This window comes from Lithobates pipiens, unplaced genomic scaffold, assembly GCF_037356315.1.
Source record: "Lithobates pipiens isolate NorthernLeopardFrog02 unplaced genomic scaffold, aLitPip1_a1.2 Scaffold_18, whole genome shotgun sequence".
In the NCBI taxonomy this organism is placed as follows: Eukaryota; Metazoa; Chordata; class Amphibia; order Anura; family Ranidae; genus Lithobates; species Lithobates pipiens.
Genome location: NW_027507758.1, coordinates 470,357,610 through 470,429,698, shown reverse-complemented (window position 1 = coordinate 470,429,698; position 72,089 = coordinate 470,357,610). Strand labels below are relative to the sequence as shown.

The following is a 72,089-nucleotide window of genomic DNA, read 5'->3' as shown; positions in this document are numbered from 1 at the left end:
GAACTCCGTCGAAAGTCTGTCGGACCTAGTCCCTCGAAAAGTCCGGTCGTGTGTACGCGGCATAATTCTCTTTACGAAGGTTCCGGTTCTCTTATTTAACTACAAGTTTAGCGCAATTTCCTGGTTGAAGAGGGCCATTTCTCATAACCCCCCCAAAAATGACAGAAAGCTGAGTAATGGGGTTTTCTTGTGATGAGAACAACTCTGTTCCTTTCCGCTGCAGTCGTAAAGAACGGGGTGTTCCTACACCTTACACATAAATGCCTCCACATCCAGCATAGCAAGGCGTTGCTCCTCCATGTTTTTCTCTAAAGCCGCGTACACACGGGCGGATTGTATGGCCTACTTAGTCCGTCATACAATCCGACGGACAGTCCGTCATACTTTCGAATGAACGGACTTGACCACACATGGATGCACAAACAGTCCGTCGAAAGCTTGCGCGATGACGTGTACAGCACGTACGACGGGACTAGAAATAGGAAGTCCAATACACAGCAATGCAACCTTCCGCCGTGTAAATCCTTTCTGAGCATGCGCCATTCTTAGTCAGTCGAACTAGCCTACTGACAAGCGGATTGTCCGCTGAAACCAAAGTATGACGGACAGTATTTCGGAAATTCCGAAATACTTAGTACGCCAGACTGCACGCTGAAAAAGTCAGCTGAAGCCCACACACGAGCGGACTGTCCGCTGAAATGTGTTTCGACGGACTAAGTAGGCCATACAGTCCGCCCGTGTGTACGCGGCTTCAGCCAGGCTTCCTGGGTGGAATGAGAGGAGGATGAGAGGAGAACAATTGTTCAGTTACAAAACCAAATGTATTGCATGTTTACAGATTAGTATTTCGAAGTCTATGGGTCCAAAAATGTGCAACAAAGCTTCAAAAAAAGTTCATGCATCTTTCCAAACTTCAAGGGACTGAGCAAACTGATATGAAAAGCCACAATACAAAAGACTGGGCGTTTTGATGATGAGCATTGCCATATTTAGGGAAATGCATAAAAGCATTCAGGTGTGAATGAGTTGAACTCCTGCCCAAAGATAGATAGATGTTTGAGTTTTGAATGTACAGTATTAAGCAAGGTCTGATCTCCTCATGGGACTTTGCTGCTGTCTGTACCCTGGGGACGTTTTTACAACCTCTCTTGAACGATTTAACTTGACAGATAGTAATAGGGTTGCCACCTCATCCCTTTAAACCCGAACACCTATAAATTATACAGGTTCTGAGGCTAATTTAATGCACGTAAGGCACCAAGTGAGATTAATTACCACCTTAATCACCCACAGAACCTGTGTAATTAATATGTGTTCGGGTTTAAAGGGATGAGGTGGCAACTCTAGATAGTAACCCACGTTTAAAACGTCCGTTTTGTTGCGTTTACATGCCTCATTTAGCGTTGTTCTGCCACGTTTGCATTTAGAAGCGTTTGAAAAAAAAATTTTTTTTTTCAAAATAGCCAAAAATGTAAAACGCCTGTAAACTAGATGCGTCTAAACACGTTTAGAAGCGTTTAGTGCTTAAAATGCCTCTAAACTCAGCATCTTAATTCATTTTTTTGCTTTCCAAAAAAGGCCTCTAAACTCAACTGCCTAGAAACCACTACAAATGACCCTGTGTACATGTACTGATAAGATAGCATAGAGAAGAGTTCAGGCTATAAGGCCTCATTTACACTGCTGCTGCTAAATGGACGTTTAGGAGCAGTTGGGCATTTGTTTTCAACTGCTCCTGAACGCTCCTCTATGTTATCTTATCAGTACATGTACACAGGGTCGTTTATAGTCATTTCTAGGCAGTTGAGTTTAGAGGCATTTCAAACGCTTTTAAACGCAGTAACTTGCGTTTAGCTATGTTTTGTTTACAGGCCTTTTTTCATTTTTGGCTATTTTGAAAAAATATATATATATATTTTAAAAACAATTCTAAACGCAAACGCGGCAAAACGCTGCTAAATGCAGCATGTAAACACGGATGTTTTAAATGTGGGTTACTATCTGTCAAGTTAGATCGTTCAGGAGAGGTTGTAAAAACATCCCATGTACATGAAGCCTAAGTAAGGCTATCCTCACTCACTCCTCCATGGCTCAGTTGATTAAATTGTTTTTCGTCGAGTTGGGTGGTGCTAGTAGGGCACTCTATGGCCATCTTTAGAAGAACAACTAATTTTGTCTTGATTCCATTTGTAGGCAGGTAAAGTTTAGTGCTACCCCAGTTGGGAAGGTTAGGGTTAAATGTGTTTCCTAGTACTTCTCTTGGTGGGCTTTCCTGGGCTTGATCCACTGGTTTTGTAAAAAGGCAGTGGTCTATACCCAGAGAGCCGACGGGGCTGGGAGCTAAGAAACTGTTGGTACCACTGCCGAACTCTGTCCTGTTGGCCTGCTGAACATTCTGACTTTGGGATGACAAGTAAGGCACTTCTGCCCTCAAGACCCTGCTACAGTGTGAAAGGGCTGTTGTGACTTATAGTCCACTCTAAAGATGCCTATCCTGGACACTACCACTATAGACTTTTGAATAAGGATTGAGTGACTTTGACAAGGGCCAAATTGTACTAGCTGCTTCAGCCCCGGAAGATTTTACCTGACCCGAGTACTTTTTGCGATTCGGCACTGCAACGCTTTAACTGACGTTGCACCCAAACAAAATTGATGTTCTTTTTTTCCCCACAAATAGAGCTTTCTTTTAGGGGTATTTGATCACGTCAGCGGTTTTTATTTTTTGCGCTATAAACAGAAAAGGAACGGTAATTTTGAAAGAAAAAGCAATTTTTTGCTATAATAAATATCCCCCAAAAAAAAATATATATAAAAAAAATATATTTTCCTCAGTTTAGGCCGATATGTATTCTTCTACATATTTTTGGTAAAATCGCAATAAGCATATATTGATTGGTTTGCTAAAAGTTATAGAGTCTACAAAAAAGGGGATAGTTTTATGGCATTATTACTATTATTATTATTTTTTTTATTAGTAATGGCGGCGATCTACGATTTTTATCATGACTGTGACATTATGGTTTGACACTATTTTGTGACCATTGTCACTTATACAGCGATCAGTGCTATAAATATGCATTGATTACTGTGTAAATGACACTGGCAGGGAAGAAGTTTAACACTAGAGGGTGATGAAGGGGGTTAAATGTATCCTAGAGAGTGATTCTAACCGTGGGGGGGATGGGTTTCCACTCACATGTCAGCGGGAGCAGTGATCTCTGTCATGTCACTAGGCAGAATGGGGAAATGCCTTGTTTACATAGGCACTTCCCCCATTGTGTGGTTCCGTGACACGATCGCCAGGACACCGGTGGACATTGAGCCTGCGGGTCCTGCAGGCATGGTCACGCTGTACACCGCACGCCCGCTAGCCCCGTCAATTAAAGGGGACGTACAGGTACGCCCATTTGCCCACCGCTGCCATTGTGCCAACGTATATCGGCGTGCAGCAGTCAGCAAGTGGCTAGATGAGACGTCTAGGCCAGAGAATCTCCAAAACTGCTACTCTTGTGGAATGTTCACGTTCTGCAGTTGTCAAAAAAATTGTATATATATATATATGTATGTATGTATATCAAATAGGTGAACTGAACCTTCTACATATCCAATGCTGGAAACAGGCAGGCTCCAATCAGCCACCACTATAGCATTCCAGTGAGTCACTGCACTCCAAAAAGTTTCTTGCTCGATAGTTACTTAATTTGTAGCAAACATCTTCTAATCTACATCTCAGAAGATGTTTGCTACAAATAAAGAAAGTAACTATTGAGCAAGAAACTTTTGAGAATGCAGTGACTCATTGGATTGGTATACTGTATTTATACTTATTTCTCAATAACCACAAAGGATATAAATCCACTTAGTGCCCATGTAATGCCTTTGCAAACCCAGTTATTACCATATAAAAATAGTAGTGATATCATCGCTGTGCTTCACATAGCCAGGCAGAGAGCAGAGTTGTGGGAGGGGCCCAACAGGCTCCACCCAGTAGAAGCTGTCTGCAGAAAACTAGGAGGGGGCAGAGACAAGACCAGTCACTCTGCACAAAGAGAGGGAGAAGCAGTGACTGGTCTTTATTACAGGAAGCTCATGCACAGATGGAAAGTTTCACAGTTCTGAAATAAATACACAGAACACATCAGGATTTAAGTAAGAATACACACAACTCTTGTATTTAGACAATATTCACTTATTCTGGAGTTCAGCTTTATTAACTGTTTTAGAAAATGTGCACATATATTTTAAGAAATAAGTGAATCCATGTTGGAGATAGGGTTGCCACCTTTTCTTCAAGCCAAACCCAAGCACTTTAGTGGTACATTTTTTTTTCTATGCATTATAAGATTGTAAAAGATCTAGGACACCTTTTGAGTGCCTCAAAGAGTAGTAATGCAGGATGCTAAGTGCACCACGGAGTCCTGATGAAGCCGAAGCCGGTTGCTAGGGGTGACTGCTGCAAGGACAAGGCCTTAGCCCCACATTGGGTGCCAAATGTGGCAAGGTCCCAAGCCTCCTTTGGTCTAATGAGAACCTCTAGGGCCAGGGATAGCTGACATCCTTCTGTATGTGATAGGTTGTCAGGCATAGTGGGTGTAAGATGGTTAATGTTATTGGGCGCCAGACACTTCTTGGATGCAAAAGTGGTTTTATTTCTCTTAACAGTCCTTTTTGTATTTTTAGGGGGAGAAAGGGTTTAAGGCCAGGACACCCTTAGGTAGTTGCAATATCAATTGGCAGACTCCGAGACTTCAATAAGAGGACAGCCATGCAGGGAAATGCATCCAGCAAGACGCCACATATGCATGTACAGAAATGCTGTTTACTATGGCAACAGTCTTTAACAGTTCCTAATACAAAGCGTAACAGTTCTTTCACCTTCACTAAATTTTCTCCTTGTAGTTCTTCAATACACTCAGGGCCGTCTTTAAGGCAGCGCAAAAGGGGCAGCTGCCCTGGGCCCTGTCATTGTTGTGGGGCCCAAAGCAGCTGCCTCATACTTGCCAACTATTCCAGTTTATATTCACTTGTCTATTGAAGTTTTAGTCCTGTGCTGCTACTAATGCTGCCCAGCTCTGCCCTATTGTTGTGTACAGATGACTCACCTGCAGACCCTGTGTTTACATGTAAATACTGGCATTCATATGTAAATAGCAGTGACATGCTTATGTAAATAGCTGAGGCCAACTGCATTGATATGTAAATAAAGGCAGCCTTCATAGGTATATCATGCCCCTCTGCAGTGAGGAGAAGATGTGCTGTAACCTATAGCAACCAGTGAGCAGTATTACTGTACAGCAATCTCTAGCAGCCAATCAACAAGCAGAAATGTGCTGTAACCTCTAGCAACTAATCAGTGAGCCTTATGGAGTGCTGTAACCTCTAGCAACCAGTCAGTAAGCAGTAATGATATGCTGTAACCTCTGGCAACCAATCGCAATCACTGCCTGATCTGATACAGTAAACTGATTTTAAGTCTAGCTGCTATTTATTGTATGTCTCAGAGAAGGTGGAGAGCGAAATTGCATGGGGGGAGGGGGGCCCTAAGAAAATTTTTGCCCAGGGTCCAATCAATATTAAAAACGGCCCTGAATACACTGAGTTCCCGGTCTCTCACTAAACCCTCTGATTCACTGCCACTGAATCCCTTGAGCTCCTCAAATCTTCACGGTGGTATCTTCTTCAAGCGTCACCCCCGCTTTGCTGGGTCCCTAGCTTGACACTCTAGATACCTCTCAAGCTTCACCCATGCTGGCCTGCTCGGTCCCTAGCTTGACACATAAGGCTGCTTTGCAAGCGTCACCTCCGCTGGCGGGGTCCTTGGCTTGATTCCCACTGAAGTTTCCCAATTCTTCACTGTCCCTGGTTGGTCGGTACTTGCTTCAGTTACTCACTGTGGACCCTGGTAATAAGGTGGATAGTCCCTTACTGGCAACAGCTTCCCCTCTACCTCCAACCACGACCGTCACTTCTTGTTGGATTGCCAGCCACAATCCCAACCCTGCGTTGCTCTCTTGCTTCTGGATAGGCCCTCAGACAGCCTAGCAGCCTGGGTACACAACACATGTCCACCGAGACAGCCTCCCAGGTGGCACAGAACATAGATCACCTGACCTCACCCAAATATATAGGCATAATATAAATATAAATATATAAATATAATAGCAGGTCAAGGGATTCAAGAAAACCCCTGCCCATTGGCTGAGATACCCCACGTATCCATACCCTGACCTTGGTTTGCCCCTCTCGTATCTGTTAGCACCAAGTACCCGGTCACCTAGTGGTAGAAGAGAAAAGTGGAACAAGGCCAAACTTATGGAGAAATCAATGCATCTCTAACAATCAACCAGGATAACTACTCCTGGCAAGTAAATTTGTGAGGAGCATCCCTGCCTAAACTCCAGGGTGCACACACACACACACACACACACACACACACACACACACACACACACACACACACACACACACACGTAGATGAACAGCTGGAGTCTCTATTCCACATCCGATATCCAGGAATATAGGTGTCATTTGGAGAGTAATTTACGTTCACAGCAGCAACAGTAAACCGGGCCTATGGCATGTTCAATCGCCTGCTATTGGGGTAGAATATATGAACTAAGACTAGGGATGAGCCGAACACCTCCCTGTTCGGTTCGCACCAGAACCTGCGAACAGACCTAAACTTCGTGTGAACTTTAGAACCCTATTAAAGTCTATGGGACTCGAACGTTCACAATCTAAAGTGCTATAGTCCTATACAAGTCTATGGGAGAAATCTAAAGTGCTAATTTTAAAGGGTAATATGCAGGTTACTGTCCTAAAAAGTGTTTGGGGACCTGGGTCCTGCCCCAGGGGACATGGATCAATGCAAAAAAAAAAGTTTTAAAAACTGACGTTTTTTCAGGAGCAGTGATTTTAATAATGATTAAAGTGAAACAATAAAAGTGTAATATTCCTTTAAATTTCGTAGCTGGGGGGTATCTATAGTATGCCTGTGAAGGGGCGCATGTTTCTGGTGCTTAGAACTGTCCCTGCACAAAGTGTCATTTGTGCAGGAAAAAAAGTCTTTTAAAATCACTTGCGGCTAAATTGTCGGGGTCTCCGTAATACAGAGAACACTCAATGAGTGTTCTCTGTATTAGCCGACAATTCATTCATTCATTGATTAAAAAAAAAAAAAAAAAAAAGCGTGGGGGTTCCCCTAAATTCAATTACCAGGCCCTTCAGGTCTGACATGGATATTAAGGGGAACCCCGTGTCAAATTTAAAAAAAAAATTGACGTGGGGGTCCCCCCAAATATCCATACCAGACCCTTCAGGTCTGATATGGATATTAAGGGGAACCCCGCATCAAATAAAAAAAAAAAATTGACGTGGGGGTCCCCCTAAAAATCCATATCAGACCCTTTATCCGAGCACGCAACCTGTCAGGCCGCAGGAAAAGAGGGGGGGGACGAGAGAGCGCCCCCCCTCCCTCCTGAACCGTACCAGGCCACATACCCTCAACATTGGGAGGATGCTTTGGGGGTCTGTGACCCCTCAAATCACCTTGTCCCCATGTTGATAAGGACAAGGGCCTCATCCTCACAACCCTGGCCGTTGGTTGTGAGGGTCTGCGGGCGGGGGGCTTATCAGAATCTGGAAGCCCCCTTTAACAAGGGGACCCCCAGATCCCGCCCCCCCCTGTTTGAAATGGTAAGGGGGTACAAAAGTACCCCTACCATTTCACAAAGAAAGTGTCAAAATGGTTAAATAAGACAAACACACTTTTGAAAAAAAAGTTTCCGTTACATCAGAGGGGGCGGGGTCACCCACACGTCACTGGGGAACCCCTGGCTCCCTTCACCAGCGTCAGAGGGGGCGGGGTCAGGTGACGGGTGGCCCCGCCCTCCTAATATAAGAAACATCAGCGCTGGGCTCTCTGCAGTGTCTCCGGAGTGGAGACAGAAGAAGGATGTATGGACAGCGCTGGACTGAGAGATCCCCGTCGCTGGATATGATCATCCATCGCTGGACCCCGGAGATCCGTCGCTGGATAGCAAGAGTGGATTAGCACCGCTGGAATCTTTTTTTTATTTTTTTCATTTTTAATAAAGGAATTTTTCAAAAGTGTGTTTGTCTTATTTAACCATTTTGACACTTTCTTTGTGAAATGGTAAGGGTACTTTTGTGCCCCCTTACCATTTCAAACAGGGGGGGGCCGGGATCTGGGGGTCCCCTTGTTAAAGGAGGCTTCCAGATTCTGATAAGCCCCCCACCCGCAGACCCTCACAACCAACGGCCAGGGTTGTGAGGATGAGGCCCTTGTCCTTATCAACATGGGGACAAGGTGCTTTGAGGGGTCACAGACCCCCAAAGCATCCTCCCAATGTTGAGGGTATGTGGCCTGGTACGGTTCAGGAGGGAGGGGGGGCCGCTCTCTCGTCCCCCCCCTCTTTTCCTGCGGCCTGCCAGGTTGCGTGCTCGGATAAAGGGTCTGATATGGATTTTCTTCTTCACGTCAATTTTCTTTTTAAATTTGATGCGGGTTCCCCTTAATATCCATATCAGACCTGAAGGGTCTGGTATGGATATTTGGGGGGACCCCCACGTCAATTTTTTTTTTTTTTTTTTGACACGGGGTTCCCCTTAATATCCATGTCAGACCTGAAGGGCCTGGTAATTGAATTTAGGGGAACCCCCAGGCTTTTTTTTTTTTAATCAATGAATGAATGAATTGTCGGCTAATACAGAGAACACTCATTGAGTGTTCTCTGTATTACGGAGACCCGACAATTTAGCCGCAAGTGATTTTAAAAGACTTTTTTTCCTGCACAAATGACACTTTGTGCAGGGACAGTTCTAAGCACCAGAAACATGCGCCCCTTCACAGGCATACTATAGATACCCCCCAGCTACGAAATTTAAAGGAATATTACACTTTTATTGTTTCACTTTAATCATTATTAACCACTTAAGGACCAGGCCTCTTTTTCGGACTTGGTGTTTCCATGTTTAAAACAGTTTTTTTTGCTAGAAAATTACTTAGAACCCCCAAACATTTTATATTGTTTTTTTTCTAACACCCTAGAGAATAAAATGGCGGTCATTGAAATCCTTTTTTTCACACCGTATTTGCGCAGCGGTCTTAGAAGCGCACTTTTTTTGGAAAAAATTCACTTTTTTGAATAAAAAAATAAGACAACAGTAAAATTAGCCCAATTTTTTTTTATACTGTGAAAGATAATAGTATGCCGAGTAAATTGATACCCAACATGTCACGCTTCAAAATTGCACCCGCTCGTGGAATGGCGTCAAACTTTTAGCCTCAAAAATCTCCATAAGCGACATTTAAAAAATTCTACAGGTTGCATTTTTTGCGTTACAGAGGAGGTCTAGGGCTAGAATTATTGCTCTCGCTCTACCGATCGCGGCAATACCTCACATATGTGGTTTGACCACCGTTTTCATATGCGGGCGCTACTCACGTATGCGCTCGCTTCTGTGCGCAAGCTCGTCGTAACGGGGTGTTTTTAAAAATTATTATTTTTTTTTTCTTATTTATTTTAATTTATTTTATTTATTTTTACACTTTTTTTAAAAAAAATAATAAAATGGATCACTTTTATTCCTATTACAAGGAATGTAAACATCCCTTGTAATAGAAAAAAGCATGACAGGTCCTCTTAAATATGAGATCTGGGGTCAAAAGGTCCTCAGATCTCATATTTGGGCTAAAATGCAAAAAAAAAAAAGAAAATCTGACATTTAAAAAAATATATATACCTTTAAGAGGTATGGGCGGAAGTGACGTTTTGATGTCGCTTCCGCCCTCCTATGGTATAGAGACGAGTGGGGCCCATCTTAGCCTCACTCGTCTCCATACCCAGCAGACTGAAGGACCCGATCGCCTCCGCCGCTACCGACGGCTCCGGTAAGCGGCGGAAGGTGCGGGAGGGCGGCGGGAGGGGGGGTGGCACCTCTCCCGCAGCCGACCGCCGCCTGAAGAGATGGATATCTCGGTTGTGGCAGCAGCTGCTGCCGTTACCGAGATATCCCTCTTCAAAAAATGGACGTACATCGTCGTGCGGCGGTCGGCAAGTGGTTAAAATCACTGCTCCTGAAAAAACGTCCGTTTTTAAAACTTTTTTTTGCATTGATCCATGTCCCCTGGGGCAGGACCCAGGTCCCCAAACACTTTTTAGGACAGTAACTTGCATATTACCCTTTAAAATTAGCACTTTAGATTTCTCCCATAGACTTGTATAGGGTGTTCCGGCTTTTCGAATTTGCTGCGAACAGCCCAAATTGTTCACTGTTCGCTGAACAGGCGAACAGGCAATGTTCGAGTAGAACATGAGTTCGACTCGAACTCGAAGCTCATCCCTAACTAAGACATAAACTGCCAATAATGGGCTCGTATAGGGATAACATTACCCTGTCTCCTCTGCATTCTCTCACATATCTGATTGAAAATTTGGCCTGAATATGACAGCACCTGCACAAAAGGTAATAGCACAGCTATTGCTATTATAACAGCAGCAATGAAGATTCAGATCTTATAGAGTGAGCCATGAAGGTATATGGCCAGGCTGCCAGTATCCAAGCATTAGCTTATCTTGTATGATTTTATAGTGTATCGTGACCTTTAAAGTTATCAACTCTATCAGATCATGGTCCTTGATAAGGACATCTACTGTACAGTAGATAGTTCCTCAATGCAGGTAGGAGGATCTCTTTAGTGATGCCCTACCTTCTCCTGTGTGTTCTCGTCTACTCTGTGTAAATACGCACTTTGTCCTATTGTCAGTGATGATACCGCCTGGTGCTTTACAGATAACGTGCTTATTTCTGTCAGGATGGTTTTTGTACTGAGTTATCCATTATCCTCAATTTTTTGTTTTTGGGTATTGAAGGCTCCGTCCTGGAATCAGTTTTTTTTTTTTTAAACAGTATCCCTATTTCTGACTTTTCTTTGTAACCAGCAGTTCTGTTTCTTGTCAGCAAGTCACAGTTCACCATATCCATTATAACCCTGCACCATTTGTGTTAAAACATTAAAATAAACTTTTCTATATTGAATATTATATAAAGCTACAACATTTAAAAGTAAGTAAAAGAAACTAAGGGTGTTTTTTAAACAATTTTAGGCAGCAAAGCTGATGGCTGGCTCATTGCATCCTGTGCCTCCCATTCTGCCAATAAAACAACCTGCCACCACAGACCAATATTTAATTGTGGGAAGGGGCATGGCAGACCTTGAGTTTGATTCCCAATATCAGTATCTACATATCCGAAGGGGTCTTAGAACACAGGAAAAAATTGAGAAGTCCATGGAGGGCAGCAATTATAGTACACTGTTGTTGCATAGTTACATTGTATTTTAGGGTTTAGACCCCTTTCACACTGGGTCGTTTTGCAGGCGCTACAGCGCTAAAAATAGCGCCTGCAAACCAACCTGAAAGAGCCGCTGCTGTCTCTCCAATATGAAAGCCCCGAGGGCTTTCACACTGGAGAAATGTGCTAGCGGGACGGTAAAAAAAGTCCTGCTAGCAGCATCTTTGGAGTGGTTGAAATCAATGGGGCAGCGCGGCTATACCCCGCTAGCGGCCTAATAGTGCCGCTAAAAATAGCGGCGCTTTACCACCGACGCTCCTCCCGCCCCAGTGTGAAAGGGGGTTTAGAGCCAGTTCACACCACATGCAGTCCAGTGTGTTTTTTTTCTGCATAAAAAAACGCATAGAAAGCAGGTTATATGGTTTTCAATGGCATAGTTCACACCAGTGCTTGTAGTTCCAATGCGTTCTAGTTCCAGAAAAAAAGTAAAACATGCTGCATTTTTTCCTGCACTGGACTGTACTGGAACGCTGTAAAACACATCGAAAATGCACCTAAACGCACTGGAACATGCACATGTCCTTATTGAGGCTCTGTTCACATCTAGGCATCCCAGAACACAGGTAGAATCATTGCGATTCTGCCTGTGACCCTTAATCACCCAGAAATTCAATTGAGGCGACAGGCATACCGCGATTCGTCAGGCAAAATTTTTTCCTGCGATCGGGGTGCCATTGGAAGTGATGGGGATCGCAAGGGCGTCCTGCGATTTGCTGAGATTCCGGCCATGATCCGGGATGCTTAGATGTGAACGGAGCCTTAAGGTTATGAAAAAAGAGGGGGAAAAATGCACTGAACTGCGTCAAAAACGCACCCAAAATGCATCACACACGCACTGGAATGCATCAAAAATGTGTCGAAAACACGCATACAGAAAAGCATCTTGAACACATCCAGACTGTGTTTCTATTGTGTGAACTGGCCCTTACATAAGTAATGTAAGGAATGAGTTGTTTGCAGTCAATTGTTCTGAAAACAAAAATTTTTATAATGGAACTTCAACGGAACAAAGGATGGCCTAACTCCAACTGCTGGAAATATAAAGGCATACTATTCATATGGAATATTTCATATATACAGTAAATGTTTAACATTTTGCTTTGTTGCTAACCACTTCAAGAACAGGCCTATTTCTGACACTTGTGGTTTACAAGTTAAAATCAGTATTTTTTACTAGAAAAGTACTGATTTCAGAGAATAAAATGGTGATGGCTGCAATATTTTACACAACAATTGTCCGATGGAGCGTTCAAACGGTTGGATTTTCCACCAACAGCCTGTCATCACACATTTCCCATCGGAAAATCTGATCGTGTGTACGAGGCTTAAGTCTAAGTAAAGCAGGGATGAGAAACACAGGGATCATTCCTTGTGTACAAAGCTCTATGTTGAATGTCAACTTTGGAGACCCCTGCTCCAACTGATTATAAAGTGTGAGCTGGAGTTTGGCTTCATTCGGTTACTATAACTAAATCTGCTAATACATTTAACACTCCCCTTTCCCAAGCTTAACAATGCTGCTCTCCAAAGGTGCCCCTGTGTTCCTTCATCCAGGGTGTAGGAACTCTAAGCCCTTGTACACACGGTCGGAGAATCCGTCGGAATGTGTCTTATCGGACCGTGTCGTCGGATAATCCGACTGTGTGTGGTATGCATCGGATTGATTCCCTCCGAATATCCGTCGGACCCAATTTTCCAACATGTTGGAAATATTTCCCGACCAACTGGGTTGATCGGACATACTCCGATCATGTGTAGAGAATTTTGATCGGACCAAGTGCCACGCATTCTAAGATCAAATTCCTACATCAAAGCTATTGGCTACTAGCCTGAATGTAGTCCCATCGTAACAAAATTACGTCATCACGTTCTGAAAGATCAGATTTTTCGACAACTTAGTCCGACCGTGTGTATGCAACAGTTTCGGACACAATCCATCGGACTAAATCCGACGGACAAAATCCGACGGATTTGGTTGGCAGAATCTCCGACCGTGTGTACAGGGGCTAATACAGGAGGTGTGTTACTGGCCAGATCACCAGGTGAAAACAGAGGGGAGAAAAGCCTAAAAAAGAAAACGAAAGCAATTTAGGCAAACCTGTACTTAGAGAAATACAAAAGTTGCCATGCCAAACCTTCTGGAAATGCATTGCCATGCTGAAAATCTACCTGAACACCTTACCTTAGATCAACATGAAACCCTAGCAAGTGGCATTTTTAATAAGAAATCAGAAATGGTAGCTACATACGTCTGTCAGAACAGGATTGCTATAAGACTCTGTTCACACCTATGCATTTTTTAATGTTTTTTTTGCTAGTTGCAGAAACGCACTAAAGTCCATTTAACATTGTTTCCTATGGGACACATTCACATCTATGCTTTTTTAAGCTGCTGCAATTTTGGAAAGGGTCAGAGACTTTTTTAAAGCAAAACAATGGATTTTTGGTTGAATAGACCTCAATGGAGAATCTGCAGAAAAGCATGTAATGCTTTTGGAGCGATTTTGCCACAATTTAAGTTTTTTAATCCACTCAACAACAAATTTGTCAAAAAAAGCATAAAGAAGGCAAAACACATCCAAAAATTTTGCAAAAAAAGTGTCAAAAGTGCATGTGTAAAAACACAAAATGCAACGCAAAAAGCACCGCAGAAACGGATCTAGACCAAACTGCATAGGTGTGAACAGGGCCTAAGCTTTATTGCAGTTAAGGATCTGCTCCTTTCATATCAATAAGAGTGTCTTGCAATAAGAAGGTATGAAAATAAGAAGGTATGAAAAGAAACAGTCAACATGGGGAGGTCTGAATATACAACGATGGAACTACCCATAGAGATAGTGAAAACTATTACAAATGTTGGCAAATACAAAGCTCTACAACATAAAAATCCCCACGCACACAAGCACTCTCCTGATGAGGCTGAAAAAGAGAAATGATACGCTGTCCATAAGGCTCCTTACTGTGACCTTCAAACTATCTCCATGACTCCCTCATAGTTTTCCTATACAGGGTTCATACTTTTGGACAACCCTCAAACTTCCTTGCAGCCCTTGTACATGAAGGCTACAGGGAAGAAGGACAGTATGAACCAGGCCTCTGGATGTACAGATCTGGACCCTACATCTACTGCAACAATCATATTTAGGGCGTCGTAAAAAATCCTTTACTCCTTACCTGCCCTATAAATGAGCCAGGTCAACCTGATGATGGAAGAAGGTCCTTGCACCACATGTAGTATAAACAAGTCCCCTGAGTTATAAGGCGCCTTGTGCTGCTCTATAGTCTACACAAATGGTTTGTCTGCCCATCCGTGAAAGTCATTTACATCTATTCAATACAAACTTATTGTGTGTCAAAACAACATATATTACTTTAGTGTTGTCACACTTTTGCTATCCTCAAATGATCAATCTTCCATCATCAATTTAACCCCTTCTTCTGAAAATGCTAATTGTCCAGCTGTCATGGTGATCCAATGGCCAGAATATGGAAGCTTCTCTGGATTGATCTTCTAGCTCTAGATTGATCCAGAGCCTCTCCCTTCTGCCAGAACTGCCTATTCCAATCCATTTGGCTAGCAAGCGATCCCTGTGAATGGACCTATTTAGAGAAGCCTAAAGCCCCGTACACACAACCGGATTTTCCGACGGGAAATGTTGGATTTCAGGCTGTTGGCGGAAAATCCGACCATGTGTATGCTCCATCGGGAAATTGTTGTCGGACTTTCCTCCAACAAATTTTGGCTAGCAGGTCTTCAAATTATCCGCCAACAAATGTGTGATGTCGGATTTTCCAATCGTATATACACAAGTCCGTCAGACACAAGTCCAAAGTACAAGCACGCATGCTCGGAAGCAGAAGCGGTCGGTCTTGTAAACTAGCGTTCGTAATGGATAATTAACATTCATGGCGTGGCAAATTATGGAATCTCCAATGCCAATTCTCTTCTTCTTTAATGGGATAATAATGAAGCTGCGTTGCTGGTGATACTGATGGAGTTATTGCAAACAAATTTTCGAAGAAAGCCTTTTTTTTATGTGATATCAAAATTATTATTATTATTATTATTTATTTATTTTTAAAGCCTTTTTTTTATGTGATATCAAAAATAATAATATTATTATTATTATTATTTTTTTTATTTGTGCAAGTTACCACAACACCATTATCCTGTAGTTTTTAAGAACAAACACATAACTATGTTGGTGTCCCTTGTCAATTTTACATTGTATTTTTTTTAAATGTAACTACCTACTCCCAAACTGTCATTTGAAGTAAAACACATAGCCAAGTATTAGTCTCCACAATTTTTTTTATTGTGCATTAAAAAAAAATAATTTGGCATGCTATCTGCCAATAGAACAAAAAAAAGTGCATTCAGAAACGAACTGAAAAGCACAAACTGAAAAGCGCTAAATGAAAAATGCAAAAAGAAAAGCGCGAATCAACACTCACCAAACTTCTACTAACACGAAATTAGCAGAAGGAGCCCAAAGGGTGGCGCTAGAGAGCTGGAAAACCACATAGTATGTCTAGTGTGACACTACGTTCGTAATGGTGTATGCAAGACAAATTTGAGCCAACACCCTTCGGTTAAAATTCCACGGTTTTGTTGTCGGAAAGTCCGATCATGTGTACAAGGCATAACACAATTATTACCTTCTGTATCAGTTGCCTCTCCAGTTAGATAGTAAGCTCTTCTACCCCTCTTGTATGAATTGTATTTTATCGATACTTTCCCTTTCCTTTGTAAAGTACTGCACAAACTGTTGGTGCTATAATAAATCCTGAATAATAATAATAAGTTGAACACTATTTACAAATAATTGACAAAAAGTAATGCAGTTCTGTAATCATTATTACATCATTAAATGTATTTTTAAATGTATGTAAACAGTGTATATAATGGCTATAGAATGGAAGTGTAGAAGCAGTATCTGGAGCCAATCAGTTAGTGTGCTGATAAGAAGCTTGCTGATAAAAGGAGAAAGCAGAGTACCAAAGAAATGAGCTCATCACTGAGCTGCTAGGCAGGCCCAAGATTACAGGAAGTAGGCTGAATAATGACGTACATTGGACTAAGGACATCTAGTGGGGAGAATGAAGTTCTGTTGGAGACAGCTCTGGATTGAAGGTGAATATGGCAACAAAACCTGCTTTTTAAAATGTCAGGCCTAAATACATTAGAATTTGATCCACAGCATGAGCACATCTCCCAGATGTGAAGAAACTCCACCATCATCCTATAAGTCAACGATAGGCACTCAAGAACCTAACATGGTTCCACTAGGCTACATGAACACTTTGGGGGGGGGGGGGTACAGTAAAAAAAAAGCAGGTGATTGAGACATGTTAACACCATTTTCATTACATTGAATGATGAATTAAACTCAATACTATGAATGCAGTATGAATATTTAGCTCTCAGTTAGGATTTCCTTCTGGGTCTTCACCACTGTCCCCCCACCCCAAAAGAAGCCCTCTTAACTTTAGCTAGAATAAATAGTATTTGTAAACTCAAAACATTTAGCCTTTACATATCCAATTGGGTAGATTTCCTTTCTAAAGTAAGGAAAATACACATCAACCAGCACAGGCAATTTTTACTCTTGTTCCGCTGACAATTCAGAATTTTGTTTTTATCCTCACTTTCATTGTAAATGGCCACAAGGACACACACACAAAAAGATGAGGAGGAAATTAAAGGGTTCAGTGAGCTCACAACACCCTCCACTCCCTGTTGTATGTACAACTATAATACTAAAAGTGTTGGGACGCCTGCCTTTACACACACATGAACTTTAATGGCATCCCAGTCTTAGTCCGTAGGGTTCAGTATTGGCCCACCCTTTGCAGCTATATTAGCTTAAACTCTTCTGGGAAGGCTGTCCACAAGGTTTAGGAGTGTGTCTATGGGAATGTTTGACCATTCTTCCAGAAGTGAATTTGTAAGGTCAGGCACTGATGTGGACAAAAAGGCCTGGTTCACAGTCTCTGCTTTAATACACCCCAAAGGTCTTCTATCGGGTTGAGGTCAGGACTCTGTGCAGGCCAGTCAAGTTCCTCCACCCCAAACTCACTCATTCATGTCTTTATGGACCTTACTTTGTGCACTGGTGCTCAGTCATGTTGGAACAGGAAGGGACCATCCCCAAACTGTTCCCCCAAACTTGGGAGCATGAAATTGTCGAAAAAGTTCTTGTTATTCTGACGCCTTAAGAGTTCCTTTCGCTGGAACTAAGGGGTCGGGGCCAAGCCCAACCTCACACCAAAATCCCCCTCCACCAAATGATTTGAACCAGTGCACAAAGCAGGGGGTACAGAGCATGAATGCGCATTGGTCAAAGTGCGACAACAATGAAAGCTGAAAATTGTCCTGGGCAGGAAGGGGGTATAAGTGCCCAGTAAGCAAGTGTTTAAAAACAATATGTGAATGGGCTATTCATTTTTATTTTCTGTTTTGCTGCTTTATAAAATAAAAAGACCACAAATGGTTCTCTAGATCTTAAGAGGATCCTAACTGGATTATTTTATTACTATTTTTATTTTCTTTAACTTTAGTCTCCTCTTTGCTCTCTTGAAGCACTGTCCAAGCCCTCATACATCCATGAAATGATTGTAAATGATCACCTTGTAAGTCAATCCATTCAGTTTAAAATGAAAGGCAAAACATTTGTGTATATATATATATATATATATATATATAAAAAAAACATAAATACCTTTTTCCCTTTTTTATAAGTGATCACATTCCCTATGTTCTCAGCTGAATAGGAGCTGGAGGGGAGAAGCAGCAGCACACTGAGCTTGCCAGTGAATGGCTGTGCAGTGGAGGCATGTCAGGAACTGTCTCATCATTGGAGGAGAGCACACTGAGTTCCCAGCATAGCTAGAGAACTGATCACGGTACGTTCTCCTGCTTTGTGTGGTCAGTTTTTTAATGGGAAAGCAGAGAGACTGGCAGGAACATCATGGATTTCACACAAAGAAAGCAATACAAAGAGAACATGACACTTTTTCATACACGGTACAGCAGTCACATATCAAGAATATGAAGGGTTTGGGGCAACAAACTCTTTAATATACACTCGTTAGTTACTACTTGTTCCTCCGTTGTCTGACAAGGCTCATACTATTACCTTATATATCAGTTTTACTCCTTCTCCCCAGTTTTTCTACAGTAGATAGTAAGTTCTTTTGGTCTGTCACAACCTTTGTATCATGTTGCACAGAGGCAGCTCTCTAAATAGGAAAATTATGTGGCCGCCTAAGGCCTCGCACTCACAGGGGCCTCGCGGCTGCCTAATTTGCTTGTGCAAAATCACTGATGCTGATGCTGGCGGCTCCGCCTCCCCCTGCTGGGACTTTGTGGCCCAGGAGCTGACTGACAAATTGGGTACTGCCCGAGGAATAGCAGCCCCAGCATTTAGCAGCTGCATCCCTGTCTGGTAGCAGCAGGTGCGGGGAGCAGGACAGTAGGGGCCTCTAGGTGTTGGCAGTGGCCGGATGACAGTACCCGGCTCCAGGTGCCATCTCTAAAAGGTGGGTGTGTGGGTGGCATGTCCATGTGGGAGGTGCAGCTAGGCTACTTCTTCAGCCTGCGCCGCTCACCCGACCTCTCCACGCCTGCCTCCAGCTGAGCTGCTCCGTGACTGAAGATGAAGGAGCTCCGCCTCCAATCTCCAGATGCCGCCTGGCGACCAGAGAGAACGTGAGTGCCCATGCAGCTTCCCTGTGTGCCTGGATAGGAGGAGCGGTGGGCGCCTGCATATAGAGGAGTTTATCTTTCTATATTCCTACTGTAGCCACTGAATGTTTGCAGGAGGGAGAGAAGTGAGCATTCAGTGGCTGCAGGAGGAATAAAGAAAGATCAATTCCTCTATATGCAGGTGCCCACCGTTCCTCCTATCTAGCTTCTTCTGCGCCCCCTGTGCTCTCGGCCCCTCCTTGTGCTCCCTGGCTCCCCCCTTGTTCTCCGGACCCTCCTTGTGCTTCCTGGCTCTGCCCCCTGTTCTCCGGCCCCTCCGTGGCTCTGCCCTCCATGCTCTCCAGCCCCTCCTTGTGCTCCCTGGCTCATCCCCCAGTGCTCTCCACCCCCTTGATTTGCTGTGAGTTCTGTCTAGGTGCATGGATAACTTAACTCGCTTATCTTCCATGTACACAGTCAAAACAAGTTAAAGAGGATCTGCAGTCTGCTCACATAATTTGTAATAAAAACATCTTTGCCATTCTGAAGCTTCCCTCCAACCACTTTGCATATTAGTTTATACAGTATATACTGTGATTCTGTACTTGCCAAAAATGCAGAATCTCCCTCCACAAAGTCTGGCTGCATCCATTTTAACTGTGGGCAGCTGAAGCTGCTGGCTGTTCACTTCCTGGATTTACACAGAGGCACATCTCCAGCTCTGCAGCCCTGCAGCTTTCATTGGCCTTCTTATGACTCATCCCCCCTCTCTTCCTGCCAAACTCCCACAAGAGAGAGAGAGCTGTGCATGATGTCATAAGCCTAGACTTTTTACCAGATAAGATACAGGAAGTGGGCTGTATAAGGTATTTCCTGGCAGAAAAAAAAATGTTTTACTATCCAAAGTTAAAACAAGGGCAGAAGATTTAATAGATGGGAAGTTGAAAAAATTACTAAAGGTCTGCTTTAAAATGGTTCATTGGATTTTATAGGTATTTATAGCTGTCCTTGGGCCCCTCCTATTCTCGCTCTATACCTCCTTCCCTGGGCCAGTTGATTACCTTCCATCACTTTTAATACCTCTTCTATGCTGACGACACCCAGATCTATCTCTCCACTCCCTCGATCTGTTCATGGATCTCAAATTTACTGAATGACATATTGGTATGGATGTCACACCACTTTCCCAAACTCAATTTTCCTAAAACTGAGCTTGTTAAAGAGGAAGTAAACTCTCCCACTCTTCTTTTCATCTAGTCCATTATAATAAGTAATTATCAAACTATAGTCACTGTAATCCAGCCCAAATCGCATATTACTTACTGTTTCAAAAAACTTTAAAAAAACTTGTTTGCAGGGGTTAGGCAGCGCCATCTTCAGTATTGTTTTCTGAGCCCACAGTGGAGTGTATTTCCGCCCTTACATTGAACACTTCCTGTACTGTTAACCAAGCCTCCTTCTCAATCCAACGTTTCTATGGCAACCCTGCTTCCCTGTTCATAGCTGACTTGTTTTATTTCATAGTATTTACTTGTGCTGCTTATCTAGTGTTTGCCTGTGTGAATCCTATCAGCTTCAGACTGCAGTTATTTCTGTCCCATGCCCTGCTTTACACTGCATGTGATGTCACATGGTCACATGGTGTGTAGGAGGAAGCTCTGAGTGATTATGCAACCTCCTGGGAGTTCAGTATTGTGTGCCATAGGAAGTCCTGATAACAGATGGGCAAAATGCTGAACAAAAAGGTTTAATTAACACCGTCAACTGATTGTACTTGTAAACCAAAATTAATGGAAGACAGAGCAGCCGGTTTAACACAGTAATGAGACATAAATTTGTGGTTGGCGACCAGGAAGCCGCCCTGCAGATCACTCCGGGAGCGACGTGACGTGAGGCTGCCCATGAAGTTGAGATTCTTCTGGTGGAATGTGCTGTCACCATCTCTGGAGGTGCCAAGCCCTTTGCTTTATAGGCCTATTGAATAGCTTGAACGATTCATGTAGCAATGGATCTGATGGAGACCTGCAACCCCTTGTTCCTCCTGTGGAGCAGGACAAAGAGATACTCGGATTATTGAAAGGGAGCCATGGCCTCCAGGTATTGTCTCAAGGTGACTCCCACATCAAGGGGGTGCAAACCCGGGATTCTGGTTGATATAAAGGTGGGAAGCATGATTTCTTGATTCTCATGGAAAATTTAGGTGACCTTGAGATTCACTCCCAGGATCGAGATTAGAACCACTCTGTCTGAAAATAATTTATGGAATTTTTTGACCCTAAGGCTTGGTTTTCGGATATCCTCTTTGCTGAAGTGATGGCTACCAAAAAGGCAGTTTTGAAGACAAGTTCTTTGATCAAGAGTGGTTTGTCGAGCTGTGAGAAAAAATCGAGGACCAGCAGTAGATTCCACTTGGGGAACCTCGGTTTCCTTTGTGGCCTGAGCCTAACTGCTCCCTTGAAGAATTGATGAACAAGGGTGTTCCTGGCCCACGACACTCCAGTGAAAGCTGATTGGCTGATACCTGTACCTAGAGGCAACTGACAGATAGGGCCATGTCTAAGCTAGACTGTAAGAAGCTTAGGATGTCCTGGACTGCCTGCACACCACACGGGTTGGCTCTGACAGACATGTAGCTCATGAATTTGGCCCATATTAGTTTATAAATCAGGTTTGTGCTTATCTCCTCGCACTCAGGAGTGTGGGAATGACCTCTAGCTTTTTCCAGTGCCTCTTCCATTTGCCCACTCCATACCTTGCTAATAGCTAGGGCTTATCTGAGTATTGCAAATCTACTTCCTCGGGGTCGGAGCTCGGCCGGTCCTGATCGTAGGAAGAGAATCTTCGGGTAGGAGGACCATCAACTCAGTCTTTTGGAGGAGGACAAATAAAGAACATGGCCGCTGGCTCAGAGCAAAGATTTATGGGAGTGGAGTCCTATAGGGTAGTAGTAGTAGAGGCGGGGCTAAACCCACACGTATGCTGCCATGGAGTCTGCCATGAAAGGTCCATTTTTAAAATCGCTCATAATATCCTTATAGGGCATCTCAAGGAATATAAAAAAAATCCACGCTTGCAGTGGCAACCCCCCCACCACATAGGTTAAATGCCTTATTTTTTATAGCTTTAAATTTAGGTAGGGAAGCAAGGAAATCATGGCAGCCCTGGAGAATGCAAGTTTAAAAACAGGACAGTAATGGCTGTGCCAATACTTCCAGCCTATTTTCACTAGGATAAATCAATGAAGAAATAATTGTTCTTGTTCCACATCTCTGTCATGATCATTTACTGCTGTGAAAGAAAATATGAATCTGTCCAATAGTGGCCTTTTTTTTAATCTATGTTTCTGAAGAGCGAACTGCACATAGTCATACTGTACCTTTTGTCTAGGGCAGTGGTTGTCAACCTCAGTCCTCAAGTACCCCCAACAGGCCATGTTTGCAGGTTTTCCTTTATCTTGCACAGGTGCTTTAAATCAAAGTCAATGGCTTGGTATTTTGGACAGCTATTTTATCTAAGAGAAATTCCCAAAACATGGCCAGTCGTAGGTACTTGAGGACTGAGATTGAGATCCACTGTTTTACAAAGTAGAATGTATTTTTAGTGAGTGCATTTTATCACTTATTTTTGTAGCATTTCTCTTAAAGTGAAACTAAACCTAAATTGTGAAAACAGGCAGCTCTTTACTACAAAAGAGACATGTTATGTCTCTTATGCAATAATACACACTTAAGCCGGCCATACGCGGTTCGAATCTTGGCCGGTTTAACAGGAACTGGCCGAGATTTGAAACGTTAATGGGCAGGCTGAATGTACCAAGTTGATTGATCGATCAACTTGTGTACAACCAGCCTGCCAGATTCTCTTGAAATTTGCTCAGTGTATGACTGGCCTTAGGCAGGCCATGCATTATGTGATTTTGTTTCCTTCAACCATGGGTTGAAGGAAAGAAAATTGCTTGATTCCCCCCATTAACAAAGACTGAATTCCTCCCTCTGTGCTATTTCATTCAGACAGTGGGAGGTTTCCAAACCATCAGAATACAGTACAATGATCACTGCGGGCAGCTATAGAGCGAATGAAAACAAAACAAAAAAAAAACAGGCTGGTTATACTGAAGTCGATCGATAGAAGGGGCATGATTGAAAAAGGTCTGCCGACCGAGAAGGCTTGGCTCATAGTCTCCACTCTAATTCATCCCAAAGGTGTTCTATCAGGTTGAGGTCAGGACTCTGTGTAGGCCAGTCAAGTTCCTTAACGCAAACCGATAGAACACCTTTGGGATGAATTAGAGCAGAGACTGCGAGCCATGCCTTCTCATTCAACATCAGTGCCTGACCTCACTAATGCGCTTCTGGAAAATTGGTCAAACATTCCCATAGACGCACTTCTAAACCTTGTGGACAGCCTTCCATGAAGAGTTGAAGTTGTTATAGCTGAAAAAGGGTGGGCCAACTCAATATTGAACCCTATGGACTAAGACTGGGATGCCATTAAAATGAATGTGTGTGTAAGCCCTTGTACACATGGTCAGACATTCCAGCGGAAAATATCCGATCGGACCATGTTGTCAGATAATCCGACTGTGTGTGAGCTCTATGGGACTGTTTCCGTCGGAATATCCGACGGACAAAGTTTTAGAGCTGGGCTATAAAACTTTCCGACAACATGATCCAATCGGACTTTGTCCGATTGTGTGTAGAGAATTCCGATCGGACAAAGTGCCACGCATGCTCAGATCAAATTCCTAGACCAAAGCTAGCCTGAACGTAGTCCCGTCGTAACGAAATAACGTCATCACGTTACGTACGATCGGATTTTCCAACAACTTTGTCCGACCTTGTGTATGCAACACAAGTTTCGGACAAAATCCGTTGGATTTTGTTGTTGGAATGTCCGACCGTGTGTACAAGGGCTAAAGGCAGGTGTCCCAATATTTTTGGCAATATAGTATAATTTTTAAAGCTGCTATTGACATTACATTTTCACATGTCAGCAACAACCCATGCAATCCATACATATAAACACAAAACACATTAGTTCAGAAATTAAGTTATGTGTAATAAAATGGAACGACACTGGAAAAAAGTATTGAATACATGAAGAAAGGGAGGTGCAAAAAGGCATGGAAAGCCAGGACACCAGCTGAAATCTATCAGTAATTAGAAAGCAATCCTGCCCCTTGTCAGTGAAAATAATATCAGCTGGTTCAGTTTCAATTGGTGGCCTATAAAAAGGTGTCTCATTACCAAGGTATCACACAAGAAACATCTCATGATGGATAAAAGCGAAGAGCTCTCTCAAGACCTTCGCAAACTTATTGTTGCAAAACATACTGATGGTTACAGAAGGATTTCTAAACATCTGAATGTTCCAGTGAGTACTGTTGGGGCCATAATTTGAAAGTGGAAAGAACATATTTTCACCATGAACTGGCCATAACCAGGTGCTTCTCACAAGATTTCTGACAGAGGAGTGAAAAGAATTATCAGAAGGGCTGTCCAAGAGCCAAGGACCACTTGAGAGATTCAGAAAGACCTGGAATTAGCAGTTACAATTGTTTCAAAGAAAACAATAAGTAATGCACTCAGCCGCCATGGTCTGTATGCACGCTCAACACGCAAGACTCCATTGCTGAAGAAAAAGCATCATGTTGAAGCTCTTTTAAAGTTTGATGCACAACATTTACACAAGCTTGTGAAATACTGGGAGAATATAGTCTGGTCAGATGAGACCAAAATGTAACTCTTTGGATGCCATAATACACACCATGTTTGGAAGTCACAAGGCACTGCACATCACCCCAACCCCCCCCCCCCCCCCCCCCATACCAACAGTGAAGTTTGGGGGTGGAAACATCATGGTGTGGGCTGTTTTCAGGATACGGTACTGGCAAACTTTGTTACATTGAAGGAAGGTTAAATGGAAAAATGTACCAAGACATTATTGATAAAAATCTGCTGACATCTACCAGGATGATGAAGATGAAATGAGGGTGGACATTTTGGCAAGACAATGATCCCAAATACGAAGCCAAGGAAACTCTCAACTGGTTTCAAAGAAAGAAAATAAAGCTACTAGAATGGCCCAGCCAATCACCTGATTTGAATCCAATAGAAAATATTTTAAAGAACTAAAGATCAGAGTTCATGGAAGAGGCTCACAAACCTTCAAGATTTGAAGACTGTGTGGAAGAATGGATCAAAATCACACCTGAGCAATGCATGCGACTAGTTTCTCCATACAGGAGGCATCTTGAAGCTGTTATTACCAAGAAAGGCTATTGTATGAAGCATTAAATACATTTCAGTTAACGCGTTCAATACTTTTTCCCTGTGTCATTCCATTTTATTACACATAACTTGATTTCTGAACCTTTTTGTTTTGGTTTCTTTGTATGTCTGGCTTGCATGGGTTGTTACTGACATGTTCTGAAAATTTCATGTCAATAGCCCCTTTAGAAATATTTTTTACCTAGAAAAATAATGATGAGTTCAATGCTTTTTACCATTTGTATATACTGAAATCTTTTTTTTATTTTTTTTATACTAGTAATGGTGGTGATTAGCGACTTATAGCGGGATAGCAGGCAATCTGACACTAACTGACACTTTGTGTTAACTGGATAACTGTCACTAACATCTCCAGCGACACTAATGCAGTGATCAGTGCTAATAATATACAGTATATTGACACTGTACTAATGACACTGACTGGGAAGGGGTTGACATCTGAGGCAATCAAAAGGTTAAATGTGTGCCTAATGATTGTAGCACCCTCTAGTGTGCTATAAGTAGATTGTTTGCTAGTATAGTTAAATTGTCAGGCTTGGCTGCCAGCCAAGCCTATGTTGTTGTGTTTTATATGGGTTGGGTGAGTGACTCAGGGAGGGCTGGATGACTGATAGGCAGCATCTCTGAGACCTACCCCTACTTCTAGAAACTTGCAGAAGATTCAATAAGAGGAATGGGGGAGGAGGCAAGAAAGATCTGTCTGGAGTATTCTGAGGGCCCTGACCAATCCCCAACAGATGGGTTGACAGGGGGCCCCCTCAAATACTTAGGGTCAGCCCACCTGGGGCAGTGGAGTTTGGGTGGAAGATGGTAGATGGAGTGTTAGACTGCTGGTGGGCCATGAAGATAGCCCCCTAGTCTGAGGAGGGGGTGACCTTGGGCCTGGGCTCGGGTGCGGAAGAGACCTTTTTTACGACACACAGAGGTGTTCTGACCGCAGGCACAGGAGCAGGAGAAGGACAGCATGAGAACACTGCAAATCTCCAGGGAGGTGGACAGACAGGTGGGCTGGTGAGTGTTAAGCCCCATACACACTATCAGATTTTCTGCTGTTTTTTGTCTTCAGATTTACCAAAACCATGTAGTGGAAGGGCCTGCCTGATTGGATACAAATTGAAACTCCTAAGGTTTGACCTCATATTATATGGTTTTGGGAAATCTGAAGGAAAAAATCAGCAGAAAATCTGATAGTGTGTATGGGGTGGGGCTTTATAGTTAAGAGGATTGAGAGGCATACCCGAGAGGACTGGGCGCACGCAGCCTGGGATGGATGCATAGTCAGTCTGGGAGGATGGTGACGTCTTAGCCAGGAGGGCTAGTGAAAGGGGTAGCTGCAGCCAGGTGGACTGGCAGTGCCTGAAGAGGTGGTGCTAGGATCAGTAGTCACAGGTGGAGGACAGCTGGGCACTAGGACTTTATTTTGTGCTACACTATCAAAGGGGCCTGCAGTCCCTGCCTGCAAAGGGCATTTGCTACTGGTCTAATTGCTCTTGTCAGACCATCCATACAGTGCCAGCTGGTCCTAGGAGTTGTTGTTCCACAAGTAAGATTGTATTGAAGGTAGAAAGAGAAGTGTATATACGGACTGTATATAGTTTGTGTCCCTGAATAATTCTTTGATGATCAAGTGGGCATCTTATAATACCTTCAACCCTATCCAAGTTCAATACCCCTAATAAAATACAAAAACAAATCTGCAAGGATGGATTCTTGTCTCCAGCGTGTGGTGGAAAATTCTGTGTGCCCGGCTGTGCAGGGTGGGAGATACTCCATTCATCAGACACACATAAATAAAAATAAAAAGGAAATAAAAGAACATTTACAGAAAAAATAATCTCTTGCTTTTGTGATTGGCAGGTATATGCAGATTAAAGCCCCCAACATAGATAGGACCTCCAAAGCATGACCAAATTGTGATTGCAGATTTTGAGGGTCAGAATCAACTTCCTGATGCAAAGATATATAAAATAAAGATTTTACTTTCCTCCGATATTGTATAGTTAAAATGCCACATATAATCTGAATGACCTCTACCCTGACTGGATCATGACAGACCCCTACTATGATATCCTAAAATTGTTTATGAAAATATGATCCAGACCTGTTCACTTTTGGCTGGATCATGACTTGTACCGTGTCACAAATTCACTTACTAAATAAGTAATTATATTGAAGCTTCACAGCTTGCTTTCCAATGACTATGACTTGGCGATTCTACTTCTTCATTTACAGTAAATATAAAAACATTTTTTACATGCACTGTTTTTACTGCCTGGGCAGATCACCTGTCATCGCGTGATCAAGGACACGGTTTATAGAGTAAGTAGATCTGGTCTGGTAGCATCAATACAGGACAATATACTATATACAAGATTTAAACTAAATGTCATATGACTTTATATAAATCAGTAGTTGCCATTGACATAGAAACAGCTCCTTTCATTATATACCCGACTCCTTTTTTTTCTATCCATTTCCATTTGTTATGGAACCTCCCTAAAATCTCAAAAACTTGATATGTTAAAAAGGACTTGTTCCTGTGGTAGCTGGCTATGCACAGGGCTGTCTAAATGAGTGGGCACATCTGGGCACTGCCCAGGGGTCCCAGCTGCATGGGGGGCCCCTGTACTTACCCCAAATCAGTTGGTCCTTAAGCCCACGCTGCCCCAAAATTGGGGGCCCCATTAAGGCACTGAGAGTGATAAATACACAGGGGAGGCAGGCTGGCAGCGGTGCACCGTGCTATGTAGAACGATACCTATTATTTCACAGCCAGCAGGAAGGGGCGGGGCCAGAGCGCCAGTGATGCTCTAGGATGTAGAGGGGACAGAGTGCTGGGGGGATATCTGGGGTGTAGAGGGGTCAGAGTGCTGGGTGGATATCTGGGGTGTAGAGGGGTCAGAGTGCTGGGGGGATATCTGGGGTGTAGATGGGTCAGAGTGCTGGGGGATACCTGGTTTTAGAGGGATCAGAGTACTGGGGAGATATCTGGAGTGTAGAGGGATCAGAGAGTTGGGGGGATATCTGGGGTGTAGAGGGGTCAGAGTGCTGGCGGGGTATCTGGGATGTAGAGGGATCAGAGTGCTGGGGAGATATCTGGGGTGTAGAGGAGTCAGAGTGCTGGGGGATATCTGGGATGTAGAGGGATCAGAGTACTGGGGGAGGATATCTGGAGTGTAGAGGGATCAGAGTGTTGGGGGGATATCTGGGGTGTAGAGGGGTCAGAGTACTGGGGGAGGATATCTGGAGTGTAGAGGGATCAGAGTGTTGGGGGGATATCTGGGGTGTAGAGGGGTCAGAGTACTGGGGGCACCTGGAGCCAGGTGCTGTCATCCAGCCACTGCCGCCACCTAGAGGCCTCTACTGTCCCGCTCCCTGCACCTGCTTCCACTGGACAGGGATGCAGCCGCTCTATGCTTGGGCCGCTATTCCTCGGGCAGTACCCAATTTGTCAGACAGCCCCTGGGCCACAGAGCCTCATCGGGGACAGGCAGAGCTGCCAGTGTCAACATCAGTGATTGAACACAAGCAAACTAGGAAGCTGCGAGGCCCCTGTGAGGGCAAGGCCTTAGGCGGCTGCCTAATTTTCCTAATTAGAGAGCTGCCTCTATCTGCGTGTAGAGGGGTCAGAGTGATGGGGGGATATCTGGGGTGTGGAGGGGCTAGAGTGCTGGGGAGGCATCAATCTAGCAGATATATTATATGCACAGGACAGCTTTGTTACTTTATATATGCAGTATTTTCCTACTGTTTCTTTGCTGTACAGAATGATTGTTCATGTAGTTAAAGCGGAGCTCCATCCAAAAGGGAAAGATCCGCTTGTCTGCCTCCTACCTACTTGATATATGTTTACCGATGCTGGCACCATTGTAGGTGCCCCAGAGCATTACTTTGACCAGGGGCCCATGATGCTATTAAGACGGCCCTGGTATGCGCCCCCTTTGCAGCACTGCCCACCACAATGATGTGGTAGTAAAGCCTGACATTAAACTTGTATCTACAGGTAAGCTATAATATGGCCTACCTGTAAGCACAGTGAAAAACTACCAAACTTGTGCTGTTTAAACACTTGCCGACCAGCCACCACAGTTGTACTGCGGCAGAATGGCACAGCTGGGTGCCCCCTGCTCGCCCACGGAGCCAATGCGAGTGCCCAGCAGTCGCAATCACCGACAGGCTCCTGCAATCACTCGGAACACACCGAGAACCGGGATCTATGTGTGTAAACACACAGTTTCCGGTTCTCTGAGGGGAGAAGTGACAGATCGTCTGTTCATACAGAGTATGAACAGCGATTTGTCATCTCCCCAACACAGTCCTCTCCCCCTTCAGTTAGAATCACCTCCCAGGGAAGACAATTAACCCCTTGAACGTCCCTAGTGTTAACCCCTTCCCTGCCAGTGACATTTTTACAGTAATCAATGTATTTTTATAGCACTGATAGCTGTATAAATAGCAATGGTCCCAAAAATGTGTCAAAATTGTCTGATCTGTCCACCATAATGTCACAGTCCAGTTAAAAATCGCAGATCGCTCCCATTACTAATAAAAAAAATAAAATAAAAAAATGGCATAAAACTATCCCCTATTTTGTAGACGCTATAACTTTTGCGCAAACCAATCAATATACGCTTATTGCAATTTTTATTACCAAAAATATGTAAACGAATACACATCGGCCTAAACTGAGGAAAAAGATTTTTTTTTATATATTTTTGGGGGATATTTATTATAACAAAAAGTAAAAAATATTGCTTTTTTTGTTTATAGCGCAAAAAATAAAAACCGCAGAGGTGATCAAATACCACCAAAATAAAGCTCTATTTGTGGGAAAAAAAGAACCTAATTTATGTTTGGGTGCAACGTCGCCGACCATGCAATTGTCCGTTAAAGCGATGCAGTTCCGTATCGCAAAAAGTGCTTTGGCCAGGAAGGGGGTAAAATCTTCCGGGGCTGAATCAGTTAAGTGGATATTTACATCAGTTTCAGTCAATGATGTCAATGCACATGCACTGTATGCTCTGCATTAGGGGCCCACTGAGTGCGCCATTAATGCAGATAGTGCTGTGCGATGTTGACTCCCACTCGCATGCTCGGAAGTGACGTTATCACGGCCCGGCCATTCAAACTTGCAGAAGAGCGCAAACCTGGAAGGAAGACTAGGTGAACATGGAAGCTCCAGGATGGATGACAGCACAGCACTGGTGAGCTGCATTTGACAGGTATGTCTGCCATGATTTACTACTGCTTTAATGGCAAAGAACTGGGTAGAAGAGGTGGTGAGGGGCACTGGGCAGGCCAAGGTCAGCAATCACAGGTGTCAGCAACAAATTGTGAATTGGAGCTCCTTGATTTTCAGGGCTCCCCTAGATTTCTATAAGCCATTGGAACCGGTATGCAGGGATTCTACGCTTATTGTTTTTTTTTTAACCAAAAATTTTTGTTTTATAGCAGAAAATAAAAAATATTGTTTTTTGTTTTTGTTTTTCAAAATTGTCGGTCTTTTTTTGTTTATAGAGCAAAAAAATAAAAAACGCAGAGGTGATCAAATACCACCAAAAGAAAGCTCTATTTGTGGGGAAAAGGGGACATCAATTTTATTTGTGTACAGTGTCGCACGACCACGAAATTGTCAGTTAAAGTAACGCAGTGCTGTATCTCAAGAAATGGCCTAGTCATTAAGGGGGTAAATCCTTCTGGGGCTGAAGTGGTTAATCATTTAAAAAAATCACTGCTCCTGTCCGAATTAAATTTTTCCAAAAAAAAAATTCTGTTTAAGATTGGTACATGTTCTCCAGGGAAGTGCCCACCCCTATGCTATTTTGTTTTTTTATTTACACCTTGTTTCCTATTATCCCAGAAAAGGATCCTTTTTAATTTGACAGATTTGTCTCCCATTTTCTTTGAAGTTTACTGAGCCCTGCTCAAACAGACTTAAAGTGGTTGTAAAGTCTCAAGGTTTTTTACCTTCATACATAGAATGTAAAAAACCTTCTGTGTGCAGCAGTGCCCCCTAAAACTTACCCGAGCCCCATCTTGATCCAGTGATGTACACAAGAGCCTCGTCTCTCCCAGGTCTCTCCCTCCTCATTGGCTAAGACAGCAGCGTTAGCCATTGGCTCCCGCCACTGTCAATCACAGCCAGTGAGCCAATGAGGAGGGAGTGGGGAGCGGGCCGAGCCGTGTTGTGTGTGAATGGACACATGAAGCAGCAGCTTTGGAGCGATCCTGTTCGGGTGCCCACTTAGCAAGTTGCTTGCTATGGAGGCACTAGGCAAGAGGGAGGGGCTTGCAGTGCTGGCAGGGGACCTGAGAAGAAGAGGATCAGGGCTGTTCTGGGCAAAACCATTGCACAGAGCCGGTAAGTATAACATGTTTGTTATTAACTGCTTTAAGACCAGCCACCATCATTATACTGCAGCAGGTTGGCTCTTCTTGGCGAATCGCTGTAGGTGTACATCAGCAGCTTTGAGAGCAATAGGGGGTGCTCACCCGCAGCTTGACGCCAGAGCTGATGCTCATGGCCGGTGGCCGCGATGTCCACCTGCCACCTGCGTTCGATCCACAGAGAGCCAGAACTGGGATCTGTCAATGTAAAAAAACAGACCCCCGTTCTGACAGAGGAGGAGAGACAGATATGTTGTTCCTAGTTATTAGGAACAGAAATCTCTCTCCTCCTCCAGTCACTACACTCCCCCTTCCCCAGTTAGAAACACCTCCCAGGGAATACATTTAACCCCTTGATTGCCCCCTAGTGTTAACCCCTTCCCTGCCAGTGTCATTTATACAGTAATCATTGCATTTTTATAGCACTGATCACTGTATAAATGTCAGTGGTCCCAAAAATGTGTCAAAAGTGTCTGATCTGTCCACTGCAATGTGGCAGTCCTGCTAAAAATCACAGATCACCGCTATTACAAGTAAAAAATAAATAAATAATAAAAATGCCATAAATCTATCCCCTATTTTGTAGACGCTATAACTTTTAACTAATCAATATATACTTATTGCGATTTTTTTCTTTTTTTTTTTACCAAAAATACAGTATGTAGTAGAATACATATTGGCCTAAACTGATGTAGAAATAAAAAATTTTTGGATGTTTATTATAGCAAAAAGTAAAATATATATATATATTTCAAAATTGTTACTATTTCTTTGTTTATAGCGCATAAAATAAAAACGTAGAGGTGATCAAATACCACCTAAAGAAAGCTCTATTTGTGAGGAAAAAAGGACATCAATTTTGTTTGTGTACAATGAAGGATGACCACCCATTTTCAGTTAAAATTAAAAAAAAAGCTAAAAATATTTTTGGGGGAAAAGGGACATCAATTTTATTTGGGTACAGTGTCGCACGACAACAAAATTGTCAGTTAAAGTAACGCAGTGCCGTAACGCAAAAAATGGCCTGATCATTAAGGGGGCAAATCCTTCCGGTCCTTAAGTGGTTAAAAAAGAGAAAAAAAAAAAAAAAACACAGGGGGACAACAGAACTTTCTTGCTCTTGCTGCAAATAGTGAGTGCCAGAAATGTCTTCATTGAGTTTTGTAAAGTTACTAAAAGGCCCTTCTTCAGCTTTTCACCTAGAAAATAAAAACAACCTATAAATTAATAGAAACACAGATTTTTGCAAAAGATTCCATATTCTTATTTGATTTGCTGGATCACTTCGTAAAAAGAAAATATATTCTGATCTAAAAAAAAAAAAAAGGGATGTAACTGTATAATAATATATAATAATAATTATTGAATAGATGCACATTTCTAAAAAAAAATGCAAAGAGCAATGATTTTTTTTTAAAATCAATAAAAACTTATATTTAAAAAATGCAAAGAGCAATGATTTTTTTTTTTTTAAATCAATAAAAACGTATATTTAAAAAATACAAAGAGCAATGATGGTACGCTGAATTTGACACATACCATGACTGTTCTGCCCACCATACAGAATAAGCCCCTAAAATCATTCTGCATAAACAATTCTTTATTATGCCCCTTTTATAGAGCAATAAAATAGTCTACCACCACTACAGTATTACCATCAGGACTGGTTTTGCAAGGGGTTGAAATGTCAGCCCTTCGCACGGTTTGACTCCCCACCTTGTAAAATGAGTAATTTCCACCTTGTGATTTCTCAGTGTGCTTCTTCTAGGTGCTGGCTGTCATAGTGTGTGTACAGTAAAAGCACAGGAGACAGAAAAATCATAGCAAGGGGCAAGCTTTGCCTTTTGTACAGCAAATCAGCTGAAAAGAAGGAGAAGAAAAGGTGAAAGATGCTGCTATGTGTTTGTCCTCCAGACCAGTCAGATCCTGCACATTAGCAGGAGGAATCCTGCATACAAAGACTCTGCGTTACATCACATTACTGGGGAGCAGGCAGGAAGCTCAGAAAGAGACAAGGAGAGCAGCTGCTGCCTTTGTTCCAATATTGGAAAGACATTGGGCACTGGAGGAATGGAATATAGAGTCATGCCGGACCTGTGGAGAAAATATTGTCTGCTTTTGACTTTATTAGACCAACAAAGGCTTGAGATGGCACAGAGGATGAAATGAATACAAGAAAGAGAACACATCTTTTCAAGGCAGCATCACAAGGAGGAGACAAAGGGAAGCATTGGAGGAGGATGGAGAGCAGAACTGTCAAGGACCCTGGATGCTGAAATCCTGGTTTTCTGAACACAAACCTAAAGCATGAGACATCACTCAGATCAGTGTGTTTACTAGAGCTGGACAAGGCTGCCAATACATTCCAATAAGTGACATTTATTTCCTCCTGGGAATTGCAGCTTCTGTGAGTAAAACTACCTTCCGAACAGTAATAATCTGTTGTTCCATGTGCTGAAATCATGCCTGATACTGAAAACATATACATTTACCTGGAAAGTAAGGTCATTCCAGGTAAATGATATAGACCATCTCATCTAGGTGTACATTCATAGCACTGATTATAATTCACTAGTAGAAAATGTCAGGCACTAGATCACCAGTGACATGTCACCATCCTAGGACCAGATGACAGGACTGATTACAATCCACTAATAGAAAAGACAGTAGATGACCAATGACACCATCATAGGGCCAGGTCACATGACTGATTACAAAACATAACAGAAAATGTCAGAGAATGGATTACCATTGACATATCACAATCGTAGGGACAAGTCATAGAACCGATTACATTCCAATATTAGAAAATATCAGATAGTGGATTACCAGAGACATGCCACAATCATAAGACCGGGTTACAGGACTGATTACAATCCACTAATAGAAAACATCACACAATAGATTACCAGAGACATGTTACAATCATAAGGCCAGGGAACAAGACTGATTACAATCCAATATTAGAAAATATCAGAAAATAGACCAGAGACATGTCACGATCATAGGGCCAGGTTACAGAACTGATTACAATCCAATATTAGAAAATATCAGACGGTGGATTACCAGAGACACGTCACGATCGTAAGGCCAGGTTACAGGACTATTTACAATGCAACAATAGAAAATATCAGAAAATAGACCAGAGACATGTCACAATCATAAGGCCAGGTTACAGGACTGATTACACGTCAATATTAGAAAATATCAGTAAATAGACCCGAGACATGTCACGATCATAGGACCCAGTCATAGAATTGATTACAATCCACTAATAGAAAACATCACACAATAGATTACCAGAGACATGTCCCAATCATAGGGCCAGGCACAGCTCGTAATTACAATCCACTATTAGAACATGGTGTCAGATAGTAGATGGCCATTGACTTGTTACTATCATAAGAGGCAGAACACAAGACTGATTACAGACAATCGATTACCAGAGACATGTCATAATCATAAGGTCAAGTCACAGAACTGATTACAATGCTACAATAGAAAATACTGTATCAGAAAATAGAGCAGAGACATGTCACAATCATAGGACCAAGTCACAGAACTGATTACAATCCATTAATAGGAAATATCAGACAGTAGATTACTAGAGCCATGTTAGAATCATAGGGCCAAGTCCCCAGAATGTTTACATTCTACTATTAGAACATGACAGGTAATAGATCACCAGTGACATGTCATGATGATACAGCTCGATCACAGATCCTAATTATAATTCACTAATAGAAAATACCAGACAATGGGTCACTAGTGATCACAGGACTGATTACAATCCAATTATATAAAATAATTAGAGACATGTCACACTTGTAAATCGCTGCGCAAACTGTTGGCGCTATATAAATCCTGTATAATAATAATAATCATAGGACCAGATCACAGATCCTAATTACATTACATTAATAGAAAATGTCAGACAATGGATCACCATTGCATATCACAGTCACAGGGCCAGATCACAGAACAGATTAAAATCCACTAACAGCGTATGTCTGCCAATAGATTACTAGAGACATGTCACCATTTTAGGGGCAAGTCACAGAACTGATTACGATCCACTAATAGAAAATAATAGATGACAAGTGACATGTCACCATTGTAGTAGCAGATCACAGATCCTAATTAAAATCCAGTATTAGAAAATGTTAGGCAGCAGTGGCATGTACCACAATCATTAAAGCAAATCACAGGACTGATTACAATTCACCAATATAACATTTCAGATATTAGATCACCAGTGATCACAGGACTGATTTCAGTCCACTAATACAGTCACAATAACAGAACCAGATCAGAGATACAAAATAAAATCCACTATTGGAAAATGTCAAACAGGAGATGACCAGGGACATGTCACCATCAAGAGCCAGGTCACAGGACTTATTTCAATCCTCCTGTGTGTCAGGCACTAGATGACCAGTGACCTGTCCTGGTCATCACTGTGCTCTGTATATGAATATTATGAATGCATTTGGCTGTCTGATTGCTGACCAGTGACACTTATTTGGGTTGCTTTCCTTTGTGCTGCTTTCTTCCAGGGAGGTGCATGATTGATCCAGGACTGGGCTATGGGCCTTGGAGTGAAGTTTGGACATGGCTTTTAACCAGACCAGTGGCAGCTCAGGCTCAGATCTCACCCTGTCCTATGAGGAGTATGAGTGTAAAATCTGCTACAACTACTTTGATTTGGATAGAAGAGCCCCCAAACTTCTGGAGTGTCTGCACACCTTTTGCCAAGAGTGCCTGAATACCCTGCACCGCAGAGAGGATCGGCCATGGCGCCTCTGCTGCCCGATATGCCGCCATCGCACTGTGGTCCCAGACTCCAGGGTGGATGCATTGCCTGTGAACACTAAGGTGGCCGAAGCCTTCCCATTGTATGTACGGCATGATGACCCATTTCCCCAGGACATCCTTCCACCCATCACCTATCATCAACGTGGCCTGCCATACCACCATGGCACGCCAGTAGCTGCTGTGCTCCATGGTGCCGTCGAGCTTCGCTATGCTCTACAGCCGGGATCAGAGGCTACTTTAGCGGCCGCTGCAGCTAACAGAGACCGGGAAACGTTTTCGGCCTTAGGCCAAGCCCAGGCAGCCAGTGCCCCCTCACCCAGAAGGGGCTATGAGAGATGCCAGAGCTGTAAGAGGGCAGTCCTGACGGCAGGTTGCGTTTGTGTGGTGTTCTCCTTCATAGCCATGGTGGTTCTTTTGTTTGCTGGCTTGGTTTTTGTGAACAGATACAGTGGGGCCCCGGCGCCTTCTCCTGCTGGGCCTATCTGCCTCTCAGTGGCCAGTGTGTTGGCCCTCTTCTCAGTGGTGGTCACCTGGGTCATTTGCTGGCTGAAGTACAGGCCGGAGCCCGGGGAAGGCAGCAGGGGCCCATCCAGTAGGAGGGACACATGAAATATAAAAATTAAAATACGACTGATCTGACAATCTTCACTGCTCACATTGTCACCCCATGTATTTTATACCCAGCCTTTGGATGAATTATTAGCAATATTAGGTTGTTGTTAATTGATGTACCATGTGACCTTGTAGGTAGAACACTGTCTTATATGATTCACACATATATCCTGCCATAACCTGGGGACAGAGAATACAAGATTCTTCCAATGCTGCTTATTCACAAGGGCATTCAGTTCGATTGCCCATGTTTTTTAACATAAATCTTGGCCTTTTTGTTTTTCTAAATGGAGCATCCTTTCAAGAACATTGCCATGCTGTTTTTACTGCAGATAATAGGTACAAATAGCCAAATCACCCCAGCCTCACAAAGCCCCGGTATTGGTATCACACACCCATCACCAATATCACCAACCTAGCACCATTATCACATACTCAGTATGGTATCACACACCCAGCATTGACTTCACTCATCCAGCACCGGTATCATTCACCCAGTACCAGTATCATACACCCAGCACAAGTTTTATTCAATGAGCACCGGTATCACACATCCAGAACCAGTATCATCAATCCAGCACTGGTATCACACAGCCAGCATGGTATCACCCACCCAACCCTGGTATCATCCACCACATGTCCACTGATATCACACCCCACAACCCCAGTGTTACCCACCCAGCAGTGGTATCACGCACCTAGCCCCTCTATCACCCACCCAGCACAGTTACCACACACCCAGCCCCTGTATCACCCACTCAGCACCAGTATTACTGACCCAGCACTGGTATCGCTCACCCAGCCCCTGCATCACCCACCTATTACCAGTATCACACACCCAGCCCCTTCATCACCCACTCAACACCAGTAACACCCACCAAGTATCAGTATTAACTACCGTGCACTGATTTTACCAATCCAGCAATGGTAGTAGCTATCCACCCAGCCCTGGTATCAACGATCTAGCACTTATATTACCCTTGTTACCCATCCAACACCAGTATCATGCATTCTGCACTGGTATCCCACGCCCAGCACCGGTATCACCCACCCAGCACAGAAATCATACACTTAGCATTGGTATCACTCACCCATCTAGTTCTGATATCATCCACTCAGAACTGGTACTATTCACCTAGTACCAGTATCACATATCCTGCACCTATATCCCCCAAGGCAGAACTGATATCACCCCACCCCTGGGTCTGAAACAGCCAAGAAAATAGAATTTACAGAAGGAGAAAATGGTAGAAATAGTCCTTTAAAGGAAAAGTATGGTGTATTTTCTTTGACCAAAAATTTTGAGTTATTGTGTTGTTTTCCTAGTGACAGTTACATTTGTGCATGCTTGGTCTTCCATATTTTGTTACCGTACTTATTAAATCTGAACTTAGAGAATTACCTAAAATCTAGCTTTGCAGTTGGTCCCCTTCCTCAGCAATGCAAGGGTTAAATGATCATTTAGTCTATGGGTGCAGGAATAAGGTGTATTACTTACCCTATTCCTTTCTCCAGTACTGGTCTCTTCTGGCCAAAGCTCTGGGCTGCCCGCAGTCCAACAGCATCATGAGGAGCAGTACAGGGCTGTTTAACAAGTAACTATATGAGAATGCATGCATGAGACCAGGGCCCAAAGCGCCTTAAAGAGGCGGCAGTGCTGGACTGGTTTCACAGTTAGAGGGACCCTGCCAGAGCCAGGAAGGTAAGTTTTACATTTTATTTATACACTCCTAGACTAAAAGAGCATTTAGTGCCGGTTCACACTACTGCCATGTGAGAACCCTGCAAATCCAGTGAGGGTTCTGCATCGCACCTGATCCGCTGTGGGTGTCAATGTAAAGTTAACGACACCCTCAGATTGGTCAGCAGATCTCAGTGCGAACTGTGAAATGGTGCAGAAATCGGATCCCATGCGATCCGATTCCAGTGCCGACCAAAAAAAAGTCTCCTGCACCATTTCGGCTGAAATTGCAGCGCACAGACATCGCATGTGATCTGAACAGCAATGCGGTGCGAATCACATGCGATGCCTGGCATCGCACTAGTGTGAACCAGCCTCAATCCTTGTGGGGAAAGCCCCACTGCAAGGATACATTTTGCCTGATTCCAGTGCTTCAGCTTTAAATGTAGAGATTTTCAGTTAAGCCACCAGAGTAGAGATATTATCCTCATAGGGAGTGCATTATTTTAAAGGTGAACTCCAAGAACATAAACTTATTTTCAACATCCACAAAGTATATAAATCCAATTTGTGTGCACCAAATGCCTTTGCAAACCCAAATATTATCTTGAAAAAAGTAAGCGACATCCACACTGCCCTGCACATAACCTAAACAGAGAGCAAAGCTATGGGAGGAACCCAGCATTTCCACTCAAAGCGGAGTTCCACCCAAAAGTGAAGCCGTTATGCCACGTACACACGACCGGACTTTCCCGGCAGACTAGGTCTGACAGTCTTACCAACGGACTTTCGGCGGAGTTCTGACGGACTTAACGAATGGACTTGGCCACACACGAACGGACTAAGTCTGTTTGTCTTGAACGTGATGACGTAAGACGGGACTAAAAAAGGAAGTTCAATAGCCAGTAGCCAATAGCTTCCCTTGCGTCTTATTTGGTCCGTCGGACCAGCATACAGCCAAATGGCTTTCGCGATAGAAATTGAGTCCGTTGGACAGATTTGAACCATGTTCGATTTCTAGGTCCGTCGGTTATTTTAATGAAAAAATGATAGGATTAGCCCACACACGATTAGATTGTCCGACGGACTGATTCCGCCAGACCTAGTCTGCTGGAAAGTCCGGTTGTGTGTGCGCGGCATAAGGCTTCACTGCCAGGTTCCCTTACTCGCAGTGAAGGCGGAAGCACCTGACAGCTGATGGAAACATCAGCTGCGGTGCCAGCATCGCTGGACTCCAGGACAGGTAAAAACTACAGGAGGGGGTGGATACAAGACCTTCACCCTGCACAAGGAGAGATAGCAGGAGTGGCTGGTCTTTATTACAGGATCACTGCAAAGATCTTGAAAATACATGTACCTCTTACTTTTAGACAATATATACATAGCCTTAGTTCAGATTTAAATAAACTGAGTGATTTAGAGGCTTGCATTGTGAAAAGGGCCATTAAATGAGAAGAAAGGGCTGTGTGCAAATATTCCTATGTTAATATATACTTACTATAATATATATATTTGAAGAATACAGAGAAAGAAGGTTTTCATTAACACAGGATTTAAAGATTGAGTGTGTCGAGTTACATTTTTGCATGTAAGCCTTAAAAGTGTGCAGAAGAGTTAAAGAATAATTCCAGGCCTCCACATATTCTAAATAGTTACACTGGTCCAGCTTAGACCAATGTACAGTGGGGCAAAAAAGTATTTAGTCAGCCACCAAAAGTTCTCCCACTTAAAAAGATGAGAGAGGCCTGTAATTGTCATCATAGGTATAACTCAACTATGAGAGACAAAATGTGGAAACAAATCCAGACAATCACTTCTAATTTTTGAAAGAATTTATTTGCAAATTATGGTGGAAATTAAGTATTTTGTCAATATCAAAAGTTCATCTCAATACTTTGTTATATATCCTTTGTTGGCAATGACAGGGGTCAAAACGTTTTCTGTAAGTCTTCACAAGGTTGTCACACACTGTTGCTGGTATGTTGGCCCATTCCTCTATGCAGATCTTCTCTAGAGCAGTGATGTTTTAGGGCTGTCGCTGGGCAACATGGACTTTCAACTCCCTCCAAAGGTTTTCTATGGGGTTAAGATCCGGAAACTGGCTAGGCCACTCCAGGACCTTGAAATGCTTCTTAGGAAGCCACTCCTTCCTTGTCCGGGCAGTGTGTTTGGGATCATTGTCATGCTGAAAGACCCAGCCACATTTCATCTTCAATGCCCTTGCTGATGGGAGGAGGTTTGCACTCAAAATCTCACGATACATGGCCCCATTCATTCTTTCATGTACATGGATCAGTCGTCCTGTTCCCTTTGCAGAGAAACAGCCCCAAAGCATGATGTTGCCACCCCCATGCTTCACAGTAGGTATGGTGTTCTTTGGTTGCAACTCAGCATTCTCTCTCCTCCAAACAGTTCTACTTTGGTTTCATCTGACCATATGACATTCTCTCAAGCCTCTTCTGGATCATCCAAATGCTCTCTAGCAAACCTCAGACAGGCCCAGACATGTATTGGCTTAAGCAGGTGGACACATCTGGCACTGCAGGATCTGAGTCCCTGGCGGTGTAGTGTGTACTGATGATAGCCTTTATTACGTTGGTCCCAGCTCTCTGCAGGTCATTCACAAGTTCCCCCCGTGTAGTTCTGGGATTTTTGCTCACCGTTCTTGTGATCATTTTGACCCCACGGGGTGAGATCTTGCGTGGAGCCCCAGATTGAGGGAGATTATCAGTGGTCTTGTATGTCTTCCATTTTCTAATTATTGCTCCCACGGTTAATTTCTTCACACCAAGCTGCTTGCCTATTGCAGATTCAGTCTTCCCAGCCTGGTGCAGGTCTACAATTTTGTTTCTTGTGTCCTTCGACAGCTCTTTGGTCTTCGCCATAGTGGAGTTTGGAGTGTGACTGTTTGAGGTTGTGGACAGGTGTCTTTTATACTGATAACAAGTTCAAACAGGTGCCATTAATACAGGTAATGAGTGGAGGACAGAGGAGCCTCTTAAAGAAGAAGATACAGGTTTGTGAGATCCAGGAATATTGCTTGTTTTTTTGTAGGTGACCAAATACTTATTTTCCACCATAATTTGCAAATAAATTCTTTCAAAAATCAGACAATTTTATTGTCTGGATTTGTTTCCACATTTTGTCTCTCATAGTTGAAGTAGACACTGCTTCTGGGTCCCATGCTGAGCCGCTGGTTTTATGCATTGTGAACATAAGAGGTTGGCCGCTCAGCATGGGCACCATTCAGGGAATTCATTGAGTTTTCTGAATAAATGCAAAACATTCTCTGATTGGACATGATGTCAGCAGACCACCTCTCCATCTCATCCAATCACAGATTGCTTTGCATTTATTCAGAAAAGTAGCCATTTGGCACGGGACCTAAAAGCAAGTGGAGATCATTGGATTAGCGGTGTCTGCTTAAAAGATTTCCAGCTTCCGAGGGCATCAGTCAGGTATGGTATATACATAGTTACATTGGTCCAAGCCAATGCCTTGAATTATTCAATACTGTCAGGTTTTTATTTCTGCATGTAACACAATTGAAGAGATTTTTCTGTACTTCCTGTTCCTGTGACACCCCCCAAAAAATAGTATTCTCACTGAACATAAGACATTTTGCCTGGAGCTGGGCTTTAAATTTAAATATATGTTAGCCTTCACAAGCAGCAATTATTTTTTTCTCCTTGGTTGTACAACATACTGTATATGACTGAGGACAGTGACTAAAACGTGTTAGGGTTTAGATGTTTTTATATATGCTGAATTATGCTTCTTTTAACGGGACAGATGCTGGTTTGCTGATCATGCAGACCCGCTTCTATGCTGTTTGCTAAAAACTCTGGTCAGTTGACAGCCATGGCTTTTACCATAGGTTTATAGTAACAGCCTAAGCTAAATATGGTTCTCTTGCAATCTCAATAGATTTGCACATATTGACGGCGCTACTTACTGTTCTGCGCATGTAATGTTTAAGCAGTGTTTAATGTGTATACTTGTATGTGTCTGGTAGAGAGGCAGGAACATGTGTGTCCCCATGCACTTTCCTGTTTATGTACAGGAAATAAATGTTTAAGGTATAGATATGAAAGCAGTGGGTGCCACCGTCAATATGCTCAGTTAGTGAAGGACATAGACTGCAGGGAGCACCTGTTCAAAAAACTATTGCATTCTCCTTTGATGCTCATTATTGTTGCTCTTTATGTATACCTGCCCTCCTGAAATGGTGCTACCTGGTCAAAATCTGTCAGGGCCCCAGAGGACTTCTCTGATAATATATATGTAGTACATATGAACACAACTGGACTCTTTTTACTGTTCATTGCAGAAGCCTCAGGTTCATTACCCTTTGGATAGAGTAGAGAAAGGTTAAAACCCTTGCCAAGTAATTTTTTTTTTTTTTGCTGCCTGTATACCACTGGGGAAATTTCCCTTCACTTCTTGCCCCAAAGACTCAACAAGACTTTAGCAGATATCTCCCAAAGTTGTAGACAGTTGTCCCTTGAACAGGTGTCGCCATTAGAAGACTTCTCCTCACCTCTTGTGATGGGTGAACTATAAAATTTAGAATTTTCCTCACATTCTTCTCTACAAATAGAGTGATTCATCTCACAATAGGAACAGAGACAGCAATAAAAACTTGACAAAAGGATTAACGCATAATCACTCTATACAAAACTAAATTAAAATTGGAGAAACCCAAACCAGAAGGCCCAGTTCCATGTCACAACAGTTGCATTACCGAAGAAGGTATTTCTCTGTTTGGGTCATCTGGCCCCACAATGTGGCTTTCCTTTTAGCTTCCTGTGGTCCATTTGGGCCCCTGCCTAATAGCCAAGTTCGTACAGTTATTATGTGAGCCTTCTGTTCCAGGGGATTTTGTGGTGAGGTCCAGTAACAGTGAATCTAAAGATGAAACTCTGGAACATGGAGGCCTCGTGGCTCTATTTTATAGAGTATAATGGATTACCTGTCTTTCTGGTAGGCTAGCCAACTTTCAGAGCTCTTTACCCTAAACCATATCTCATGTTTTGTTAGTTTTGGAAGGAGCGGGGCAGGGTTAGAACCACAATTATGTGTTTACTGATGTTTGTCTCCTGACTGTTCCCACTGGGGAGATCCACTTCATATTTCTACTGGGGGCTGTTTTTATTGGTAATGAAAGTGATGGGGAATCCAACATGTCCAATAGTAGAACATCATCGGCACTCGATTGCTCAAATAGGAAGCCTTTTATTTATCACAACCAGACAGTGACTGAGAGTATATAGAGTCACTGACTACCTGATGAAGGTGCTCTAAAATGTTGCACCCTTTGTGATTAATAAAACGGCTCCTATTTAACCATTCAATTAAGTTGAAGATATTCACTAGTGAGATCATCTACATTGTCACTGCAACACTCAGTTTGTATAGACTATGTTAACTCAAATGTTATAAATGTCACAGGAACAGGAGGTGAAATCTTCCAATGGAGACACCTGTGCTATAATAAATAAGTGAACTGCCTAAAAGGGCTTTCCCCTAACTTGGTAAAGATTTCCTGTATTGTTTTGTTTTTCTAATCCATGTCTAATTGGTGATATATGCACCTAGTAGTTTTTAATAATATTCTAATACATTTTGGTAATTTTTTTATATATATATACATCTTCTTGACCTCTTTACCAAGTTGCCTTAAAAATCCCATGTTCTTTGGGGGTACTCTCTCCTTGCAAACCCCAACAAGATACAGGCAGCAAATAAAAAAATGATAGGGGCTCTAGCCATCACCTACTCTACTCAAAAATAAAAATAAAACGATTTTGGTTGTATACACTTTAATTGGGTTTCTGATGTCAAGACAGGAGTGTTGGCCAAATAGAAAACTTACTAAACTCTACTAAAGTAGCACGTTATTGAGGCATAAGCACATGGAGTAACCCACTGCAGCCAATAAAAATTATTCTTTCAGTGATCTGACTACAGTAAAACTCATTCCTGAATGATGATTGGGTGCTATGGGTTATGTCACTGCTTCACTTAGCACTGCCCAACTAAATAAACCGGAATAATCAGGGGATACCCATACCAGTATGTTTACTTTCTATATCTTCTTTTCCGTAGCGATTGGGCCAATTCGTTGGAGTTTATAGTCTAATCTGCTACAATGGTTCTTGCCACATACATTAGGACTGTCACCTAAGCCCATATTTGCTCTTTAAAATGTGTTTTACTACTTATTTTTTTGAGCAGCATTAGACAAGAAAAAAAAAAGCAATGTGAATATAAAAATGTGTCAAATTGTAGAGAATATATTTGTGAATGTATACAATTTACCGTTATGTATGATTAAAGTTTTAGGTATGATTAAATGTAATGGTTTGTAACACAAAAGATGTATGATTGGGGGGGGGGGGGGGTTATACCTGACATTGGTAAATAATAGACACCCATAAACACAATGCAAGCTGTTGACATTAAACAATGTAAAAGGAAAAATGGTCAGCTTAGTAAAATCCTAATCTTTGCGTTTTTGTTTCACAGTAGCAGCATACTGTATATTTCTCTGGGCTGTCACTGGGGGAATATTTCTGTAGGAGGATCTTGTACCTCCTAATTGCAACAGTCATCACAAAGCCAAATGTTGGTGCCACGCATCCTTGATGGAGTGATTATCACGTTGAATAAAAGGATAAAAAGAGAGACATGGAAGGGAAAAGAGAGACTTTAATTATGGCCATAGAGCAGGAGACGTGGACACCAACTAATGCAGGGAAATCGGAATCTTGCTGGGTCTTGTGTGAAATATAAAAAGTTGAAAGTGACCGAACTTTCTCTTGGCAACCCATGACCCAAATATTAGTTTTAAACAGAGCTGGCCTTTACTTATTATATAAAAAAAAAAACATGACCATATTCCCATTTGTTGCATATATTATCCAGTTATTGGAATCATCATGAGCACAATGCTCAGTCATTGATACATTAATAAATGTGTTACATAGATGCAGTAACATTGATTTGTAATAATGATTTTAAGTACAAAAAGATAATTTATGTCTCAGTTTATATACATGTATGGTATTTTATTATACTGAATTGTAATGATGTTATTACTTTTTATGGGCAAACTTTTTTGGTCAATAGTTTCAAGTTAATTTATCTTAAATTAAAATTTTTCTTCTATGATTGTTAGTGTCTTGTTATCTTCAAATGATGAAAAGGGAGTGCTTGAAAACTCACAGAGATGGGGGTAGTCTACATGCCTCCATAGTCACTCACTCTTTACAGCATGAATAACTTTCTCTTTATTACAGCAAATGTTCGCTTGTTGTTGGTATGTAAAAAATATAGAAGCATGTACTATGTGGACATTGGAAAAACCTTTTTCATTTTAAGCACACTTTGAATGCTGACTGTACATTTATTTGGTTGCCTCGCTACAGTTCCCCCCAAACTACATCATCATGAGCTGTAAGTACCTCCCAGCACAACATCATAATAATAGCAAACTATACCTACCATTGCATGGTGGTGCTTTAAAATTGGCCCCACCATTTGGAACGTTCAAGTTAACTCAAGAAACAAAAATGTAATATGTTGCAGTTTAGCAGTTTTTAAAACGTAACTCCACTTTTGTTGGGAAAAAAACATTTCCCTCTGGGTGATCTATGTACAATGCAAGGATTATAACAATGCAAGGATTATAACAAGTAATAATCTAATATTGTAATAATCTAATAATGAGGACCTGGCACCAGCCATCAAAGTACCTTCCCCGCCCATCAAAGTACCTGTCACAGCCCATCTGAGTACCCAAGTATCTGAGTACCTGTCATAGCCCATCTGAGTACCCGATTACCTGAGTACCTGTCACAGTCCATCTGAGTACCCGAGTACCTGTCACAGTCCATCTGAGTACCCGAGTACCTGTCACAGGTCATCTGAATACCGGAGTAACTGAGTACCTGTCACAGCCCATCTGAGTACCCAAGTACCTGTCACAGCCCATCTGAGTACCTGAGTAGCTGTCGCAGTATATCTGAGTAGCCAAGTACCTGAGTACCTGTCACAGTACATCTGAGTATCCAAGTACCTGTTACAGCCCATCTGAGTACCCGAGTGCCGGTCACATTTCATCTGAGTACCTGAGTACCTGTCACAGTACATCTGAGTATCCAAGTACCTGTTACAGCCCATCTGAGTACCCCAGTGCCGGTCACATTTCATCTGAGTACCCGAGTACCTGTCACAGCCCAACTGAGTACCCAAATACCTGTCAGAGTTCATCTGAGAGAGAGACAAGAAAGGCGCCACCAGATTAAAAACAGTTGCATTTATTTAAAACACACAGGTGCATACATCCACTTACATATGGTATAGGGGATTTTCAGCACAAGAGTCCTCTGTGGTGTCAACCAGCGTTAGATAGCATGTAGATGTTTTCGTTCAGATGTAGGGTCCCGACCCACAGGATTTCCTTGTCTGACGGTGTGCACTGAGACAGAGGCTTGGCTCAGGTCCACAGTGAGATTCAGGTGTCGGGCGTGGTGACGTCACTACCAATATTGGTAGTGACGTCATCACGCCCGAGTACCTGTCACAGATCATCTGAGTACCCAAGTACCTGTCACAGTCCATTTGAGTACCCGAGTACCTGTCACAGCCCATCTGAGTACCCAAGTACCTGAGTACCTGTCACAGTCCATTTGAGTACCCGAGTACCTGTCACAGTATATCTGAGTACCCGAGTACCTGAGTACCTGTCACAGTTCATCTGAGTAGCCCAGTACCCGAGTACCTGTCACAGTACATCTGAGTATCCGAGTACCTGTCACAGCCCATCTGAGTACCCGAGTACCTGTCACAGTTCATCTGAGTACCTGTCACAGTTCATCTGAGTACCCGAGTACCTGTCAGTCCATTTGGTAGTTGATTCTCTACCAGGGTTCCCCCAGAGGTTGCTACCATTGACACCATTCATCTTTTCAGCTATTTGTAAGCAGGTAATTCTTCCCAATGACCACAAGTAAGGATGAGCCGAACACCCCCCTGTTCGGTTCGCATCAGAACCTGCAAACAGACCTAAACTTCGTGTGAACTTTAGAACCCTATTAAAGTCTATGGGACTCGAACGTTCACAATCTAAAGTGCTCATTTTAAAGGCTAATATGGAAGTTACTGTCCTAAAAAGTGTTTGGGGACCTGGGTCATTGAGTGTTCTCTGTATTACCGGAGCCGACAATGGAAAGGGATTTTAAAAGACTTTTTTTTCCTTGCGAAATTACACTTTGTGCAGGGACAGTTCTAAGCACAGGAAACATGCGCCCCTTCACAGGCATACTATAGACACCCCCCAGGTACGAAATTTAAAGGAATATTACACTTTTATTGTTTCACTTTAATCATTATTAAAATCACTGTTCCTGAAAAAACTGCAGTTTTTAAAACTTTTTTTTGCATTGATCTATGTCCCCTGGGGCAGGACCCAGGTCCCCAAACACTTTTTAGGACAGTAACTTGCATATTAGCCTTTAAAATTAGCACTTTAGATTTCTCCCATAGACTTGTACAGGGTGTTCCGGCTTTTCGAATTTGCCGCGAACAGCCCAAATTGTTCACTGTTCGCTGAACGGGCGAACAGGCAATGTTCGAGTCGAACATGAGTTCGACTCAAACTCGAAGCTCCTCCATAACCACAAGTGTAAGGACCATTCTTCCCACTGACTATCACACTAGTCATGAGTTGTAGATTTCAAATTTTTAGCAGGGGTTCCCAGAGACTGTATAACTATTTCAAGGGTTCCTCTGCGTTGAAAAGGTTGAGTAAAGCTGATCTACTAGGATCCCCAGGTCCTTTTCCATCCTAGATTCCCCCAGAGGTTCTCCCCCCAGGGTATAGATCATATTCATATTTTTGCCACCCAAATGCATTATTTTACATTTTTCTACATTGAACCTCATTTGCCATGTAGTTGCCCACCCCATTATTTTTTTTCAGATCTTTTTGCAAGGTTTCCACATCCTGCGGAGAAGTTATTGCCCTGCTTAGCTTAGTATTGTCTGCAAATACAGAGATTGAACAGTTTACCCCATCCTCCAGGTCGTTTATGAATAAATTAAATAGGATTGGTCACAGCACAGAAACCACAGACTTCTATGGACTGCCACTATGGGGATGCACACATATCTGTTCATCCCTGTGCCAGCAAAACAGACCTGCACAGGTCATGTAGTCAAGCACAGACACGTGAAAAATGGATGTATACTAATGTAAACTGAACTGAACTGACAGACAGATGTGCCAACTAATGTAACCTGATTCAGTAGTAATCTTTTTTTTTTCTTGGGAAAAACTTTACTGAACTAATCTAATGACATTTTTGTGAAAGGATACTTAGGGTGTCACAAGTACAAAAAGGAAAGGGGTGGTATGATTATTGACCAATAGGCTGGGCCTACATCCCAAAATAGCCCAAATAGCAGTACACAAAAGGTTTGTAAAAGGGATATACAACGTTTATTGAAATATAAACATTCAAATTTAAATCAATGGGTATATAAGCAATATAAGCAAGCATTACCAGACCAGAGATGCAGTGGATCAATGCAAGTTAGCCCCTCAAGAAAGGAAGCACACAGTATGGGTGCAGCCTGCAATTGGGAGATGGACAGAGTGTAGAATACTAAACACTCCTTATATACTGTAGTCCACAAGAGGTGTGTGCGGCCAATCACTACCACACACACCTGCCCCAACGTACAGCTGAGAGGGGTTGGAGTTGGGTAGAGCCGCCAGTAAAACTGCTTGGTGCGATATACAGACGCCGCACACAAGCATCATATGAACTGACATAATCCGTTGTGATGGATCACGCAACTAAAAACTCTTTGGTATATCTTGATATATACACTCCTTCATACATTTACCTTTTTCCTTTGTTCAAAACAGAGCATGAGGATTTCCTTCAGTTATATAAGAAGCCCTCCAAAATACACGTGTGCACCCTGTGGCTGTGCTTTACTCCATGCTGGTCTCCCTGGTTGCTCACTGCTGTTTCCATCTGAAGGTTTTTGGCTGCAACACTTGGATCATTGTTGGGACATGGCTGTCTGGCTTTTATAAAATGGCTCTGTGGCTGTGACATGCACCTGCATTTTCTTTGGCAACATGTAAGTGTTTTTTTTTAAATACACCTGTACTCAGATAAGTTTTCTTTATTGAATAACTAATGGCTGTATATACACGTTTTTTCTGTACATGCTATTTAGTATTTTTTTTTGTTTGTTTTTAAAGATAGAAACAAAATTGCTTTACACATCCCTGAAGAAGGATTTTCCTGAAACGCGTTGGGTGTGGTCCGTGTGACCTGCCGTGGTGACTTTATCACGGTAGTCTTTGGACCCCTCTAGAGTTTGGTCTTTCTGTTTTCTGCCATGTATATGCAATTAAGATGTGAATAGCCACTCATTGATTAAAATTTTAATGTAATAAACTTTGTATATTCCTTTTACATATCTTTTGTGTACTACTATTTGGGCCATTAAAGTCCCGTAAGGGGGCGTTCGTCTTTAGGGTGTCACAAGGACAGGATATGCAGATAAATCTGCCTGATTGAGACACACACAATGCACAAACCTGACTGGGATTCTACCCTTCCCTACTCTATCCAAAAAGAAAACAATGTTCATCTGCCTGCTGATACCTGCTGAGCAGGTAGATGACAGGTCCGTGTCTGCTCTGCTATGCAGAGCAGACACAAGCATAGCCCACTCTCTTCTATGGGCAGTCAGATATAAACGGACTGCCTGTCCATGTACATCCGACTGTCATCTCATCTGATACACCAGATGGATGGGGAACAGATCCCCCTCTGTCTGTTTTTAACGGATAGGATCAGATGTCCGTTCACATCTGCTGCTCCATAGAGGGCAATGGATGGTCCGATCGGGTCTGCCTAAAAAACTGACAGGCGGACCCGATCAGTCTGCCCATGTGAAAGGGACCTATGGATTAAAAATAGTTAAGGTTGACTGAGAGAGTTTAGTTTTCTTTACGCTAAAGGAGTTGTAAAGGCAGATAGCTGCCATAATCCCAGTATATAATTAAATGGCGGATGGTCCTCTTTCTGATAAAAGTGGCCTATGTGGCAGGTTTGCCGCAAGATCACCCCTGATAAAAGTGATCTTATGGCAAACCTGCCACATAGGCCACTTTTATCAAAAAGAGGTCTGTCTGCCATTTAATAATATACCAGGATTCTGGCAGCTATCTGCCTTTACAACTCCTTTAACGTAAAGAAAGCTAAACTGAGGAAAAAATTAGTTTTTTATATATTTTTTGAGGATATTTATTATAGCAAAAAGTTTAAAATATTGCTTTTTTTTCAAAATTGTCATGCTTTTTGTGTATAGCCCTCCCCCGCACTATGCTCCAGTCGTATCCGCTTACTGGAGCCGTCGGTAGTAGTGGAACCGATTGGGTCGTCTCCCCTCTGAGACATAAAGCCAAGTGAGGGAAAGATGTCTCCCGCTTGGCTCCATAACATTGGATGACAGAAGCGAGGTCAACCGTCACTTCCGCCCAATGGTCTTAACCGCTTCAGCCCCAGAAGATTTTACCCCCTTCCTGACCAGAGCATTTTTTGCGATTCGGCACTGAGTCGCTTTAACTGACAACTGCGCGGCCATGCAACGTTAGACCAAAACAAAATTGACATGCTTTTTTTTCCCCACAAATAGAGCTTTCTTTTAGTGGTATTTGATCACCTTTGTAACTTTTTTGCTACAATAAATATCCCCAAAAATATATATAAAAACAAATTTTTTTCCTTAGTTTAGGCCGATATGTATTCTTCTACATATTTTTGTTAAAAATTTTTTTTGAAATAACCGTATATAGATTGGTTTGCGCAAAAGTTATAGCGTCTACAAAATAGGGGATAGTTTTTTTATGGTATTTTTATTATTCATTTTTTATTAGTAATGCTGGCGATCTGCGATTTTTATTGTGACTGCAACCTTATAGCGGACACATCGGACACTTGGCAGTATTTTAGGACCATTGTCATTTATACAGCGATCAGTGCTATAAACATGCACGGATTACTGTGTAAATGACACTGGCAGGGAAGGGGTTAAACTCTAGGGGGTGATCAAGGGGATAAACGTGTGCTAAGGAGTGATTCTAACTGTGGGGGGGGGCTACCACTGACGTGACAACGATCACTGCTCCCGATGACAGGGAACAGTAGATCCCTGTCATGTCACTAGGCAGAATGGGAAATACCTTGTTTGCATCTCCCCGTTCTGCAGCTCCGTGACACGATCGTGGGACACCGGCGGACATTAAGTCCGCGGGACCCGCAGGCACATGGTGCTGACGTATATCGGCATGCAGGGGTTGTAAAGGTTCGTTTTTTATTTTCTAAATACCTTCCTTTAAGCTAGTGCATTGTTGGTTCGCTTACCTTTTCCTATGATTTCCCTTCTGTTTTTTTTTCTTTGTTTTCTTTGTCTGAATTTCTCACTTCCTGTTCCTCCTCTGTAAGCTGCTCAGTAAGCTGTTCAGTAAGCTGTTCTGGCTGACTAAACAAAACACCACTCGGATGATGGTGTGAAGTTTACTGAGGAGAAACAGGAAGTGAGAAATGCAGACAAATAAAAAAAACATTTAAAAGGGAAATCGAAGGAAAAGGTAAGCGAACCAACAATGCACTAGCTTAAAGGAACCTATTTAGAAAATAAAAAACTAAGCTTTACAACCCCTTTAAAGACATTTATTTATTTATGTACAACGATGCGCTACAATCGAACCTCTATATGCACACAAACAAAAGTGAAATATATATATATATATATATATATATATATATATATATATATATATGTATATGTAAATCCTCAATAAACACACAAACAAAATGAAAATAAATGAAAATAATTAGTAATAATGATGCTCAGTGCAATACAGTAAATCCTGTGCTTTATGTATTGAAAAACCTAGTAAATACAATGAAATAAAGAACAACAGCACCAAATTAGGAGACCTAATTAGACCCCAAAAACTAAAAATATATCCACAAATGCTTGATAAATCTATGAGACAATTGGCCTGTCCAGAGAATGACTTACAAATAGACAGTACAATGATTCAACGGCAGGTTAATCCAAACAGCTCCTCCTACTGACTTTCATTCCCTCAATCAGCGGTTATATTCTATTGTTCTATTACAAGGGATGTTTACATTTCTTGTAATAGGAATATAAGTGATCTAATTTTTTTTTTTAGAAGGACAGTGTAAAAATAAAAAATAAAAAGTAAAATAAATACAAAAAAAAAAAAATTAGGGGACACGCAGAAGCGAACGCATATGTAAATCGCGCCTGCATATGAAAAGGGTGTTCAAACCTCACATGTGAGGTATCGCCCCGATCATTAGAGTGAGAGCAATACTTCTAGTAAAAGACCTCCTCTGTAACCCAAAACTGGTAACCTGTAGAAATTTTTACACGTCGCCTATGGAGATTTTTAAGGGTCAAAGTTTGTCGCCATTCCACGAGCGGGTGCAATTTTGAAGTGTGCCTTGTTGGGTATCAATTTACTCGGCATAACACTATCTTTCACAATATAAAAAAAATTGGGCTAACTTTACTACCATCTAATTTTTTTAATTCAATAAAATTTATTTTTTCCCAAAAAATTGCACTTGTAAGACCTCTGCGCAAATATGGTGTGACTTAAAGTATTGCAACAACCACCATTTTATCCTCTTGGGTGTCTGAAAAAAATATAGATAATATTTGGGGGTTCTAAGTAATTTTCTAGCAAAAAAAAAATGATTTTAACTTGTAAACACCAAGTTTGAAAAATAGGCTTGGTCCTTAAGTAGTTAAACTTTTTTTTTTTAAGTAGAATCTGATCCAATGATTATTGTAAGGAATTCCAATAATGGTTTTCAGTATCTTTTACTAAAAGCGATCCAATGTGACTTCCCATTCTAGCAGCAAAAAATAAAAAATAAAAAAATATCAGATTATCAAATCATTATGAGATCATTTTATACAAAGAAGATCTACATTCATAAGAAGAGAATCTCAGGAGAGAGCTTAACTTCTGTGATTTATGAAAGTCAATCGATCTGTGTTCTAAATTTTCAGGGACAGACTCAAGTTTATAAGATTTGTCCCTGATTATTAGATTTGGTTCCTATTACCTGTACTGTGAAAAATATATAGAAGTTTGGCCATGGCAGGCCCCATTTTTCTCTCCATATAAGTTTCCTGTAATATCGAGAAGAGGAATGCCTTAATGTTTTTAATATTATGCGTTTTTATTTTTTGCTGTATTAGAACAGGGTTGCACCTAAATCAACCCTTATCTTTATAAAGGAAACATTTATATTTATTTTAATATTGCAATAATGGGGTAGTTAGCTATGATTATGTTTTAAAGAACTAAGTTTATTGAGCATTTCAATTAAATACACACATAGAAAAAAGGAAGGTAATTAGAGATTGATTCACGTAATTCAATAAAAGGGTCTGTATTACCTTAAAAATGCTGCAGTGGGTTCAGCTATTTATAATATAATATATATATATATATATATATATCTATATATATATATATATATATATATATATATATATATATATATATATATATATATAAAATAAAGTTTAGTTGTCTCTGACCCTGTCTCAGGACAAACGTTTATATATATATATATATATATATATATATATATATATATATATATATATATATTATATATATATATTATATATATATATGTATGTATGTATGTATATGTATATATATATATATATATAGATATATATATATATATATATATATATATATATATATATATTCAGGAACTGCATTTATGTGAGAAAGGTTAATATGCTTCGGTTTAATAAACATGTCATGTGTGTAGACAGTGTTTCTTAGTGCGCCAAGATTTTACAGTTCATGACAAGCGTAGAAACACCCTATCACCTTCTCTGGGGGTCATTTTAAAATATTTTAAAATATTTTCAACTATTGGAAACCTTTCTGTGTGCATTTGTGAATCACCACAATTGTGTTGTACAAAACCTTTACTCCTTATCCTTTCGTGAACTTAGTTATAATTTATCGCTATTGGTTCTGTAACTATACACAGTGCTGTAATATGTAAAACTGGATCTCTATTTACTTAAATCTATTTCTGCTAAATAAGCGTGTCTACCCCATAGTGCTCCTTGGAATATTACAGCTGTTGAACTGGATCTCCCTCTGCTGGCTGAAGTTTGAACAGCATGTTTCAATAGTAGACACTTAGGCCCCATTCACACCTAAGCGATTATCTGCTTGAAGTTTGAAGCTCAAAAACGCTGGAGAAGAAAAAATCAATTATTCTCTGTGGAGATCTCTATTCCAAGTCACCTATAGCCAAACGCCTGAAGCTCAAACAAGTTCTGGAGCTTTGTTTGGCGCTCGAATCGGGCAGTTTTGGACATTTTTTGCACGTTTGTAGAAAGGAATGGAAACGCACAATTTTCTGATTAAATGAAAAAAAGTTAAAAATAAAATAGTAATAATATATGAATAAATAAATGTAAAATATATCCCCAAATAACTAAAAACCATCATAAATAAGTAAAATAGATGAATAATATGTAATAATACATGAAAAAAAAAATTAACCTTAAAAAATATTAAATACGTTATTATTATTATTATTATTATTATTAATAATAATAATAATAATAAAATGACAACACCCAAACTCGAACAAAAATAATAATAATTATTATTATTATCATTAATAATAATAATAATAATAATATTTTTTGTGTTAGGACTAGGGTGTTTAGTTATTTTTTATTATTTAATTTTTTATGGGTTAAAGTTGAGGGTTAATTATTTATTTATTGTTATTTAGTATTAATTTATTTAATTAATTTTTTTTTTATTTATTTGTGTATTTATTTTATATTTAGCTATTCATTTATTATTTGTATAATAAAATAATAATAAATAAAATAAAATAAAATAAATAATAATAAATAACCCTAACCCCAATTTCTAATCCTAATCCTAACCTCAACCTGAATTTGAACCCCTTACCCTAATGAAAAAACATTATAATAAATGAATAATAATAAAAGAAGAAATAAAAGCTAATGGTGCAACAGATAATAGTTTTCTTTATTGGCTAATAAAAAAAGTCAAAGCCCAAAAACGATGCATACAAACGCGCAAAGACGTGCCAAAACCGTCCAAAAAAAGACAGAAAAAAACACTGGAAAAGCGCTCAAAGATGCTATGCTCAGGTGTGAATGCAGATTTAAGCCCCATTCATACCTGAGCGTTTTGTAGCTCGACACGCAAAGCTCCAAAATGCTCAACATCCAAAATTCAATGTATTTCAAGGGTGACTGTTTGCATATGTGCGCTCAGATGCCTGTAGCTCAAAACCTAGCGTTGAGAAAGCTTCATAAGCTACCGATTTGGGCATTTTTGGCCCCATTTATCTCTGTAGGAATGCCTGAAAATGCTCAAATCAAGTCTTTTCAAGCATTTCAGGTGTATTTCAGGCATTTTTGAGCCTATAAGAACTGGTCTCCTTCCCCAGTGCCTTCCATTGGATAAAACAAAATTCTTGAAACATGAATACACATGCTTGAAATAAACCGCTAAAACACTTGTATACACATGCAAAAACGCCAAATAAAAACACTAAAAATCAATCTATTCAGGTGCAAATGCAAATAACAAAAAATCTTTGTGCCACAGGCAAAAAAAACAAACAAAAAAACACAGTCTATATACACATTACAGGTGTTAATAAAGCCCCGTATACACGTTCGGACTTTCCGATGGAAAATGTGCGATCGGATCGTGTTGTTGGAAAATCCGATCCTGTGTAGGCTCCATCAAACTTTTTCCATCGGAATTTCCAACACACAAAGTTTGAGCTCTGGATCTAAAATTTTCCGACAACAAAATCTGATCATTTAAATTCCGATCGTGTGCAGACAATTCCGATGGACAAAGTGCCACGCATGCTCAGAATAAATTACGAGATGAAAGCTATTGGCTACTGCCTTCTTTATAGTCCCGTCGTACGTAGTTTACGTCACCGCGTTCTGAACATCTTAAACGCATAAAAAACCTCATAGATAATCAAAAAAAGAAGAAAAACCCCTATAAAATAAAAATAAACTACATGGGAAAAACAGGGAGCATGCTTCAGACTACCATCAAAACTCAATTGCCAAACTGGAGATTTCATATACCGTATATACTCGAGTATAGGCCGACCCGAATATAAGCCGAGGTCCCCAATTTACCCCCAAAAAACTGGAAAAAATTATTGACTCGTGTATAAGCCGAGGGTGAGACATGCCTGTCCATCCCTGTGTGTCGTCCATCCCTGTGTGTGTCCATGCATCCGTGTGTGTGTGTGTCCATGCATCCGTGTGTGTGTGTGTGTGTGTCCATGCATCCGTGTGTGTGTGTGTGTGTCCATGCATCCGTGTGTGTGTGTGTCCATCCATCCCTGTGTGTGTGCATGCATCCGTGTGTGTGTGTGTGTGTGTGTGTGTCCATGCATCCGTGTGTGTCCATCCATCCCTGTGTGTGCATGCATCCGTGTGTGTGTGTGTGTGTGTGTGTGTGTGTGTGTGTGTGTGTGTGTGTGTGTGTCCGTGCAGCCTACCTGTGTCCAGCCTGCCTGTGTCCGTCCAGCCTGTGTCCGTCCAGCCTGTGTCCGTCCCGGCCTGCGTCCCGTCCCGGCCTGCGTCCCGTCCCGGCCTGCGTCCCGTCCCGGCCTGCGTCCCGTCCCGGCCTGCGTCCCGGCCTGCGTCCCGTCCCGGCCTGCGTCCCGGCCCGTCCCGCAGCTCTTCGTCGGTGGCCATTCTAGGATTCAAAAGCCGCGCCTCCGTCGGTGATAGGCGGAACACTCAATTTCCCACTGACTGCTGGGAAATTGAGTGTTCCGCCTATCGGATGTCCGTGATAGGCGGAACACTCAATTTCCCAGCAGTCAGTGGTCCGCCTATCATGGACGTCCGCTCATCCTCATACTACGGACGAGGATGAGAGGACGTCCGTGATAGGCGGAACACAGACTGCTGGGAAATTCAGTGTTCCGCCTATCACAGGCGAAGGCGGAGACGGAGGCGCGGCCTTTGAATCCTAGAATGGCCGCTGTCTGTCTGCTCGACACGCTGATCGGGCAGACAGACAGCGATGACTCGAGTATAAGCCGAGGGGGGCACTTTCAGCCTCAAAAAAGAGGCTGAAAATCTCGGCTTATACTCGAGTATATACGGTATGTATCCTATAAATAGCCAAAATATTATCATATTACACCAAAAAGCTAAATAAATCATATACCCAATAAAAAGATTCCATATCAAATGAATCTCTTACCCTCTGCTGCATATAAATATATTTTCATGTGCCTCCAATATGTGTAACTGAGGCTATAAAAAAACTTGTTAGTGGAACCCAAAGGCACAACCACCAGATCCTGTGATTTATTTGGCCTTCCTCTACCCTTGCCAGTCACAATACGCCTTGGATGAGGGTATAGAAGAGCAAGGGTGAATGCCAGATTCCCTTCACTGTATGAGCGTTGTATCTTACAGGTACAACACCAAAAGAACAATGCTTTGTGTAATATCTGACATCAATGGAGATATGATTTGTACAGTAAGCAGTAGAGATCTTGACTCAGGATAGTCATGATGGAGTTCTGCTTTAAAGGACAGGTTTATGTTTATCAAAACTAACGTTATCTACCCATTAGCTAAATGGACTTTCCTTTACCCCAAATGTCTACTCACCTCTGAAATTCTCATTAGCACTGCCACTGGCTAAGTGTCCAAACTGAGTCCTCATAGAATTGAATGGGACCATATACCGAGACTGGAGGTTCTTCCTGTATGTTGTCTATAATCTCTCCATTTGAGAAGTGTTGGCTTGTAGATGTGTGACCAAGAACAGCAATACTGGGAGACTTTCATGTAATGTTTTTGTCAAACTCAGGATGCTTGTTTAAAAAAAGGCCAAAAAAATAATATCGCTAGTACTTTCTTCAGCCAATTCCCTGTGCTGCAATTGAATGTAGTAGAATTAAAACTTTTGAAACCTGGCAGAAAGCAATGTGAAAACAGAACTTAGGCCGCGTACACACGGGCGGACTGTTCGCCCAACTTTGTCCGCTGAACAGTGTTTGGGCGGACAGTCCGCTCGTGTGTGGGCTTTCAGCGGACAGTTTCAGCGGACAGTTGGACGGACAAGGTTTTTCGGAATTTCCGAAAAACTGTCCGCTGAAACCTTGTTTCAGCGAACAGCCCGCTCGTGTGTAGGCTTGTTCGTCAAACAAAGTTGCGCGCATGCTCAGAAAGGATTTTCACGCCGAAAGCTATAATGCAGTGTATAGGACGTCGTATTTTGCGTCCCGTCGTACGTGCCGTTCACGTCATCGCGCACGGTTTCAGCAAACTGTTCGTTCGTCGTGTGTGGCCATGTCCGTCCATGCTAATTTTGAGCGGACTGTTTGCTGAAACTGTTGGACGGACAAAGTTGGGCGAACAGTCCGCGCGTGTGTACGCGGCCTTAGTTTCATTGCAATGGATTCTGTTTTCCATACTTCTTGACCTATATTTTACAAGCATTAGGGGAAGAATGAGATATGTCCCTCCTAGGAGATATTAGTAAGTGATGGCCCCTGCCCACACCTATAACTGGCTTCACAGCAAGGAGCATATGGAAGGGCAAACGCATAAAAAAAAAAAAACTGAGGAAATTCCCAGCTCAACTCACCAACCAGTCTGCTTACCAGCCAAATTAACCTGTCCAATAGTTTGCATTAAACACAGGGGTTTAGTTAGCACACATTTGCAAACGCATGCATAAGCTGCAAGGCCTCCTGTGTATTGCTTGCAGTCCTAACACTACTAAATTTATGATCATCTCCACAATGGAAGCACATGCATTCTAATGGATAGATAAGGGGCAGGTGGGCCTGGAGGTAGCCCAGTTGTCCTTAAAGGCACAGGGGCACATTGGACGCCCAGCACATTGCACAATGGTAGCAAAGTTGTCCAGTGTGTCCCCTGACCAAATTTACACCAGTAACAAAGAGCTGGCCCCTGCACCCACCTATAACTGCCTTTACAGCACGGAAGGGCAAATGCATGAAAGACAAAGCCAGAGGAAATTCCCAGCTCAACTCACCAACCAGTCTGCTTCTTAACTGAATTAACCTGTCCAACAGTCTGCGTTAAAAATGGGTTTAGGAGTTATTAGCCTGCTGCACTACACATGAGCTAGTATCTCCATGGTTGGAGGACTGTTAGCATTGGTTCTCCTATCTATACCGGTATTAACCTCTGACTTTCAGCACCCAGCAGATGTTTGATGTAAACAAATGGGGCAACCCACTGAAAATTTCTGAGGGGTATCACAGCAGTCACTTCCCATAGGGAGGTATGGGTTAATAAATAGAGCTGAACCACTTATCTTTGGCCCCAACCTTGCTGGCTCCTTGGAAATTCTTCTAACATGTAATATTCTGTTTTTCTTCAGTGATTTTGTTGTTTTAATTTTATTTTGAACTTGTCCCAGATTATTGGGGCTTATGTCTGGTGTTTCAATATTTTGTATTTTAAATTTCTAATTGTGCAATAAAATTTGATTGAAAATATATATAGCTGAGAGAATTAATTAAGGGAGCGAGATATTTGAGGTTCAGTTAAAGCAACTCTTACTTTTGCATAAACAGCAGCCAAAGTTGAAGTATTTAGACCATAAAAAATTACCAGTGCATTATCCATGTAGGAAAACACTGTTCCCATCTGTGCCCTGTGACCCAATTTCTTTCCCCATTGGGCACTGCCATCTTGTTATATGCACAGCATAGAGAAGGAAAAGCCAGTAATCAGTCAGTCACATCACAGGCACCTCCATCCTTCCCATGACAGTGTGCAGGATATATCCTTAGTGCCAGGGTGAGCTGTTATAGATGGAGAACAGGACTTAGCTCTTATGAGCAAACAACAACTTTTTAATATCAGTATAGTGAGATACATTTGAAGACTACCATGTAAAAAGGAATACTGAAGCTGGAAAATGTAATTTACAGTAAGTTCTTTAAAAAAAAAAATCAATTAGAGTATGTGTTCTTAACTCAAGTACCTTACCTTGATCTAACTTCATATTAGAGGGTGGCTAAATTTGCTCTCTATGATCCCACTGTATATAGGAAGGTAGACGCCCACTCTTGCTGCTTATCAGTTCCCATGAATGCCCATAAGTGCCACGTATAAATGCCCATCAGTGCTGCATATCAATGCCGCCTATCAGTGCTGCATATTAGTAATAATAATAATAATACCACCAAAAGAAAGCTTCATCTGTCTCAAAAAAATGATAAAAATTGCCATTCAAAGTGCGACAGCGCTGACAGCTGAAAATTTCCCTGGACAGGAAGGGGGTGAAAGTGCCCAGTATTGAGGTGGGTAAAGGAGAATTGTACAAAAAATTATTGGTTAAACCCACAAGTGCCTTTTTACCACTACTATTTATTTAATTTTGGATTTTGGAATTTACAAATGCAACAATTTAGAATTTGGATGAAAGGTTTAGCGCTGGGAAACACTTTTTGATAGATAAGCAGTGCATAAACAACTATATAGATCAGGCCAAAATGAGGGACAAATGAGGAGAAAAGAGGGACAGGAGGACTTTGTTCACAATGAAGGACAGTCCCTTGAAATCAGGGACAGTTGGGAGCTATAGACTATGGACTACAGGGTGTGTAGTGTGCATGAAGTAGTGCACATGGATAATAATGACTGCAACTAACATGCATTGCTTGTCTCAAACATAGGGAAATGAAGAAAAGAAGTTTGGGAGTTTACAAAGAGTCAGAAAAATACATTAAAATAATTAGATTACAACGCCATTAACCGGTTCCCGATCGGCGCACAACGATGTTCGTCGGCAGAATGGCACGGCTTGGCAAATGGGCATCGGACTCGATCGCCACGGGGATACCCACGATCCCCTCACGGGGAGGAAGAACAGGGAGATGCTAATGTAAACAAGCATCTCCCCATTTTTCCTAGTGACAGTGTCACTGATCATAGCTCCCTCTGTTCGGGAGCAGAGATCAGTGACGTGTCACACATAGCCACACCCCCCCACAGTTAGAAACACTCACCAGGACACACGTAACCCTTACAATGCCCCCTAGTGGTTAACACCTTCACTGCCAGTGTCATTTACACAGAAATCAGTGCTTTTGTATAGCACTGATTGCTGTATAAATGACAATGGTACCAAAAATGTGTTAAAAATGTCCGATGTGTCCACCATAATGTCGCAGTCATGATAAAAATCGCTGATCGCCGCCATTACTAGTAAAAAAATTTTTTTATAAAAATGCCATAAAACTATCCCCTGTTTTGTAAATGCTATAACTTTTGCTTAAACCAATCAATAAACGCTTATTGCAAAAAAATTTTACCAAAAATATGTAGAAGAATACGTATCAGCCTAAACTGAGGAAAAAATTTTTTTTTTATATATTTTTGGGGGTTATTTATTATAGCAAAATTTCAAAAATAATGCATTTTTTTCAAAATTGTCACTCTTTTTTTCTTTATAAATAAAAACCACAGGGGTGATCAAATTCCACCAGAAGAAAGCTCTATTTGTGGGAAAAAAAGGACGTCAATTTTGTTTGGGAGCCACGTCGCACAACCACGCAATTGTCAGTTAAAACGACGCAGTGCCGAATCGCAAAAAGTGCTCTGGTCAAGAAGGGGGTAAAATCTTCTGGGGCTGAAGCGGTTAAGTAGTGGATGTGAATAATTTATTTTTGAAAAATAAGGATAATATTTAGTATCACTTTAACAGCACTTAAAGTATAGTTTTCGATAGAACAAAGAGGGATTACAACATCTATCAGTTTGTATTGGCATCTGTATCCCCGTTAAGGAGATTCATCCTCTCTCTTTGTCCTGTTTACCGTGATCATTGAAAGTGAAAGTAAAAGAAAATGCCAAATTTCGAGTTGTCCCCAGAAATGTAATAGAGGGAAAATCTTCCAGTCGGGACAGTAGTTCTGGTGACCTGGGGGTCCCCAAGAAATCCCCTTAATTTGCAGGGATTTGTAGCTGCTGACCTAAAAAAATCAAGCTGAAATTCACCTAAAAATTAAAGTTAGAAGCTTTAAAAAAAAAATAAAAAAATGTTGGCAAGGCCTAAATCAAAATCTACAGGTAATGCCTAAAATAAAGTTTTCTAGATTCATTGCAATAGATGCAAACCATTTGAAAGAGAGATTTTATCTAAACAAAATTGGAGTTTATTGTGGCTTTGTTTACACTCATCATTTGCACATATACTTGTCATAGGCTAATAATCGTGTGGAAATGGATTTAGAGAATAGAGGAAATAAAACAACTAAATGTACCTGTTCACTTCTACAAGTATATTTTTTAACCTTTCCTTGAATTTTTTTAATGCATGCATACGCTTTCTGTGATTTAAATGACATCTCCAGAAAATATAAAAAGAAAGGACGCAAGAAGTTAATAATAAATTGTTAATTAATGTTTCTCCAAAACCTAAACAGAGAGGGCCAGTCTATGCTTGCTCTACTGTTAGGATGTAGAAAGCACATGGGCCAGAAGCTTTAGCTCAAACCCCCCCCCCCCCCCCCCCCAAAAAAAAAACAGCACAGAGGTAAACGGAATTAACACCTTACAAAATATCCCCCACTGTCTAATTATATTTCCGTGACCAATTCTATAAAAATCACAGTCTACTAGTAATATCTATCTATCTATCATCTATAAATATATTTTTCTTTATATATATATATATATATATATATATATTAGAGCTGCACGATTAATCATTAAAAAAATCGCAATCTCAATTCAACCTCCCTCACGATCTTAATCCGGCATTTCCATGATCCTTCTAACAAGTGCAGAGCCATTCTCTGCTCACAGCTGTAAATAAAATAAAAAAACATCCAGCAAATGTTCATCAACATTGCTCAGTGTTGATAGATAAAAAGAAACTATGGGGTTGATTTACTAAAGGAAAATAGACTGCACTTTGCAATGTGCAGTTGCACTCTGCGAGAGCAGTTGCTCCACAGCTTAGTAAATGAGGAAAAGCTCTGTTGAATTCCATCATCCAATCATATGCAAGTAAAAAGGCATTTTTTTAAAAATTTTCCTTGCATGTGATTGGGTATTCTTTGCAGAATGAAGCCTTACCTCATTTACTAAGCTCTGGAGCAACTGCACTTGCAGAGTGCCACTGCACTTTACAAAGTGCATGCTCTATTTGTCTTTAGTAAATCAACCCCTATGTATCATTTGGTTCTTTTAGATCAGGGGTAGGCAACCTTTTTGAGCACAGTTTGGGGAAAAAAAATTTCAAAGAAATTGAGCATGCTGATTTTAAAACAAAAAAGTAAACTTCACACTCTCAATGACTAAAAGGATTTTTTATAAAGTAAATGCTGTAAACTACTTCAGTAGTGAGAAATTAACATCCTGCACTCTCAAGCCTCAGATCAGCCTCAATTCATACACCTTCACACCTCAGATCACTTTCCCTCCTGCAAATCTGTTTCACCACTGTACCCCCTGTACATCTGACCCACCACTGTACACCCCTGCACATCTGCCCCACCATTGTACATCTGCCCCACCACTGTACCTCCCTGCACATACGCTCTACTGCTGTACCCTCTTGCTCTTCTGTTCCACTTCTGGACCCCTCCTGCTCATTTTCCCCACCGCTGTACCCTCTTGCTCATCTGCTCCATTGCTGTGCAGGTTGGTGAAAGGAAGCAGAGATGAGACACATCTACCTGTCCTGGCACACTCATCCTGCTGATCCACCTCTCACATCCAGCCCACGTGCTTGTATGTGACGTCACATACAAGCATATGGAATGGATGCGCAATGATGAGCTCACATCAGGAGCATTTTCTGAAAGCAGTGGACCTGTGTGCAGGATCATAAGTTCTGTCCCCATAGCTGAGAAAAAGTGGTTGGGTGTGATTTTCATTGCGCTGAATACTGGCTGTGGCTTTAAAGAGACACAGAGTGCAGGTGTTAAGTAGTAAGTGATGCAAAGGTTCAGGAATAACTTCAACAAAGTTCCCAGAAGCTCAACAGTAATTCCACAAGCTGTGACCTGATTGTGGTTTTACAATCACAGTGAAATCCTTTCTTTCTGGGATTGGTAGTGGCAACAAAGCGAGTTATCTTCCTCCACATGGTGGGCGGGGCTAGCAGGACTGTGATTGGCTTTAGCAGTGGCCAGTGACAGTCCTCCTCCTGAAAACATGGACCGCCCTCAACCAGAAATGCACCCAATCTCTTCCCCATCACAAAAGCTGACGATCGCAGCTACAGCAAAGTTAGAAAACCAAACAATGTTTCCCATCTTTTACAATGTGTGGGGGCACAGTGCCTCCCCTTCAGTGCAGGTTCGATGTGGGGAACGCTGAAATTGGAATGCATTAGTGTCTCACTGACACTTCCCTGCACTGCTGATGAGGAGGGAGTTGAGTGCCGGCAAAAGAGGCTTTGGGTACCACTGTTTGCCTACCCCTGTTTTAGATCAAAGGGATGAACTTCTGTCTGCAAATGAGGTCAGTTTAACCAGGTCTTTTTCTGACATTTGTTGCTTACAAGATAAAATCTGTATTTTTTGCTTGAAAATTACTTAGAACCCCCAAACTTTACATATATTTTTTAGCAGACACCCTAGAGAACAAAATGGTGATCATTGCAATATTTTATGTAGCACTGTATTTGCGCAGCGGTCTTTCAAACGCCATTTTTGGAGAAAAAATACACTTGAATGAATTAGAAAAAAAAATTAAAAGGTAAAGTTAGCCCACTTTTTTTGGATAATGTGAAAGATGATGTTACTTTGAAAATCGTGATCTTTATTCTAAGCAAAATAAATCATGATTCTAATTTTTTCCAGAATCATGTAGCTCTAATATATACAGCACCCTGCAGAGTTAATATCTTGTACTGCCCCCTTTGGCAAGTATCACAGCTTGTAAACGCTTTTTGTAGCCAGCCAAGAGTCTTTTAATTCTTGTTTGAGGTATCTTTGCCCAGTCTTCCTTACAAAAGTGTTCCAGTTCATTGAGATTTCTGGGCTGTCTGTCACGCACTGCTCTTTTAAGGTCTATCCATAGATTTTCAATAATGTTGAGGTCAGGAGATTGTGAAGGCCATGGGAAAGCCTTCAGTTTACACCTCTTGATGTAATCCCTGTGGATTTTGAGGTGTGTTTAGGATCATTATCCATATATAGAAGCCATCCTCTCTTTAACTTCAGCTTTTTCACAGATGGCATCAAGTTACCATCCAAAATTTGCTGAAATTTTATTGAATCCATTTTTCCTTTTACTCGTGAAATGTTCCCTGTGCCACTGGCTGCAATACAACCCCAAAGCATGATTGATCCACCCCAATGCTTAACAGTTGGACAGAGGTTTTTTTCATTCAATTCTGTGCCCTTTCTTCTCCAAACGTACTTTTGCTCATTCCGGCCAAAAAGTTCTATATTAACCTCTTTGGTCCACAGAACTTGTTTCCAAAATGCCTCAGGCTTGTCTATATGTTAATTTGCAAAGTTCAAACGCTGATTTTTGTGGTGAGGACGTAGAAGAGGTTTTCTTCTGATGACTCTTCCATGAAGACCATATTTGTACAAGTATCTCTTTATAGTGGAATAGTGTACCACAACTCCAGTGTCTGCCAGATCTTTCTGGAGGGATCGTGCAGTCAAACGTGGGTTTTGAATTGCTTTTCTCACAATCCTGTGAGCTGTTCTGTCTGATATTTTTCTTGGTCTTCCAGATCTTGCTTTAACTTCCACTGTTCCTGATGACTTCCATTTCTTAATTACATTCCGAACAGAGGATATTGATATCTGAAAACGCTTTGCTATCTTCTTATAGCCTTCTCCAGCTTTGTGAGCGTCAACTATTTTCAGTTTCAGTTTTCTAGACAACTGCTTAGAAGAACCCATGGTGCTGATTGTTGGGGCAAGGTCAGATGAGTCTGGCCATTTAAAACCTTTGAGATTGACATCACCTGGTCTTCCCAGACGATGATTGAGAACAATCCATGGCACTGGCAGGTCTCAGTTTTGCAAAGGGGGCAGTGCATGCTATAAATTCTGCAAGGTGCCCAAACTTTTGCAGATGCCATTTTTTTGTTTTCTGTAATTTTGAAAGTGTAAATGATGGAAATAAAATCTAACTTTTTTTTTTTTTACATATTATAAGAATGTCTAATCTGTAATTTGATGCCATTTGGAGATTTTTCCATCTTTCCTTGGCTTCGTTATGCTCATTAATACACATTTTTACCTGGGGTGCCCAAACTTTCGATCCCCGCTGTATATAATAAAAATATTACTATTAGGTAAATATTTTATATCATATAATTATGTTTTTTGGTGTTTTGGAAAAAAAATGGCTAGTTGAATATCATTATCACCTTTGGAAGCAAATTTTCAGGAAAAAGTGAACACTTTTAATGGAAGTATATATTATGGCAAAAACAATTGGTCGGAGATTTAAATAATAATAATAATAATACCAAACTTTATTTAGGCCACCATTCACACATAAGCATTCTATAGCTTGAAGCTCAAAGCTCCAAAATGTTCAACCTACAAAATCCTATGATATTCAATTGTGCCTGTTCATATCTGTGTGTAGTTTCACTTAAAGCTTAAGATGAGCTTTTTAGCCCCTGTTCACACTGTATCAGACTTTTACTTCATACACAGATGTCTATGCAAGTCACACCTGAAATTGCAAACAATAACACAGGAACCTTTTTTCAGCAGCACCGCAAAGTCAGAGTCGCACTGATTTGAACAGTTCCATTGCTGACAATAGGTGTGCGACTCTCATGCGATTTGGAACTGACAAATCTCATGACAAGTCACACCAGTGTGAACGGGGGCTTAAGCTACAAGCTTCAAGCTGCAAGTGTTAGGCCTAATAGACTACAAGTAAAGCACCTGAACAAAACCATGCATGAAAAAAGTGTGAAACATCCTTTTTCCAGGTTTTATTCCCTGGTAACTAGCTTTCCATTGGCTAAAAATAATTTACAAAAAATACTCAAACCTCAGGTTCCTGCAAAAATGCCTGTAGAAACATAAAAAAGAAAAAGAAAAGCCTGCAAAACTGCCAAAAAACAAAAGCTCAAGTGTGAATGCAGCCTCAATTCTGTGTTGTATGCTCGTAGATTACAATTTGTGTTGTAAATTTCTAGATCTAAATGACACACTGAAATCACAGATGATCAGCAATGCAATGCTTACAATGCACTCTGACAGAGATAGGCCCCATTGATAATTACGATGTTACACTTGGGTTTTAGACATGTGCTTTCACTCAATTTACAAACCACACTGCAGTGCAGGGAAAATGTTACAGCACGTATATTTGCTTTGATTTTATATATATTTATTTGAAATAAAAAATACATTACTAAGAGCTTTGAACAGTGTATACAGTATATTAGTGAAATATTTTTCATTTGCCTCTGTCCACAAATTATTTGCCAGCATTTACAGAATTACAAACCACTGTTTTAAATGTATTATTGGATATGGGATCATTGGACACCAACATTTTATTTTTTTACTGTTTTAAACAAAATTTTGAAAACTAAAATGATATAAATTGCATTCTTATAATGTATTTTAATTAAGTTTTGAAAACTAAAATGATATAAATTGCATTATTTTATTGTTTTTTAAATAAAAATTAGAAAAACTAAAATTATATAAATTGCATTCTTACCATTTTTACACTGATAACAAGGTGATGGACAATTTTTTTTTTCAATACAGAAAATACATTTAGGGAACATTTTACTCGCATGCGATAAAATAAATTAAAAAGGTAATTTTTATCTTTTTTTTTCTTTTACTTTTTAGAGTTATTCTCTACAGCTAAGTTTACCGTCTCACCGTGGTTCTTCATATAATCCTCTTAAGTCTTCCCAAAATGAAACCACACTGACTTGTTTAATAGATTCTTCTCGCTGACACACAGCATCATAATTGAATCTGCTGTCAGGATACACAATATTGCATCAATTCATAGAAAATTCAATGCTTGTTAATTGATGCAATAATATTTGATTTGCTCTTTAGAGTAAACCTCCTACTGTGCTGTTGTAAACTATGAATGACATGGAATTAATGGAGTGGAAAATTCTTTATTGTAACTTAGAACAGAAAGTGCTTGGCCATTCTGCGACAGAAAAGAAAATCATAATAGTAAATAAATGAATAGATACAATACAAGGGAGTAAAGGGGGGGGAGGGGATCTTTCATTTTTATTCTATGAATTGATTATAATTTTAAGCTGAATAATTAAAAAAAAATTGATTTAGGACCCATTCTCACCAGTGGGTGCACTTAAATTGACACAAAGGGTAATGTAAAAAAAAAAAAAATCCAAAAAGAGGTTAAACTTATTTGCTCTGCTCAACAATATCACACAGGTTGGTTCCCTCCTCTTCTGGCAGTACCTGCCAATGCTGTCAGTTCCCCCCTCCTGTAGCAAGCTGGGTACCCGTTTGTGTGTGATTCTATTGGGTACCAACAAGTCCGCTATTAGAAATCACAGGGCCCCCGTACAGCCTATCTAACTGGGCCCTCAACCCCCTGCACCTCATAAAATATATAAAAAAACTATATTTTCACAAAAAATACTCTAAAATCATTATTATTGGACACAAACACAACATAACTTACAAAATCCCATCTGTGCCTGGCTACCAGTTTTCTCACCCATCTCTGTGCTCTCACAAGTTTGGCTGAGAGCAGTGTGAGCCATTGGCTCCTGATGCTGTCAATCAAATCCTGTAAGAAGGAAGCAGGGGGGAGAGGCCGAGGTGCGCTGTGTGCATCTTTTTTTGTTTAATTTATGTTTATTAAAGAATGAAGTAGAAAGAGATAGTGACAGACAGCGTATTACATACAATATACCATACATAGTGACACCAGAGTTACAGAAGACATAGGACGGGACTTGTAACAGTAAGTCGCTAACAACGCAATACTAAGAGGAAACTTCTGAGGATAAATGAAGCCCGCCCATTCTGTATGACAGAAATATTCCCCAACCAAAGATTGGGATAGCAAATGCATAACCATGCAACCCCTGATGTACCATCCAAAGCGCAGTAAACCAAGTCACTAAGAAAAAGAAGAGAGAAGGAAAAGGAAAAAGAAAAAGACCACAGTAAAAGAGGGTAGAGAGGGGAAAGTCAAAGAAAGAAAAGGGAGAAAGGGAGGGAGGAAGGAGGAGAAAAAATAGGGATCTGCCCGGTCCTGTCTAGGACCAAAAAAATAAATAACACACAGAAAGTCACATGAACTTAACCAGTTTGCGCCATAATTTCTGCATAATCTGAGGTATATTTAAAGGCTACCCAGCAGGACCAAATCCGTTTCCCCAAGTCTGCCTTTTTCCGGAGGGAGTACGTAAGGTCCTCCAGTTGATATGTGCGGTCAACCTCCACAAGCCATTGACGTAGAGATGGGATCGTGGGTTGCTTCCAATGACGTGGAATAAGCGCTTTTGCAGCGTTAAGCAAGTGTGGGGTCACAGACCTTTTATAGGGTCCTGCTGGGGAGCCTGTGCAGTGAAACAATATGACCCATGGATCATTTGGAATCTCATAACCCAGAATAATTTTCAACCAATATAAAATAGTTAACCAGTAAGGCCTGATAAATGGGCAGTACCACCAAATATGGGCGTGTGAGGCACATTCCCCACATCCTCTCCAACAGAGAGGTGATGTTTGCGGGAAGAGTTTATATAGGATAACCGGGGTATAATGCCATCTCGTCAACAACTTATAGTTCACTTCTGCCGTCCTAGAAGCCGTAGAAGATAAGTGAGCCATGGACAACATAGTAGATTTTTGTGCCTCCGAAACCGTGCTGTGCAGATCTTGCTCCCAATTGGACAAAAAGGTGGGGTTGCCTTTAATCAAAAGAAGCTGTAGGGTGTGATAAAAAAAGGACAAGGGCCGCTCCATCGGTTGGTCGTCTAGGAAAGCAGATTCAATTGGTGTTAGGTCAGCTAGGGAGCAAAGAGGTTTCGGGAGGGAGTGTACAAAGTCCACCAGTTGCCGGTAAGTCCAGTGATCCATGGGAGTCACCTGCGAAGGGGGTTTAAGGTGAGATAAGGGTGAAATGCCAGCTTGATTGGCGACATGGTGTAAAAGGGGTGAATTGTCCAGTTTCCAAGAATATATTCTAGGATCAATGTTTCCCGGAGGGAAGTAATTATGGCTGGTCAAAGGCATGATGGGGGAGTTGGAAAGCCACTTGTGTTTTTTACATATCAAGTCCCAGTTCTGTAGGGTAGAGTGGGTGAGGAGGGAGGTGTTGGGTGCCAGCGACCTATATTTCCGAGGGATCCAAATTTGGGTGTATAAATCTGTGCCGCTGAGCGCCTGGTCAAGGGCAACCCAAAGTTTTGAGTGTTTGTGGTATTTCCAATCCGATATCCTGCTTAGAACAGCTGCCAAAAAATACAGTTTAATGTTTGGTAGAGCCAAACCCCCCAGCCGTTTGGGCCTAAATAAGAGGGCTCTGGACAATCTCGGACGCTTTCTGTTCCATACGTATTTGCCAATCAGGGACTCCATAAGCGCAAAAAAACTCGCCGGGATACCCACTGGGACCATCTGGAGGAGGAACAACACCCTGGGCAGGACATTCATCTTAATCACCCCGATCTTACCTAGCCACGAATGAGCAACCTGGGACCAGCGTTGTAGATCTAATCTAATGGCATTAATAAGGGGAAGGTAATTAGCACCAAAAAGGGCCTGGGGCTTGGATGTGAGATATATGCCTAAGTACTTCATTTTGTGGGCTTGCCAGTTAAATGGGAAGGAGGCTTTGAGAAGATGAACAATTTCCACGGGGACGGTGACATTTAAAATTTCAGATTTGGACATGTTGATTTTAAAATTAGATATAAGGCCGAATTGTGAGAAGGCAGACATCAAATTAGGGAGGGTAATCAGGGGTTGTTGGATGTAAAACAGAATGTCATCTGCATACGCCGCGTATTTATGTTCGGTGGTAGCAACTGTGACACCATGGATGTTCGGGTTGTTTCTAATTGTGGAGAGGA

At 41.5% G+C, this 72,089-nt stretch overlaps 1 protein-coding gene across 1 annotated transcript; it reads left to right on the top strand.

Moving 5' to 3' along the window:
• The first annotated feature begins 33,499 nt into the window (after positions 1 to 33,499).
• On the top strand, positions 33,500 to 46,024 carry RNF228 (ring finger protein 228). Its single transcript, XM_077488303.1, has 2 exons — positions 33,500 to 34,150; positions 36,300 to 46,024. The coding sequence occupies exon 2, from the start codon at positions 36,355 to 36,357 to the stop codon at positions 37,165 to 37,167; it is 813 nt and encodes a 270-aa protein (XP_077344429.1). The 5' UTR covers positions 33,500 to 34,150; positions 36,300 to 36,354; the 3' UTR covers positions 37,168 to 46,024.
• The last annotated feature ends 26,065 nt before the right edge of the window (positions 46,025 to 72,089 follow it).

Bases quoted from the DNA above. Each gene is read 5' to 3' on its own strand.
- RNF228 (XM_077488303.1), top strand. From the start codon at position 36,355: ATGGCTTTTAACCAGACCAGTGGCAGCTCAGGCTCAGATCTCACCCTG.